General features: G+C 41.5%; 3 protein-coding genes and 1 long non-coding RNA gene across 9 annotated transcripts in view; 2 read left to right on the top strand and 2 right to left on the bottom strand.

The window, feature by feature from the left end:
- stat4 (signal transducer and activator of transcription 4) overlaps positions 1 to 15,767 on the bottom strand; it is a 22,934-nt gene extending 7,167 nt beyond the window's left edge. For 2 of the 5 annotated variants that reach the window (XM_042084040.1, XM_042084052.1), the window contains exons 1-17: positions 15,658 to 15,767; positions 14,870 to 14,998; positions 13,767 to 13,902; positions 11,367 to 11,465; positions 9,928 to 10,020; positions 9,137 to 9,215; positions 8,529 to 8,635; positions 7,377 to 7,528; positions 6,132 to 6,290; positions 4,935 to 5,027; positions 4,723 to 4,782; positions 4,335 to 4,355; positions 3,889 to 3,982; positions 3,701 to 3,742; positions 2,996 to 3,079; positions 1,598 to 1,696; positions 1,021 to 1,156 (exon numbers count right to left, since the gene is read on the bottom strand). In XM_042084040.1, coding sequence (XP_041939974.1) covers positions 1,021 to 1,156; positions 1,598 to 1,696; positions 2,996 to 3,079; positions 3,701 to 3,742; positions 3,889 to 3,982; positions 4,335 to 4,355; positions 4,723 to 4,782; positions 4,935 to 5,027; positions 6,132 to 6,290; positions 7,377 to 7,528; positions 8,529 to 8,635; positions 9,137 to 9,215; positions 9,928 to 10,020; positions 11,367 to 11,465; positions 13,767 to 13,902; positions 14,870 to 14,997 — 1,582 coding nt within the window. In that variant the 5' untranslated portion in view covers position 14,998; positions 15,658 to 15,767. The other 3 variants (XM_042084055.1, XM_042084062.1, XM_042084045.1) reach the window with 2 other exon arrangements.
- A 10,459-nt stretch (positions 15,768 to 26,226) lies between these two features.
- LOC121704085 lies at positions 26,227 to 26,615 on the top strand. The gene is made up of 3 exons (XR_006030229.1): positions 26,227 to 26,387; positions 26,461 to 26,493; positions 26,568 to 26,615. It is a non-coding gene; the product is annotated as an uncharacterized LOC121704085 (long non-coding RNA).
- Positions 26,616 to 32,389: 5,774 nt separating this feature from the next.
- On the top strand, positions 32,390 to 56,729 carry wdr75 (WD repeat domain 75). Of its 2 annotated transcripts, none has more exons than XM_042084407.1 (21): positions 32,390 to 32,523; positions 33,078 to 33,207; positions 34,272 to 34,337; positions 34,461 to 34,554; positions 34,847 to 34,971; positions 42,389 to 42,459; positions 42,853 to 42,969; positions 43,988 to 44,076; positions 44,419 to 44,574; positions 44,748 to 44,807; positions 45,120 to 45,235; positions 45,582 to 45,757; positions 46,069 to 46,220; positions 47,805 to 47,991; positions 49,086 to 49,180; positions 49,832 to 49,927; positions 54,411 to 54,580; positions 54,767 to 54,826; positions 54,912 to 55,067; positions 55,666 to 55,757; positions 56,022 to 56,729. In XM_042084407.1, the coding sequence occupies exons 1-21, from the start codon at positions 32,438 to 32,440 to the stop codon at positions 56,239 to 56,241; spliced, it is 2,514 nt and encodes an 837-aa protein (XP_041940341.1). In that variant the 5' UTR covers positions 32,390 to 32,437; the 3' UTR covers positions 56,242 to 56,729. The 2 variants fall into 2 exon arrangements, with proteins under 2 accessions (XP_041940341.1, XP_041940340.1); XM_042084406.1 differs by having other exon boundaries at positions 34,844 to 34,971.
- Positions 56,730 to 62,180: 5,451 nt separating this feature from the next.
- slc40a1 (solute carrier family 40 member 1) lies at positions 62,181 to 70,314 on the bottom strand. Its single transcript, XM_042084409.1, has 8 exons — positions 70,027 to 70,314; positions 69,839 to 69,906; positions 69,161 to 69,320; positions 68,864 to 68,979; positions 67,148 to 67,274; positions 66,050 to 66,295; positions 65,138 to 65,776; positions 62,181 to 64,890 (listed from the first exon to the last, which is right to left on the bottom strand). The coding sequence occupies exons 1-8, from the start codon at positions 70,052 to 70,054 to the stop codon at positions 64,577 to 64,579; spliced, it is 1,698 nt and encodes a 565-aa protein (XP_041940343.1). The 5' UTR covers positions 70,055 to 70,314; the 3' UTR covers positions 62,181 to 64,576.
- Between the last annotated feature and the right edge of the window lie 1,775 nt (positions 70,315 to 72,089).

The raw sequence follows: 72,089 nt of genomic DNA, 5'->3' as shown, positions 1-72,089 counted from the left end.
CTGCGATACCAACGGGCCTGGCTCTTTGGCGTTGCGGTCAAGCTGCAGGGTTAATGCCCCGGAGACCCGGGTTTAAGACGTGGGGTCACTGCTCTCTCCCTTCGCTACACATGTGAAAAATGTTGTTTCTGTATTGCACACCATATTTATGATGTAAAAAGAGTGTAATTCTCCATCAGATTCAATCAGGTCAGTTACAAACAATAAAATATAGACCTAAATTAACATTTTAACAACAGTTCTATTTTTGTTTGCGAAACTATTTTTTTTTCCATGGTAAGGATGACCTTTGTATGGAATAGCCCACATGCAGAATTCACATTTCTCACGTTAGACACATTTAATTGTTCTTAATAATCTGCAGCGTGACACAGCGAGACTGCGCACACCCCTTTCTGTCTGTCAGCACCACATATTTGTTTTCCCAGATGATGCTTCCGATTGTTGGGATTATCCCACGCGCTATCGGCATGCCCAGACATGAAACCCAAGACTGTCTGAGAGTCTGCCTGACATGTACAGTAATCAGCATGGAAAAAAACACATTGTCCTGTGGTGTTTTACTAAGCCATGAGGGCACCAGTGATAAAGAACATAAATGTTGCCGTCATTTGGTCAGCATCTCAATAGTTTATGTTAATCATTTATATCTCAAATTATGTCTTATTTTGTTGGCTGGTGTAAAACTGTAATTGAACAGATTCATGCAACTAAAAAAAACAAAACACAGAAAGACTTCAAAGGAACCTGACCTAAATCAATTCCTTACTGGTGTTAGTAAACCACTATTGGGGGTTAAGAACCAACGTGAAACAAATCATCCTTAATTAGCAAGTACACATGTACACAAAGTACACTAAATAAGTACACAAAGTAATGTTTAGTTAGTGCACTAAATGAGTGAAAAAAGTAATGTTTAGTTAGTGCAGTAAATGAGTACACAAAGTAATGTTTAGTTAGTGCACAAAAACAGATGCGTTGCAGTAGAGTGACGTTACGTGGTGTAGCGGTCCGACTCACCCAGGAGTTTTTCTCCCAGCATGCTCAGCTGCTCCTTGTTGAGGCCGCGTCCGGCGAAGGAGGAGAACTGCCAGCTGAGCACCTCGGAGAGCTGGCTCCATGTGCCCCTGGGAGGGCTACTGAAGAAACTCAGGTTCTGATGGAACACAGGACAAGAGAGGTGAGAGAGAGGTGACAATAGTGTGTGTGTGTGTGTGTGAGAGAGAGAAAAGGTGAGAGAGAGGTGAGAATAGTGTGTGTGTGTGTGTGAATGTGAGAGAGAAAAGGTGAGAGAGAGGTGAGAAAAGGCTGTGAGAAAGAGTTTATGAGATGTGTGTGTGTGTATGTGTCTCAACTTTCTGGTCTAATGGCGTAAGTAAGTGGGTGAGAGCTGTAAACGATGCACATGCAGTGTAATTGATATGTATGACTCGGTATGGAATCTGAAAATTGTGTGCTGTTAATGTGTGTGTGTGTGTGTGTGTGTGTGTGTGTGTGTGTGTGTGTGTGTGTGTGTATGCTTACAGTTTGGCCATCAACTGTATTGTGTGCTAAGTGCACAAGGTTTTTGAAGTGCACGTGCAAGTATGATTATTACCTCCGGCTCATCAGTCAGCAGGTTATACCACATGACCGAGGCCCAGCCAGCAGGGAGCTGGCTCACGTTGGAGATCACCACCAGAGGCAGGGAGCACGTCTGAGGAGAGAGAGGACGGATGAGGGAGAGAGGGACAGAGAGAGAGAGGACGGATGAGGGAGAGAGGGACAGAGAGAGAGAGAAAGGATGAGGGAGAGAGGGACAGAGAGAGGAAGAAGAAAAGGAGCTTAGTTTGAGTTCTAGACTAGATCTAGTCTCTATAAAATGTTACACGTTCATAGAGATCCAGTCTATATAGCGTTACAAAACGTGAACTGTCATGCATGCATATGTACAGTATGTTTCAGCATACAGATGCATGACAGCTACACTATTATTTGACTATTGCCCTTCTATGCTTTTATTTGCTATTCCTGTTTGCTTTTGTTTATGTAAAGCACATTGAATGACTTCTGTTTATGAAATGCGCTATATAAATAAACTTGACTTGACTTCATTGACTTTGTGCATATTTTGCTGACCCAGTGAGTCTTTGGCTCATTTAAACATGACCTTAAGGCTTTTAGGCATTTTATGACATTGCAGCAACATTGTTCTGAGGCGCTGTTAGAGTGCTTGTTTTGATATGTTTTCAAACGGACGGTTTCAAACGTGGTCTAACAACCCATCAAATTGTTTATTGTCACATGTCACATGAATTGCAGTATGACCATTCAGATTGAGGTCACATTGCAAAAAGACCTGTATCTCATTTAGGAACACATATGGAAGTGGCCCAAATCAGAATAAAAAAAAGTCAGATTCCATATGACTTGAGCTGTCCACACTGTTATGACCAAATAAGATATGTGTCATATCAACTGAAATGATGGTAATGATGTCTATTTATACTCATATACTATACATACCTAACTCTACTTATCTCTGTAGACATGTCATCTGGAAAACCTGTATTTATCCAACTATACACTGTACATTTTTAATCTCTACTGTCTACACAACTGCACAGAATACCATACTCTACCTGCACTTGGTACTTAATGCTTCTTTGCACTTCTGGTTGGATGTCAACTGCATTTCATTGACTCTGTACCTGTACTCTGCTTGAATCTAATCTAATCTAATGTGAACATACTGTAGCCATGGTGATGTAGAGACATTACTTCATACAATGGCATTCATATCAACAGAAAATACAACTAAGCTGAATGTTGAGGTGTCACTAGCTTAGTACATGTTGTGGCTTGTAGTTGGTAGTAACAGTGGTTGTAATACTGAAGACCTTAAGATCGAAAGTGAAAAGACAGTGAGAGCCCCACCTCTAGGAGGTGGTGTGAGCATAGACTAGAACTGTTCTATATATACAGTCTATGGGTGTGAGAGTGTGAGGGGACTGACCGCCAGGTCGATGGTCATTCCCTGCAGACAGAACTGGGCTTCAAAGCTGAGGGAGTGAAGCTCCTCAGTCACAGTAAGGGGGCCCTGTAGAATACACACGCACACACACACAGACACACACACACACACACACACACACACACACACACACACACACACACACACACACACACACAAGAGAATGAGAAACACATACACATAAACAGTGAGCATTCAAATGGCTGGGGACTGAACAATAAAATTAAAAAACATTTCTTTCCTTGGACATTTTGCCTGGACATTTTTACATTATGTGGATATGGAAAAGAATGCCCATTGTGATGGATATCCCAATAGTTATCATGTATCTTTCCCTGTGTTTTTGTGAGGCCATACTAAAAGCCACCAGCGGGGTAAACAGGTTGCTTACTGTATCTCCTTAAACAATCAGTGAATGTGGTTTTATTTTGGCAAACTGTGCAATGTCGCCCTCTACTGTTAAGTGTTTACGTGTAGTCGGGGTGAAAGTTGAGGAGAGAAGAGCAGAATTAGAAGTAGGAGTGAACACATGAATAGCTGGAAGATTAACTGACAAAAACATATAGATAAACATACCTAAGAAATTAACATAGCCATGTACAGTCCATCCATACATGATCTGAACTAATGTTCAGTTTTACTCATGTCAAACCAAACTGTGACAAAAAAATAAAGTGAATGTCTTACCTCATTTCCTTTTGTGCCACTAAACTTCTTTTCTTTCAGTTGCTGCATTGACAGAAGTGATCAAAGTCATTTTTAAAAAATATCTCCCTTTTAATGGCACATTTATGTTCACATGCAGTTACTACACCGTACATTAAGGGATGTACATGTATGCTGTGTAAACATAGTGTCTATTAAAGGCAGATTACCAGGTGTCTGAACTCCACTGAGAGGCAGCCATTGGAGGACTCCTCCACATCCATCACCTTTGTGTTTTGGGTCAGGATAAAAAACTGCCTATTCCTGAAATGGAAAGAAAAGTACAAAATAACACACAAGACTAACCACGTGTTGTGCTATATGAACATATTCATTTACATGTTTATCCAAAGTGACTTACGGCAACAGAATAACTTTTAAGATATTAACATTTAAGTATTTTTACATTTAAACTCTAAAGCTACAGTTGCAGTATTAGAATAGCATTTAACACTTAAGCATTCACCTATTCACAGAACAACTTTTTAGGCTAATTAGATAAATAGCATTTACAGATGGTTACAGCTAATATTACTGTGTTATGTAAGTGCTGCTGAGTGTGTGACCTGCTAAGTGAAACTGGTCTAGAAGAAAACAGGAAGTCAGTGATACTCACACTTTGCCTGGTGGCGGATCCCTGCACACACAACATTAAACAAAAACAACAGAATCACCATCTGCAACAACGACAACAAAATCTTGTGGTATATCCGTTCTCACATGTGTTACTACTACAGGTGTGTGACATTACATTTTCATGTGATGTGTGTGTGTGTGTGTGTGTGTGTGTGTGTGTGTGCGCGGGTTGGTGTGTGTGTGTTTTTATGAATTACTACATGTTACCGTGCAGGCTCTACTGGTTCATTAACAGGTTTTATTTTCATGTGATGTGTGGTGTGTGTGAGCGTGTGCAAAACTGTGGGGAAAAAAACTGGTCTGATGGCGATGGGTAAGCGCCAATTTACGCAACCAGATACATTTTAAGGAAAAGCAGAGGCACTCACTTGTCAAATGTTGTCTTCACTTTTAGCTGGTAGTCCACCTCTGGCAGTTTCACCAGTAACCTACGCCACAGGCGTCAAACAAAGAAAAATATTAACCACCACCAACTGCAGTGCTTGGAAAACTAGTCCCACATAACTGATGTGGAAAGAGAGAGTTGTTCTATTTCAATTGATGTTGCATGGTGTGAGACATAAAGAGCTCCATTGCGTACCTGACCTTGGTGGTGAACTGCACTTGTGTTTTGATGATAAGTGGTTTCTGTGGGTGCGTGGGCATACACGGTTGCTTTTCCACTACGAAGGAACTACAGACAAGACGGACAAGAGCATCATTGCTTGGTCAAAAAAAAAAAAAAAAAAACATCACACAGGTTGACCATTCTACCAGTGCCACATTTTGCCATGCTTCTCTCTATCTAGGTATTTTGGTAGGTAAGTAACCTAGATAACCAGTAGGTAACCTTTGAAGGCCACCATTTTTGACAAATGCTGTTACTCTGCATTTTTGGCATGCGCACTGGTTGAGAAACTCAAAAAATAAGCTCACAGCTTTAATGTGAACAAAGGCCTGTACCGTCTCTCTCACCAAGAACAAAGGTTTCTTTTTTTCCCCATCAGAAGCGAGGCACCAGAGAGAGGGCTCCACCCTGGCACCTTTCTCTTTCTGCTGAACACCAATTCAATGCCAGTAAAAACCAACTGGGTCAATTTGAAAGGTGGGCGTCTAAAAATAGACGGGCCCGGGTTCGGAATTTTTTCAAGTTTGATGATATAACCTTGCTGTGCCAGTCTGGTGAAATAGTGGTGCATTTCTGCCAGTCAAAAAGTGGGGACAAGAAATAGAGCAAATGCCTCCAGAATCAATCCGAAACAACTTTCGGAGTGTGAGGGCGTTTAAGTGTGCCATGAACGAAGACACAAGGGGAACAATGCAGACAGACACCTCAACAGCTCGGGGTTGTCCTAGCTGATGTAAGCAGTACTTCCATCACCACATGATAAATACCAGGTTGGTGACAGAAATCAAATCAATTCTCTTCACCCATAGAGAACAACCTTGGATAAACAGTGTGAAGCACATGGCATGATGCAGCAAAATCCAACAAAAGCGGCCAGACAGCTAGTTCTGTGGTCTGTATAATCAGCACAACTGTACCACCACAGAGGGGATATTGTGCATTTGTTATTGTATCATTCAGATGGTCATTCCCCCAAAACCGCTTTAGGTTTGGTCAGGTTAATTGAATGTAATCCTGCAAAGCTACCATCCACCGTACATTTTTCTACCTTTTGTTAACCTGATATGTACTGTATATATAACCTGTTAATCTATTAACCATTTTTTTGGCATTCAACAAAGTTGAATCTGACATAGTTTATAACACTTATGTCCAGTAGTTCCACTGTACCTTTTGATGAGGTGATAGATGAGAAATTTGACCTGCTCTTCCATCTGTGGTTTCTGTAAGGGGATGGGGTCACTCTCATAGGTGACTTTGTGGATGAGTTCGCCCAGTTTGTCCAGTTGCCGTTTGATCTGAAACAAGCTCTGTGCTGTCAGGGTGAACCTACGAAAAGAGAACAAAGAAAGCTATACATTACAATGTACAATGTCCTGACATTGTGGGAATGGTTAACATTCACAAACTTCAGCTAGACTGAGTAGAGAAATGTATTTTGTGAGACAACCATTTCGTCATTGTGTCTTGTGTTTTGTCTAAAGGGCCTCAGTAAGCAATTCTTATTGTACAGACTTAATTGCCTTCTAGAGACATTCCCTTTGGTGGTTTTGGAGCCAGGATAAAGTTTTGGCCCATCAGATGACTAAAGGAGCTATTTTAAAGATTGTTAGTCCAGGATGTCAGTCAAACAAGAATACACAAGTGAATGGCTGGGCAGAAGACTGGGCTACTGGGAGATGGAGGAACATAATTCACAGCTACAAATCATATATCCCAAAATACCCTCCATGTATTTTACATACATGGGCATCTTCTACCCAAACCAAACCAAATTCAATTTCATTGCAAAATCTATTTGAATTTAATCTAAACACATTCAATATACTCTGAGAGCTTTTGTAAAAAGTAAAACTATAGTATAATCAGATTGGATATAGTAAAACTATAGTATAGGCAGATTGGATATAGTAAAACTATAGTATAGGCAGATTGGATATAGTAAAACTATAGTATAGGCAGATTGGATATAGTAAAACTATAGTATAGGCAGATTGGATATAGTAAAACTATAGTATAGTCAGATTGGATATAGTAAAACTATAGTATAGGCAGATTGGATATAGTAAAACTATAGTATAGGCAGATTGGATACAGTAAAACTATAGTATAATCAGATTGGATATAGTAAAACTATAGTATAGTCAGATTGGATATAGTAAAACTATAGTATAGGCAGATTGGATATATTGCCCTGCACTGCCCACTGCAATGACACTGTGTAATGACTCCCGTCTGGGCAGGGACAGAAGACTTATCTTCTGATTGGATCTATAACTATAGTGATAATCTAGTAATATGCATACTGTGTGTAATTAGTACTTCTGTTCCCAACACGTGCAACCTGTGTAGCGTGTCAGAGTAATGCAAACAACTGTCACATCGTGTGTAGTCACTGTGGAGGTCCAGCCGTACCAGTTCTGTAGCTGGTCCATCCCAGTGAGAACCGGACCTCCGATACAGGTGATCTGCTGCCGTCGTTTCCAATCCATGAGCTCCAAGTTCAGCTGTGTGCTCATCATGTCGTTGATTTCCTTGATGACATCAGCCATCTTGGACAGTATTTCCTGCACAGGGGATCCTTGAAAGGTAAGTTCTTCCCAGTTCTAATTCTAGCAACCTTATCTCTTATATATATTATTATTATTATTATTATTATTATTATTATTAAGGATAAAAGTCAGTGAGTAGCAGTAGTATCTATAGTGATGACAGTCAGTAAGTCCATTTCTGAGGGCCTTGTGATCTCTCATTCAGTGTTGATAGCCATACACAGACCATTAGTTCTGAGGATAGCCCAGAGATCAACAGATATACTCTAAGGCAGTGTTGTCATTTAACCCACTCGTTAGTTATTAAAAGTAGGATCCTGTGGCTGAGTCAGACATAAAGATAAGATATTATGTGCTGACATTTTCCTCCACCCACTTATATGTTATCTATGTTCCATTAAAAAAATGTTAGGGGTCAATTCTTTTTCAAATTTCCTTTTAATATCATTGATGCTAAATATTATACACAGCCAGGTTCTAGGTACTGTAGAACCAGAGACCAGTTCTACAGAATCTTTGGTAGAGCCTCAAAACCATCTCAAATTATGACACCATTGACCTTAAAATCAACAGGGTTTTTGGGAATGATTTTTGTCCAACAGCTTATGTAAGGACTTAATGTAGACATCCTTTAGATGGTGATATACAGTATAAACATATGAGTTCACTCAAAGGGGAGAAGTGGGCATTTTGTTGGTTTATAATGAAATATGTAAGTGCCTAACCCTGGCTGAGATTACCCAGGCTTTTAGCCAGTGAGACATAAATAGGTAAGGTCACAAGGAGGAACACTGAAACATGTTGTGAGGCCCTCATGGAGCACCAGGAGAGAGAGAGAGACAGAGAGAGAGAGGGGGGGGGGGGGTGAGGGACAGACAGAGCAGGTAAGTATCACTGCCTCAGTGTGTGAGAGAGAGAGACAGACAGAGATAGAGAGAGAGACAGTGTGTGTGTGAGAGAGAGAGACAGACAGACAGAGATAGAGAGAGAGAGAGAGAGAGAGAGGTGCACTTGCCTTCCGTTTGAAGTCCAGGCGGTTGAGGATCTCCTGGAGCAGGGCCACTTCCTGTTTCATGCACTGTGAGTTCCTCTCCACTGGATCTGCGGACACATGCACAGCCTCTACCCAACCACCACGACTTTTCATATTATCTACTACACCTTTGCTACAGCATTGGATATTGTTTTGTAGTATAATTATATTAGTGACAAACCTGTGCAATTGTTAACTAATAATTTGTAAATCTTTGTTTTGACTTTGTTTTGCTAGGAGAATGAAGCCATGAAGCTCTTCTAATAGAAGGTTTACAACTTTCTCAGAGTTGATGTTTTCTAAACAAACTTCTGGAGGAGCCCAGGAAGCTTTGCAAAGCCTTTTATCTCCTCGCCTTTCTCCTCCATTTTACTGATAGTCCTATGCTCATAGTCCCATAGCGGGTGTCAGTGGAAATCACTCGCACGTGATCCCCGTGTTGGTATCCCAGGACTACATGCTTATTCTCAGTGCTCAATATCAAATAATCCAATGGGTGAACTAGTGAACCCACATTTGGCACTAATGTTTTGTCAGGATGCCTCCCAAGAACAATGAAGCATTTGAGAAGTGGGATTTCATCTACCAACCTCGCGACTGGAGAGTTTTATAGCGGAAATCAAAGTCATCTTGCATGTCCTCCAGATATTTCACTGCCTGGTCCATCATCTGTTTGAGATGAAGTAAGACGAAAATATATGATTTCCCGTTAGCAGTTTGTTTGGTCACAGTGTACATCTGAAAATGAGGGCTACCCTAAATTGTACTCCCAGGAATGAAAATAAAGGTTGAATGACAAATTAATAAAGTAAGTAAGTACATTTAATTTATAAAGCACATTTAAACACAGCATAAACTGACCAAAGTGCTGCACAGTGGATAACTTAAAAGACAAATAATACAAGAAAAAACACATTGGACCAATAGTCATAATTCTATAAAACATGAATAAAAGTAAACCTTCAATATCAGGGCACACAACACAGAAATACAGAGGATGAGCAGGAGTTAGGGAACAAGGAAGGCCAGGGACTAAACGTGGGTTTGTAGCCTGGATTTGAAGGCAGAAATGGAGGGAGCAGATCTAATATCCAGGGGGAGCTGGTTCCACAGACGTGGAGCAGCAACTGCAAAGGCTCTATCACCCCTCTGTTTGAGCCGTGAGCGTGGCACATGCAGAAGCTCTTTATCTGAGGATCTCAGGGGCCTTTGAACTGAGTAGGGCTGTATAAGGTCAGTGATATAGGTTGAGGCAAGTCCATTAAGTGCCTTAAAAACAAATAATACAACTTTGAACTGAATCCTAAAAAAAACTGGGAGCCAGTGCAAGGAGGCTGTGTATTGAACAAATTTCACATGCACAAATGTGGATCACAGTTACCTGAACGCTACTCCGAATCACAGCCACGCGGTTGTCCAGGTTTTTCTGCCTTTCGAAAGCTTCAGAATTCTGCATAGACTTTTCCAAAGGCCCCTGTAGTGGGTAGCAGAGAAGTGAAGACATTCGTGGGATGTGCACTGGTGACTAAACTTAACTAAACTTGTTACTTCATTGGCAGTGCAGGACTACACAACACAAGAGAGACACAAGAGCCCCAATAATGTGCTTCACTTTAAGTGAAAGCATAAGCAAAATTTTAAATTACACTTAATAATTGGAACAGTAAGTAAGTAAGTAAGTAAGTAAGTAATTGGAACAGCACTATTAATTGAATTAAATATAGTATATTTTACGTCCCATATCCTAGATCTAGTATAGTACCTGTCTGTATTACAATGCCAACTCGTTATATTATTACCTTTTTGAACAACAGCTTATTTATTTTTTTCCCTTTCATGATGCCTAGAAAATGGTGTGCCACAAACCAAGGTATGATTGTTTTTGTGCAATGAAAGGAAAAAGTTTATTTTGTATCATATAATCAGTCGGTGCATAGCTAAATCTAAATAATGGCACCGGCCTAACAGCCAAATTTCACAGTCAAATGAAGACCAGTACAACCAAGAGATGACACCAAGGGCCTGAAGTTAGAATGAAACGCAGTAAACATGCCAAATCATTATTAAATCTGTTTTACACATGTAGGGTGTAGGATGTTAGGAGCCTTGTTGGCCCAAATATAAGAAAACTAACAGAAGGAAGAAGAGGGCTTGAAGTTAGAATGAAACGCAGTAAACATGCCAAATCATTATTAAATCTGTTTTACACATGTAGGGTGTAGGATGTTAGGAGCCTTGTTGGCCCAAATATAAGAAAACTAACAGAAGGCAGAAGAGGGCCTGAAGTTAGAATGAAACGCAGTAAACATGCCAAATCATTATTAAATCTGTTTTACACATGTAGGGTGTAGGATGTTAGGAGCCTTGTTGGCCCAAATATAAGAAAACTAACAGAAGGCAGAAGAGGGCCTGAAGTTAGAATGAAACGCAGTAAACATGCCAAATCATTATTAAATCTGTTTTACACATGTAGGGTGTAGGATGTTAGGAGCCTTGTTGGCCCAAATATAAGAAAACTAACAGAAGGAAGAAGAGGGCCTGAAGTTAGAATGAAAATCAGTAAACATGCCAAATCATTATTAAATCTGTTTTACACCTGTAGTGTGTTGATGTTGGGTGCCTTGTTGGCCCAAATATAAGAAAAAAAGAAATAGCACAGCTTTTTCTTTCCTTCGTCCATAGTGTGGTCATCTGATGGAGTAGTTTTAGAGTGCACTGGCATTGACACCCAAGGCACACCTTTACCTGTTCCCATAAACCCTTATGAAGACCCAATGTGCATTGAAACATGTTGATTTTCTCACTGTTTGTTTGTTTTACCTGTTCCTGTATGTTGGCTAAAGAGATGATCCTCCTCTCCTCTCTCAGACAACTGGAGATGATCACAGCCACTTGGACTGTGTTGGTCTTATATTTCATCTACAGGACAGAGAGAGCTTAGCTTTAGGTGTGGCCATGTTTGACTGACTAGAAGTGAGTGTGGTTATGGGGGAAGAGGGACTCAAGATGCACAGAGAGGCTCTAACTGTGTACTGTGTACTGTTACAATGTTATCGTTGTTGTGCTTCAACTGTGATATACCATTTTTTACAGCATCAAAAGTGAAAAGAAGAAAAAAAAATGATAAGGGGATGAAACTGAAACTAAAACTCCTGGTTAGTGTCATACATGTTATAAACACTGCATTACCATTATATTTACATAAAAACATATGCATAATGGTGAGAAACTAAAGTGTTTCCTGTAAACTAAGACTTCAAAGTACCATATTGACTGAGTATTTGAGTATCCTCAATACCTTGACTCAAAGTGAAAGTAGAACATGTTGTAACCAAACTTCCATTCCACACATTTTAAAGGATACTCCCCCAAATGAAACATGATATTTCCTCATATCAATTCATCTTTGAGCTCACACTACAAAGCAAAACGTCACCCGCATCCAGGTGGCCTCTTGTAGGATCACAACCCTCTCTTCTAATACCCCATGTAAATTCCATAGCTTCACCTATCAACCAAAAACACTGACATTTGTCCATCCATCTGTCTGTCTGTCTGTCTATCAGTGCCCCCTCAGAATGTGTCAAGGGAGAAATACCCCAGCCTACATGCAACCACACACAGGCAAAAAAGCCCTGATCATAATCATGATGACTCACACATGCACACACGCGTGTTTGTGTATGTGCGTTTGTGTGTGTGTGTGTGTGTGTGCTGTTTTGCTTCTTGGGGCTGTTTCTTATGATTATGGTTTTAGGCAGAGTCCTGATTCCCTGCTCCCACTCACACAAGGGAATTTTACACCCTGTGGTTGTTTGCTGCTCGTCCGATTTTGACTCATGACGTTGTTTAACTCAAAAACGACATACACCTACTCCCTGTCTGCAACATAATGCTTGCTCAGTAGAAATAAAAAACAAACCGAGAAGAGAAAAAAAAGAGGGGGGGGGGAAGAAAAAATCTTGGTTTTGAAATTAGACATGTACTTGAAGGCGTGGAAAGTTCATGTCTATTTTGACAATGTCACTGCAGCTTATGTGATGATGACTTTTTCATTTACAGGAGGAAATCGTGAACTAAACACATGACACACACCACACGAAAGGCTGTCATGCTAAGCAAGCTGCACCTTTGTGTTCTGAACTCTGTAGAATAATCGCTTTCATACAACATCATACCCCAAAACAACACCGGAGACTGTGACCGCAAGCCTCTCTCTCTTTCTCTGTTGAGGTGTGTTTCCACGGAAGTCACGTCAAATGCAGCAAAAGCATGACAGTGACAAGCTCTGGCCTCAGGGTTACTGAGGGGCCCTAACAGACGTCCTTAAGGGCAGCTTAAGATACTAACTTATGCGTCTTTCACACCTTCACACCTTCCTCCCTAATGATAAAGAATTATCACACCCTTGCACACCTTCCTCCCTAATGATAAAGAACTATAGGGATCTTATGGTATTTTGAGACATGTTTATGTTGATGTTTGTGATATTTCGCAGACGCTTTTGTTATATCTTATAGTATTTTGGGACAGTTGTACTATAAGACTGCATTCGGGTATTACAGCATATCATAGAAGTATTATACACAATAGAACCACTATAGAATCGGATAGTATTACAATAGTTTGTTTTCATAAAGGGGTCACTCAATCCCTGGGTGTGGGTGATGACATGGAGTGCCAGTAGCTCTTACCTAAGGTAATGGGTTCACCTTTAGAGCAGGTAGTGCACCATAGATTGCTTGGGAGCAACATAAAGTGTCTGCTACATAATTTAATAAAATACATTGAACTGAATGTAAAACAAGGATGTAAAATTGACTATATTGTAAAACCTTTATGTCTGCATTGGCCTCTTTGATGATGAAACAATTACCATGGTAGTGCACATGACCCTCCTGACCCTGACTGCTACGGTAAAAAAAGATTATGATTCTAAGGGCTAGCGCACAGACAAAAACGTGTTTTCCTGTGTTATCTTTCACTTCCTTAGAAATACTGAGGGACAACTATACAGTCTACACACGGAAATAATCATCAGCAAGTGAGAACTACTCCTTATCGAGGGAAGTTGTATTTCATAGACCCATGCCCATGACAGCAGCACCCTTCCTGAAGGTCTCTAAAAGCCCACTTGAGATAAATAAAAGAATCACCGCCCATTCAGAAAAGACCTCATGAGATATGGTGCAGGTATGTTTATGGGTGCACAGTACTCACCTGAAGCTGCTGTGTGATCCTCTTGAGGTTGTGCCGGAGGAGGAAGTTGGGCTCTTGGGAACACTGGCGGTCAAGCTGGATGAGGAGGTTGTTAAACAGCACAGTGGACATCGACTCGTGGTTGGCGGCCGTTTCCCTGGAGATTGGAGGAGATTTGTGATGTCAAAATGCTGTTTTTGTTACTTCATGTGCTATTTTCTACAGTACACTACAGAAGATACTGTATTTTTTATATATACTGTATATAGCCTATATATATATATATATATATATATATATATATAGAGTAGAGTAGAGTATCATTTAATAATCCTGAGGGAAATTAAGGTGTCCAGTAGCATACATACATAAATACAGAATAAAAAAAACACAAAGACATTGCACATATATTTACCATACAGCACACGCTTACATACATCTAGCCAAAGTCATCAGATCTCTCACACACACACACACACACACAGCTGTGGTTGTGATGAGAAGAAGAGTGGTTCATCACATGTGCCATAGCTGAGTGGCACATAGCAAAGAGCAAATATATATAAGCATTTCTGCCAAAATTGTGCCCATATTAACTTGTTTTATTTTTATTTTATTCAAAGAAAATTTCTATGATTTATGATAAGCTGATAAATCTTTTTCAAAATGTTTTTGTTTTCACTCCTCACAAGTGCAATGGCTGATGTTTACTTATTCTTTGAAAATCAACCATTCCTCCATGTAACCCTTGCTATTAAATAGTACCTGTTATTAAATAGCAGTTATTTCAAATATGATCTCAGACCACTCCACTCACTGATAGTAATATTTCATTGATATATGTGTTTCACAACCTGCACACAATACCACAAAGAGTCATTGCAAGAACACAATATTGCTATCATAAGAAAAGCATTCACAAGCAGTCACACAAAACTGTCACATTTGTGAGACACACTTTTCCATATTTACAATGCATTTCTTTCATGCATCCATCAGTCTCTAACAATTACACAACTTTAAAATGTTGAGTAGTCACACGTTTTTCATTCATGTGGCAAAAGCTTTATCCAGTTGAGAAAGTGCATTTAATACTCAATGGTGAGTAATGACAGACAACATACCAGTCTTGCCCCTCAATCCAGTTGGCCAACACCTGCCGAGCCTCCATTGGGAAGGTGTCATCATAGAAATAATCAACCTGCTCCAGAAACTTGATATCTAACTGTTGAATTTGCTTCCACTGACTCATTCTGAAAGGCCAGGCAAACATAATATACATCTAGACATAATCACATAATTACAAGAGAAAACAATGGTGCATTTCAGACTAGCATAGGACTTTATAAGGTGTGCTTGATAATATTCTTACATGTATCTTTTTAACAATAGGCTACATGTAATAAACACATTTGATGTTAATATCTAAGATAAGTGACTGCACTGTAGTCTACTCTAGGCTCTTGGGAAAGAAGACATTCAAAAATTAAAACGGCTACAAAGAACGCAGACGTATTCTATTGGAAGACGTTGAAATACACAATGCGCATAGTTTCTGCTGTGTGTTGGCAATTGTTGGCCATAGGCTATTATTAGATCCATATCAGCGATTACAGTATATATCCTTATCAAACATGTTTACAATCGGGACTACATAGCCTAGTTATGCTCTTTTCAAGTAAACCTAACCCTGTTAAACGGATTAAAATGACATTACTAAAAGGTGACAATAGTAGGCTAACACTTCCATTACAATCATAACATTTAGACTACTAGGCCTATTGAAACCATATGGGTCTACTACTACTCGTATTTTGAATATCTTGATAGATTAAATCGATTAAATAGATTCAGGTAGTCTTTATCACGTGTAGTATAGGTTACAGGAAGCGAAGGCATAAAGTGACACTACCTGCAACTTCACCACTGTAACTCCGTGTGCGTTTTGAGTTCTTCCCCTTCCTCTGAGTCAGATGCGCCTTCGGCCCTGAATGACAAACTCGCACACTACACAGTTTGCTTATGTTAGTCACTGGCCCCTCCCAGTGTGTTTTGACGTGCTTCCTCCTAGCTGGTCGGTTCAGTTCGTGTTGTAGGTGAGGTCGTTTAGGCTTGACACAGGGGCGCAGCTACCCATTTTTTGAGGGGTATGCAACAACAAATTGGCGCCCCCCCCCAAAAAAAAAAAAACACAAACAAATAAAGTAAAACAAAAGGCCAATAATGTATTACATATTATTATTTTTTTTATTAGTTTGGAATGGCACAAATTTAGAAACCATGGGGGTGCACTATGTTCCTATGGCCGATTTGAACTTGAAGTAGGCCTATTGTAAAATGTCGCATTGTCACTGTAAGAGTCTCTAAACGGTTCTCATAACGTCCTTTTGCCAGCTGTTGCTCACAAAGGATAAGGCTGATCCAACTCTAGCCTTTGTTTGCGCCACATTGACAGCACAATATTAAGTTATTACAAGGAGTCTTCATTGTTAGGAAATGGAAACATGTAATGAGTTGTTGCTAGTGAGACATTTCTGTTTGCAGTTTGCCATTAAAAGTGCAGTATGAGCATGGTAACCACCTAGCTATCTTGAATGGAATAGGCCATGTTTCAATCGGCATATGCTTAGCAAACGCTAGTTAGTCTGGTAACATGAATAACATGAACATGAAACGTGTGCCTCCAAGCACAGACGTCACACTTTAAATCCTACCTGTTGCTTTTCACCATCCACTTATTTAACTACTGTCGCATCCCTTGACATGCCATCTCATTTTCCCTTTCTTTTTCTATTTTTAGCCCCCAACAGCTTTTTTGCTTTATCCATCTTTTTCCATAGACGAAAACTCACTACTCGTACCTGCTCACTCAGCGCTCACGGCGCCCCCACTCCCTCTTTTATGTCAAAATTCTATGATAGAATCTTATGAGATAGGGTGCCTACTCTAGCCTGTTAGTGTTCTAAAATGTTATTTAACATTGAGGAAATGCAGAAATGATTTAGAAACGTACAACAGTAGCTACATATAGAATATACCAAATATAGTATTATTATTATTATTATTATTATTTTTACCATCGCTTTGGCGCCCCCATGGTGCTGCGCCCCTATGCGCCGCATATAACGCATACCCACTTTTTGAGCCACTGGCTTGACAGGTAGACCACGACCACACCGTCTAATGTAGGCTATAGGCTATTTACCATTCTAGGCTGAAGACATACGGGCACTGAAGTAAATTAGACCACTGCTTGGTTGGATTTAACCATTGTCATGTTCTTTAGAACGTATAGCCTATAGCTACCATGGGCCCTATCACATGAGTTTGATGTTCAGTGTCCTGTGGTGGGTATAGGCCTACAGAAAATCTACACTCAAGTAAAAGTAAAAATGTACTTAAGTAAAAGAAGAAAATCCTTTTTGAGAAACTTACTTAAGTAGCCTAAAAGTAAAAAATATGTTATTAATACTCAACTTACAAGTTACTTTCCATTTTTTATATTTTTATGCTGTGCTGGAAAGCGTAAAATAGTTAATACGGGTAAAACAGCACTTCTACATTTTTTTTATATAGGTAAAGCAGGTTCAGTGGGCCAATCAAACACAATTGCCTACAGGCATATGGTTGCTCTAAAAAGTGATGTGTTAAAATGACACATTGCTGTGTGTGCTCAGGGACAACACATTTTGTGTCAATTTCAACACCGTTATGTGGAGATAGCCGAATTGTGTGGCTGGCTGGGTGGGTTAAAAAGTTAAAATTGTAGCTGAAATAGCTGAAATTTGTCTTTAACCTTTCACCCAGCCACACAATTGCTGTGTTGAAATTGACACAAAAATGTGTTGTCCCTGAGCACACACAGCAATGTGTCATTTTAACACATCACTTAGAGTATACTCCCACTACCCCTCACTCTACCTATACCCTTCTCTCTCCATTTCTCTATCTCAGAATGGACGAATTATTAACTTTAATTTTATTTGCTAGTGTTGATCTAAGAGCAGTTGTCAACAAGGTTTTCTTACTGAGAGCTAGATGTTAAAAATGCTGATGATGCGGTGTCTCCGACCATCAACCTGCTTGTCTGAAAGTGGTCTAATGAGAAGCGGTACTTATTTACTTATCACTTCCCAGATAGCAATTTCCTTTGGGCCGGATCCGCATAAAAGCCTTTAGATCCGCCTGTAGCGGACATACGGTATCTGACTGTGGGCCAGATCTGCTCCTGATAGAGGTTTCAGCTCTGCTAGCGATGCTGTTTTATCACCGGTTTACAAATTTGTCCCAGGTCTGATTTCCGCAACTCAACTGGAAGTCAGGAGATGCGTTTAAAATACAAAATACTGATTTTGCCCAAACCTGAATTACGGATATGAGCCAAAGGACCATTTTTTCACAGTAGACCCAGGTGGTAATGACATTGATTAAAGGTGCTGATTCTGCTAAATTGACTGTCCTTTCCCTACTTCATTGTCAACTGGCTGCTAAAGAAAAAAAAGGTAGTTTGGAATGGCACAAATTTAGAAACCATGGGGGTGCACTATGTTCCTATGGCCACTTCATTTCTACAGTAAGGCTGGAAAAGAAGATATAGTTGGCTCAATATTGATCATATGCTCGTTTCATTATTTTTATTATTACCTAGCAGTGGTAAAAGTAGTCAATTGTTGTTTGTGTCAGATCTAACAGTGCTATGAGACAACCCCATATTCTTGCCACGCATGCAGAAGTCCAAGCAGTAACGTTAATCAAGGATCTTTGGTTTGCTCACTATTAATCTTTTGACATGATTTCCTATAGCCTGCGGTTGGACTAGGACGCAGCCCCAACTTTTCAAGGTAGGCTTTTTATCTCTGTTGGTTTTTTTAGAGACAACAACAAGCAGCCGAGCGATTGATAACTTTACTGTAAGGTTAATGCTATTATTTTCCAGCAATATACTAGCTTAGCTTGAGCAAAACATCCATCACAATAACTATTTTGGAAAAACAGTGATAACAGGATCACTGATGACAAAAAACGAGTGTACTAATTGTGATTTAGCCTATTTTAAAAAAGGAATAAATGGCTGATGTTTATTTTGTGTTGTTTCAGATTGACCATGGAGATGACTGAGGAAGACAGCCTGAATATCGATGAACAGTGGAATTAACACGACTTAAACTTTGTCTGCACTTCTACAGCCAGGTTGTTGAATAAAAAATAATAAGACACTTATGTGTTTGTAGCCAATGTTTATTAGTTGAGCTGTTGGGAAAATGTTACAAACTTTAGCCTGGGTGAACCTATAACGAAACTGTTAGCAAATGTGTAGCAAACAGATTTTTCAGCATAATTAATTACCAATCACATTTCACATGTCAAATAAAGCCGGCTGATATCTGATAAACGGGTCCATACCACACACAATAAGCGGACCCGCTTGATTGATTTGTGATATATGGAAAATGTAGTTGTAGGTATATGAAAAATGTACTTAAGTAAAAAGTAGATTACTGGTTAAAAACGTACTCAAGTAATGAGTAGAAGTACAGTTTTAAAGAGGAATGTGAAGAGTACACGTTCCTTCAAAAATACTTTTGTATAGTATTTGTACAACACGTTTGTTGGCTAAATTCACAGCTTAAACATAACTGACCTCAGATGTAAACTCAGTCTGAACATGCTTTGACTACTCAATAGTGTTGGCATGCCATAATATGTGCTCTGGCACGCCTACACACACAAAATAAACTGGCAAACCGATTTACAAGAACAAGGAAACATCTTTAAAGAAAATGGGAGTTCATATTCCAGATGATGGTCCTCCCATTGATCATGATCACTCATCCAAGAGGTAACACAAACAATGTGTCACTACATTAGTCCTAGAGAGTAGCCTAGAAATCTAGACGCACCCTAGCGGCGGCAAATTAATTTGCTCAGCCTGTACGTCTAGTATCAAACCATAGGGATTTCTATTGGCTGACGCCGTGGACATCATCCAATCACAGCGCTCTATTTTGTTAGAGAGTCTTAAGGCTTGATAACGACAGTCCTGCGACGGTGAACAAGGAAGGTGGCTATGGCGAATGAAGAGCGGTTGTTTGAATCGGCGTTGGCGTCTTTGGAGGAGTTGGACTTGTGCTTTTCTTTGAAAGTTGAGCAACACACTGCACTTAAGTCATTCCTTTCGAAGAAGGATGTAGCCTATTTGCCGTTTTGCCGACCGGATACGGATATGGTCGTGGCGCTGGCCTATTGCATGCCTAGGCAGTTTGAAAGACAATTCTCTGCCCGCCCCTTGGATTAAGCGAGGTGAATGGTTCGATTCCGGACTATACATTTCAATGATATAGGATGGCCCGCCAGGCTACCTAGAGAGCAAAGATGAGGTAGAAAAGTGAATAGTCAATAAAATCCTGAACCAGGAAGTAGCCTACCTTTTATTCGGAACACATTCACCTAAGTCAGGTTAGGTCAGGTGGAGCATGCAATTACTAGTTCACATTAAGTCACACGTTTATGACTTCCGATTATCACTGCTGAAATCCCCTTGTCAAACGACAAGACCTGCATTTTATATCAGTTTCAGGATATACTGACAAACAAATGGCGTATCTTACTAAAAAGTCAGAATTATGTTCAAATTATTGAACCTGTGCTATGACACAAATATCATTAATATTTGGCAGCGGGTGGGACAGGAAGTACTTTAGTGCCTTAATCTGGCACTCAAACAAACTTTGGACTTTGAGGAACACATAAATGTCTTTTATCTCTAAAGACGGGGAAACCCCTGTCCTAAATTAAAAGGCAATGTGCAATGCAATTATACATCTGTTTTTATAACTTTTCTTGTGTGTCTTCTTGTGTCTTTCTCTGTGTGTGTGTGTGTGTGTGTGTGTGTGTGTCTTTCATCTTGGTTGGTTGGTATTTCCAGGATTAGTAATTGTCTTAAATTACACAATGGAGCAATGCCAGATCGAACTTCCCAACCTCAAATGTTGTGGGTGGGGCTAAATTTGGCTGCCACCCATGCTAGGATGGAGTAGGAGATAAGAGACAAATTGCCATACACACTCGCATGCACACACACGCAGACACATATGCATGACATGTACACACACACACATCCACACGCACAGACAGATACATGCACACACACAAACACACACACAGGTACGCACACACTCACACACACGCACACACACACACACACAGGCACGCACATACAAGCATACACAAAAGTTGTACGAGTAGGGGATGGAGTAGATGGAGACAAATTGACAAGTGTGATTTATTTTTGCGGAGACGATGTACAGGACTGAACAGCGGTCATATTTTGTACCGCTGTGCAGTACATCTTGTTTGGTGCATCATACTTTTAATGCAACATGATTAAGAAGTCCCCAGACTGTTGAGCGGTTGAAATCCTATAGGGCAGGAATGAACATATTTTTTTCCATAAAACATTTCTCTCCTTCAACAGTGGATATGTTGTCGTTGAACTATCCTTAATTAAATATAGGGTTATGATCATTTGTAAATCATAGCATTTTTTATTCACATTTTACAAAGCGTCCCAACTTTTCGGGTCGGGTCTTAGGCCTACATTAAGCCTAGCCTATACTTCACAATTGATTATTCATGATAGCCTGATGCATTTCTCAGCTTAGAGAATTGGTTGATAGTTGATTTGACTCCCCCCTTTCATGGATCCAGAGGATATTTACCAAAAATGTGTAACTTAATAGAAATGACAAAATGATACTTGACAGATAACATATAACGACAGCTGGTTCAACACATCTGCTATTGGTAGGCTATGTGACAAAACACACAATTGTTTGTACACAGTCAATTGCATGGATGGGCTAAAGTAGAGGCTACTAAAGCAGGTAACACAAACAATGTGTCACTACATTAGTCCTAGAGAGTAGCCTAGAAATCTAGACGCACCCTAGCGGCGGCAAATTAATTTGCTCAGCCTGTACGTCTAGTATCAAACCATAGGGATTTCTATTGGCTGACGCCGTGGACATCATCCAATCACAGCGCTCTATTTTGTTAGAGAGTCTTAAGGCTTGATAACGACAGTCCTGCGACGGTGAACAAGGAAGGTGGCTATGGCGAATGAAGAGCGGTTGTTTGAATCGGCGTTGGCGTCTTTGGAGGAGTTGGACTTGTGCTTTTCTTTGAAAGTTGAGCAACACACTGCACTTAAGTCATTCCTTTCGAAGAAGGATGTAGCCTATTTGCCGTTTTGCCGACCGGATACGGATATGGTCGTGGCGCTGGCCTATTGCATGCCTAGGCAGTTTGAAAGACAATTCTCTGCCCGCCCCTTGGATTAAGCGAGGTGAATGGTTCGATTCCGGACTATACATTTCAATGATATAGGATGGCCCGCCAGGCTACCTAGAGAGCAAAGATGAGGTAGAAAAGTGAATAGTCAATAAAATCCTGAACCAGGAAGTAGCCTACCTTTTATTCGGAACACATTCACCTAAGTCAGGTTAGGTCAGGTGGAGCATGCAATTACTAGTTCACATTAAGTCACACGTTTATGACTTCCGATTATCACTGCTGAAATCCCCTTGTCAAACGACAAGACCTGCATTTTATATCAGTTTCAGGATATACTGACAAACAAATGGCGTATCTTACTAAAAAGTCAGAATTATGTTCAAATTATTGAACCTGTGCTATGACACAAATATCATTAATATTTGGCAGCGGGTGGGACAGGAAGTACTTTAGTGCCTTAATCTGGCACTCAAACAAACTTTGGACTTTGAGGAACACATAAATGTCTTTTATCTCTAAAGACGGGGAAACCCCTGTCCTAAATTAAAAGGCAATGTGCAATGCAATTATACATCTGTTTTTATAACTTTTCTTGTGTGTCTTCTTGTGTCTTTCTGTGTGTGTGTGTGTGTGTGTGTGTGTGTGTGTGTGTGTGTGTGTGTCTTTCATCTTGGTTGGTTGGTATTTCCAGGATTAGTAATTGTCTTAAATTAGTCATTGGCCTTTTAAACCTAAGAAACCTAAGAACACTTGCATCAGTATCAGTGGATGCATCAGTAAATATGTTTATGCTGTGGGGTAATGTATTTTCTGACAAATGTGTTTGAGATAACAGATACACACGATTTGGCAAAATAACCACATGTGTCCACATGATCTCTGAACTTTTGTTTGCAAAATGCAGTCACAAGGTATTCATAATTGTGATCACCGCCAGGATAGCGAAGCCTCTGAGTGCATGCCAAGTTTCGTGGAATTCCATATGAGTTACACACACACACACAGACACAAGCACACACACACACACACACACACACACACACACACACAGACACACACGCACTCACACACACACGCACGCACATAAACACATACACACACACACACACTCACTCGCACATAAACACATACACACACACACACACACTCACTCACACAACACACACACACACAAAATTGACGGCAATGTACAAGTGTGATTTATGTGCACACGGGGACCCAGGCCCGAGTCCGACCTGCGGTCATTTCCCGATCCCACCCAATCTCTCTCTCCCACCTGCTTCCTGCCATACTCCACTGTCCTATCCGAAAAAGGCAAAAAGCCCAAAAATATATACTTTACTTTCCTTTTTTTTTAAAACAGGAAGAGTCATATGCTATCTCAGACCAGTCTATGTCATTTCACACAACAGGAACCAAGAGGACTTCAGAAGATGTTTTGATTGATTGATGTTTATCATATAACATATAACGACAGCTGGTTCAACACATCTGCTATTGGTAGGCTATGTGACAAAACACACAATTGTTTGTACACAGTCAATTGCATGGATGGGCTAAAGTAGAGGCTACTAAAGCAGGTGTCTGTTCGAAATAATGAGAAATTGCTTGTGATGTGGAGTCTGAACTTAGATTCGATTCTATTCTGATCTGAGAAATGGAGGCTACCAAAGCGGCAGATAAAAACGGCTACAAATACAGATAAAAAATAGTAGCCTGGAATAAAGCTTCTGAAGCCACGAGAGGGTGTCTTAACAGTGAGACATCCATATGGCTCTGACTGGCCCTTTGGCTCCACCTGGTGGCTATAGATCACAAAGCTAAATTCAGCTGGCTGAATTTAATGGATAATCAATTTGTGTGCATTTACATTTACATTTAGCCAAAGCGACTTACAAAGAATAACATTGTTTAGACAGGATATTTCTTTGGTGAACAGCCAACAAAGTATAGGGTTTCAAAGACAGTGTTGAGATTAGATAAAATAGGAGTTTGTTCAGGATACTTAGCCACATAGGATCCCAGACACACAGTTACTGGAATCAGTTGAAGCCAGTTGGTTAATTAAGATTCAGCTGAAGTCACTTGGTTAATTGGGGGCCAGACTGTTAAAAGCCCAGCTTGGTTATCTGTGAGTTAAAGCTGGAGTGTTGCTGGAGCATTATAGAGGAGTCAGCAGTTGCATCTGGAGTTGGGGGGTTTGAGTGAAGACATTGCAGTTGGCCATCAGTCTTGGTTTGATGTTTAGGTTAACACTGAGTATTGCTGATTAGTTGTTTTTCTGTACATAGTATATCAGTTGGTCTAAGTGTGTTGTACTCTACAGGCTACCTTGCATTTGTCTTTTCTTGACTGATGTAGGCCTTTGCCGTCCTTGCCTTCAAGGTAATAATTTAGTTTATTTGTAATAAACAATACAACCAGAGGATATTGTAACTGAAGTGGTGATCATGTTTTAGGGCTGGAAGTGCCCCAGAGTTTTGGGTTCTTTGCCTCCAGACTGAGGCCTCCTGGCAGTGCCCCTGTGTCTTCTGTGAGTGACCACAGCTTCATGAACGGTGAAGATGCATCATCAAGTACCAATGAACCTGTTCAGGAAAACCTAAGTTCACATCAGGAGAAAATGATTCCTGTGTGGACTTTCAGTGCGGCTCAGGAGGCCCAAGAGCACCCGGCATGGGTCCCGACACCCCACCCAGCATGGATCAAGATGCCTCCAGCTCCAGTGACGCAGGAGCCCAAGGTGCCTGAGGCGGCTCCGTCCCAAGAGCTTCCAGCATTGGTTCAGACACCCCCAGTATGGATCAAGATGCCTTCAGCACATGTGAACCAGCAACCCAAGACATCAGAGGCTCCAGCCCAAGAACCCCCAGCATGGGTCCAGACACTCCCGGCATGGATCAAGACCCCTCCAGCACCAGTGAACGAGAAACCCAAGGTTCATGAGACCCCAGCCCAAGAGCCCCCAGCATGGATCAAGATGCCTCCAGCACCAGTGAACGAGGAACCCAAGACATCAGAGGCTCCAGCCCAAGAACCCCCAGCATGGGTCCAGACACTCCCGGCATGGATCAAGACCCCTCCAGCACCAGTGAACGAGAAACCCAAGGTTCATGAGACCCCAGCCCAAGAGCCCCCAGCATGGGTTCAGACGCCACCAGCATGGGCCCAGACACACCCAGCATGGATCAAGATGCCTCCAGCTCCAGTGAAACAGGAGCCTAAGGTGCCTGAGACTCCAGCCCAAGAGCCCCCAACATGGGTTCAGACGCCCCCGGCATGGGCCCAGACACACCCAGCATGGATCAAGATGCCTCCAGCTCCAGTGAACGAGGTACCCAAGATGCCCAGTGTCTCTGTGTCTTCTGTGAGCGACCACAGCTTGACGAACAGGGAAGATTCATCAAGTCCCAATAAACCTGTTCAGGAAAACCTAAATTCCTATCAGGAGAAACTTATTCCTGTGTGGACTTTCAGCGCCGCTCAGAAGTTCCAGACGCCTGAGACTCCAGCCCAAGAGCCCCCAGCATGGGTTCAGACGCCACCGGCATGGATCAAGACACCTCCAGCACCAGTGAACGAGGAACCCAAAGTGCATGAGACTCCAGCCCAAAAGCCCCCAGCTTGGGCCCAGACACGCCCAGCATGGATCAAGATGCCTCCAGCTCCAGTGAACCAGGAGCCCAAGGTGCCCAGTGTCCCTGTGTTCTGTGTGCCAACAAGGCTTGACAAACAGTGAAAATTCAGCAAGTCCCAATAAACCTGTTCAGGAAAACCTAAATTCCCATCAGGAGAAACTTATTCCTGTGTGGACTTTGAGCGCGGCTCAGAAGTTCAAGACGCCTGAGGCTCCATCCCAAGAGCTACCAGCATGGGCCCAGACACAGCCCAAGGCTCCAGCCCAAGAGCTCCCAGCATGGGCCCAGACACAGCCCAAGGCTCCAGCCCAAGAGCTCCCAGCATGGATCAAGATGACTCCAGCACCAGTGAACAAGGAACCCAAGACGCCCGAGGCTCCAGCCCAAGAGCCCCTAACATGGGTTCAGACACCACCAGCATGGATCAAGATGACTCCAGCTCCAGTGAACGAGGAGCCCAAGACGCCGGAGGATCCAGCCCAAGAGCCCCCAGCATCGGCTAATGGTGGTGCTACTGAGGGTCCGTCATCAGGGCCAGAACACTACCTTGTTATGTGGTGAAGTCTTTCAATCGTTATGTGCGAGGAAAAAAGATCTCTTCCCAAACCACCTACATCCCTCTAGATGATCCTCCTGCTTCTGAGCCTGCTCCTGTCCCCAGTCCTCCACATGAAGCCCAGGTGGACCAAACTGTGAAGCCCACCCCTGCAAGGTAAATAGTGGTTTTAATGTGTCTGAGCTTTGATAAGGATTTGAATTTGCGCTAATGTGTTCTCTCTCCACAGAAAAGGATAGGCTTGTCCAGTTGACCTTCTGTGGTATGTGTGTTTGGTATCTCTCATTTTGTGTACTGAGATTTTCAGCAATTAATTCATGTTCATTTTCCCAGCAGGCTTTGGACTCATCCACATGGATATCTGGGCTCTTGTTGCATTGTGGCTTAAAGAATAAACTTTTTTTCAACTTACAAAATTGCCTAATTTCCTTGCATTATTCTGTTTCTAAACCTGTAGCTTTTCAGAAGGGAGTAGGCTAGCAGCTCTTACATTCCACCACAATCCTGTAATGGAAATGGTGTGTGTTTTATTTATATTTATATATATATATTAATATTATGAGCTTTCATTTGTTTGAACTGTTGAGCGTGCCTGCTTTGTCTGAAATGGGATGCCAAACATAAACTCACTAAACTGTGACTAAAAGTGTTTACTTTGACTTTTCTACATTCTTGTGTATGATTATCATACAATTCTGACACCTAATTTAATATAAGAATTTATAGCCTAAGGCTTCGAGAGAGACAATGACTCATCTCACAATTAATTTTGAAATCCTTTGACTAAATAGACCATCTTAACACATACCTGTCAACATTTAGCTTTCCAAAAACGGGAGTTTTTTTTTTGGGGGGGGGGGGGGGCTCAGTGTTTATACCGGATCTGTGTTTGCATATTTAATACTTACAACCGGACCCGCGTCACACAGAGCAGGTTGTTTGCGCCATGCCCCTTCTGAGGGGAAAACATTCCCTCAGAACAAGCCAGAGTGAACCGGTAGACATGTACCAACCACACAGCTAAGAACCCCTCCCTGAGTTTCTTTTGCCTACCATGTCCTCAAAAAAAATCCTGACAGAAGAAAATTATGGCTACAAGCCATAAGAAGAGAAGACCGTATGACACTTCTGGTCACTGAGTGGGGTTGTTGCACCACTTCGTAGGCTACTTGGGATACTGAAGAGACGTGTTTTTATATTAATTGAATTAAGCTTTTGTAGGTATCTTTCACGGTCAACGACCGGCAAAGTGGTTATGTATTGAGTGGTCATATTGATTTGTGGTATTTTTTGTTATTATTTATTCCTGCGATTTCTGTACGAATTACGTTTATTGACCCTAATTTGCGTTGGAGTTAATGAGAGGGGTTGTTTGTTTTCCCCCCGAAAGGGGCGGGAACGTTTGCCACGAGTCAAGTTCCCGGATGTGCCGGTCTAACGTATACGTTTCATACACGTGTTTCAACACTGCATTTCGGTCGTTGCTTTTACCTTACCATTACCTTATGCATGCCAGTTATGTATCCACCAGCTGCCTGCAGCCTACTTCCAAAACTCGAGTTGCTTGCTGTCAGATTTGGTTCCGAGGGCACAAGTTCAGTGTATCAACAACACTCAATAACAGTTTATGTGATGTGTTAATCAATTAAATTCTCAACAATTTCACAACAGCTAGTTCTGGAGTAGGCCATTCAACTAGCCCGCTTGCTTACAACGAGACTGCATCACTGATGATAAGGGATCAGATTCCAAAAATAATTCAGTGGAAATGCATGGATTCCAGTTTCTTCCAGTAGCAGCAACTGGAATCCATGCATTTCCACTGAATTATTTTTGGAATCTGATCCCTTATCATACCTGTTCATTCTTACTCGTTGCTCGACTTATCGTGACTAAATTCAAGATGGCTGCAAACGCTAAACTTTGTGAAGATACTGTCTGTATAAATCGTCTTGTAAGTAAACTACCAGTGCTTTTTCAAAGTTCTCAATGTCTCGTTTTAAATGTCAGGGCCCTCGGAAGTCTACCAATGAAGTGTGGAGATACATTGAGCCTCGTAAACGGGTGTAAAACAGTGATTTATTTGCATGGCTAGCCCGATGCCGAAGCACCACTATTGAAAAAGGTGTTGGTAGCATCGGCTAACTAGCGCCAGATTTTGGAGTGCAGGGGACAAGCCGAGATGGGCTATGAGACATACGTTCACACTCGGTATCATGTTTCAATACACTTTAGGTCAATATCACACCGGAATTCTCCTTTAACCTATTCCTTTACCTCTCTCTTAACGTTATGGCACGATTCCCGACACGTTCGTACGCTAAGTATATCTTCTGTAAGTCACACGTTCGTAAGGTTGGTCTGGACCATTCGTAAGCTCTCTCTTAGCGTTGTTTGAGCTCTCAAGACGCTAGTCGCCGCCACTGTGCAGCAGTCTTTAGAAATCAGCGCAGCAGCGCACAGTAGGCTACAAGTCAAATTATGGTAGGCCGACAGTATGTTGACAATGTTGTGGCTCAACGATGATTTTATGTTATGGACATTTTAAGACTAATAATAAAATATGTTCGCAATGGATGCAGGCCTATTTATGAAGTTTACTTTATTTGGTATCAGAACTAAATATGGTGGTAATTAGCCTAGGCTATTTAGTAAAGTCAATAAAGCGTTCAAATTGGCAATCACTTTTGATAATTAAAAGCTGGCAAAGAATTTGCCTCTATTCTAGGTCCTGGGTAAGATTTGTATGCACTTCATTTAGCGGAGAATATCTCAACTGTTATAGACTAATAGCCTATGACCCCATTGAACAACGTGGTATATGTGTGCCAAAATCTCTACCCGGGACGAAAGTCCTAAAAATGACCACAACAGATGACACTTATCACACTACAGGTGAATGGGACTTTTTTCCCCCATTTATAGACATCCCCATACATTTCTACCAGATTAATCTTCATATTAAGATAAATACTCTTTGTATTACACTTTGCCTAAAAAATAAAATAAAATATGCAAATGAGGCAATATCTCATTAAATATACATATACATTCTTGAAGGTACAGATTTTATGAGGTGATCACAATGTTTACAATGACTATGTAGTGTATGTGTACGAATTCGGGTTTCATATTTTTTAATTGTGTTTTGAGCTGTATTGAATGGAAAATTAATTGTATACAAACAAGGGATGCATAAGTGGGGTCAAAAATGACCCCAGCGGTTGTTTTTTTTGCAATATCTTGGTCATTTTAAATTGTTATCGTTTGATCTTCCATGTATTCCTCAAATAGGTTGTCTTTGACATTAGGCCATTTGGATTTGTATCTAATTGGTATATATTTTTAAGTTATTGCATTTTTTGTATCAGTACCACACTTTTCCATACGTGGGGTCAAAAATGACCCCAAGCATTTTCTATGGAATTTCAAAGGTTAACCCTAGGAACCTTTTATTTTTATCAAACTGTGACTATCAGGTATACATTTACCGGTGTATTATCAACAACTTTTCATAACATATCAATGTAGGTGTCATAGGAAATTACAAAAAACTGCATGTTGCCCTGAGGTAACATTAAACGATAACGGACTTGCATATGGCCATATAAATCTTTTAAGTAGGGAAGCACCTGTATATGTGAAGTGCATGAGTGTGCTTCATGACGTTTTATAGAATGCCATCACTATGGTTGAGTAGTATGTGCCCTGACTATCATACCAACATCCATGGCTTTTTGATGTTGCGGTGAAGCTGCAGACTTGCTACCCTGTATCCCCAAGTTTGAGGCCTGACTGATCCCTCTATTTGCTATAGGCCTACCCCCTGTGTTTTTCTTTTGAGACAAATTGCTTACTAAACTTTCAGAAAGTCAGGTGCAGGTAACTTGCATGAGTGTGCTTCAGTACGCATACATGAGTATGCATGGGTGCAAGTGTGCAAACTCAAGGATATGTGTGTGTGGTTGTGTGTGTATGTATACTGTACCGGAGAATGTTTGGGGAGATTTATGGAGCCTTTAACTAGTACATAACAGTGATTTTGATTATTTCCTATGATAATTTCTATTATTATAACTTCATATCTGTAAAATATTGATATTCATTCCGCAATAATGTTGCCTGGGGGCAAAAAGTACGTTTATATCCAACCTTGCTATTATCATTGGAACGTTAAAGTGAAAAATACAAAACAACAGGTTTATTCTCTGTGTTGCAAGGTAAAACTTTCACAACAGAGTCCAGGTATGGGGATGATGATGAGACCTCATTCAACAATAGCCTCAACAATAGCCTCCCTTGCAACAATAGCCTCCCTTGCATTTGCAGTACTTGCAACAACGGATACCAGCTACCCGACAGGGACACCCATTCTTGTGTGCACACTTGCCACACGAGCAGGGATCTGGCAAACCTTCAGGTTTTGAGATTACAATCTCAGGGACTAATAAACTGGTGTTTCTTACAAAACCATAAGCATCTGCATTTAAGATCAAGGTGGTGTCTGTAAATGGTGTTTGGACCCAAAGCTGCTGTTCAATAGGCTCTTTGTATGTTTTCTTGCATTAGTTGAGGTGCAAGCGGCCCTCTCAAAGTCCATCTTAAAGGCATTACTATCGAACGCAGCAATGCGCAGGTCGTCAAATGTCTCCATGTCCGTTGATGGTTTGAGACATTTGACCAAGAATGTTTCTGCCATTTGTGTTGCATTCTGTTAGCTGTGGACAGGTGACATTGAGAATCAGAAAAGAGTTGTCTGGTTTGTGGACAGTGTTCAGAGCTGCAAGTTTGGTTGATATTTTGCTGGTTGTATCACACCCAGCCACAGGTAGTGCTGGGAGACACTGTGTGAGCTCGTCTCCCAGCATTATGCAGATATCGTGAAGTGGTAATATTGATTATTTCACTCCTGAGTTGCGGATGAGCCACAATTGTTATGTGGTATAATAGGCACACAAAGACATCTGTGTCACCTGATGACAGTGTCAGTGATGTAGATCCATAAGTTGTTCTCTCACTTTCTCCAGATCTTTTGGAATTTTGTAAAATAAGGTTTCAAATATGAGTAATTGGTATGTACCAACTTATCTGTTCTTTGTGAGGAATAACTTCATGACATGAAGACATTGTAACTTCATCAACTTGTCAATCTGGTGATGACATTTTCCCCATTTTGCAAAAAAACAAAACAAAAACATAGCAGCTAGCTAGCTACAATACACACCAAATTAAATGTAAAACTGATACAAAGTCATTATAATTATTTAAATACACAGAACTACAACTCATGATAATGACACGTAAGAAGACACATGCCAACACATAGAGTAGATTTCCTTACTTTTCTTGATCTCACAAGTCATCCTGCTTTACAGCACAGCCATGTGCTCTGCTATGACCTTAGATCACTATGGCTGCCAAGTAAACTTTTGTTGGAGAAAAAAAAGTTGGAGGTGATATGGCGTGATGACAGCAATATTTAGAACAGGTAGGAAATGTAAGCTTTTAAAGTTTAGGATAATACAAAACTGGCAATTCATGTATGTCACTGGTTGACTGTTTCTTTTAGCCATTTTCTTTATATCAAATCAGAATGCTTACACTCTTTTAAGACCTTATAATTATGGTCACTGAACATTGTGATCACCTCATAAAATCTGTAGCTTCAATGTACGCATATTTAATGAGATATTGCCTCATTTGCATATTGTGTTTTATTTTTTAGGCAAAGTGTAATACAAAAAGTATTTCTCTTAATATGAAGATTAATCTGGTAGAAATGTATGGGGATATCTATAAAGGGAAAAAAGTCCCATTCACCTGTAGTGTGATAGTGTCATCTGTTGTGGTCATTTTCAGGACTTTAGTCCCGGGTAGAGGTTTTGGCACACATCCCACGTTGTTCAATGGGGTCATATTAGTCTATAACAGTTGAGATATTCTCCGCTAAATGAAGTGCATACAAATCTTACCCAGGACCTCTACTATCTGGAGACATCCAGGCTCTGGACACCGTCAAGTAGGCTACCCCTTGCTGCAGCTTGCAGATCGGGGCTGGGCTTCTCGACACCGTTGAAGTGAAAGAGAACTAGGAAGTACCTCAGTACCTCATATAATTTCTAGAGGGCGATAAAGAGCTGTCAAGCAAGCACATGAGCACATGTGCCGCGTGGTCAGAGTGCATAGTTCATGACAACGACGGAAAGATGGTGGAAGGCAGCGAAATCCGCGTGGTTCGCTGTGGTGGAAGCAAAATAAACACAAGATCACCGATAATCACTATCGATTCAAGGTAGCGTCTGCGTCCATGTACATCTCTATTTTCAATGTTTCGGAAACTGTTTCTTTCACCTGTAGGTGGAAAAGCAACGTTGTTTACTATTTCAGTTAGCCGCTAACGTTAGCCATATGTCCAGCAATAACTTGAGAGATACCTGCTGGCTCTTACTGTACTGCGACCTTGTTCGTTACAGATATTGGTTTCTTATTAATGTTCTGATTAATATCTTATTATTATAGCATATAAAGGTGCAGGGGTTTAACGTGCTTTGACTGGGTAGAGCCTGTTGGCTTGTAGTCAGTGTTCATGAACAGATGCAATAAGCAGCTGCTAACAGAATGCGTCTCACATCGGTCTGTTTTGATATCCGCAGTCATCATTGAGTGTATATAAGATGATAGAGTTCAGCAAATAGTGACATGTTGCCGTAACGTTACTTATAAAATGGTTTCGTTAACTCAGGATCTTTAGTCATGCTGACTGAATAACCTATTGCTGTGTTTAACACAGTCGTGTACAGCAGTATCTTTCCTGAGTACTTAAATTAATATGAGGTTGTGTTGCAGGTTTCTACTATGTGTGTCGGGGGACCTAGTGAAAGTGTACAGCACCAAAACAAAAGAACTGGTGCGCGTTTTAGAGGGTCACACAAACCAAGTGACGGGGATCGCCCTCAATCCAGCCAACCATCTTCAGGTGTGTGTGTGTGTGTGTGTGTGTGTGTGCGCGCGCGCGCGCTAATGCGGATGGATTACTGAATGGGCCTAATGGGCCCAAAGGCTAAGGGCGCCCTGAACATAGACAGTAAAAGAAAGCCCAAGCTTCTGTGTGAAGTCGCTACTATGTTCTCTACCTCTGATATCTGAATTGAGCCACTTAGTCAAATAACACAAGTTCTGTTATATATGTCTTAATCATATACCATTGATTATGTTATTGAGTTATTCACCCCTGATATCTGAATGGAGCCCCTCAGTCAAATAGCACAGGTCACACTATGTATATGTTCTCTCAAAGGTGTTTTCCACCAACAGAAAACTGCCTCCATTCAGGATCACACTTGATATGTTGAACTGTCTGGTGCATTTCAATCAAAAATAAATCAAAGAATTGTTGTTTCTGAACCGAAGTGGGCATGTCATTCTACAGTTCAGTTAACAGGGTTCCCACGGGTTATGGAATTTCTGGAATATCATGGAATTTTAGAAAGTCTATTCCAGACAGAGAAAGTCGGGGAATTTGATCATTCTTGGGGAAAGTCATGGAATATCATGGAATTTTTGTTGTAGCAGTAAATTTAAAATGTACCTGCCAAAATATATTAACACAGATATATTTCCCCCACGGAATTGGTGTATATCTGGTTATTAGCTTTACTGCTTGTTTTGAGTAGTAGTGTTTAGCCCAACTTTGTTTATTCAGTGTCCATTTATTCATCTCCCACTCTAAAAAAGTAAAAGATTATTAAACGCTCTGCAGCTGCTCTGAAGTCTTTGGTCGGTATATTGTACCATTCATTATATAGTAGGTCATGGAATTTCATTTTTTTTGTCAGGGAAAAGTCACGGAATTTGACATTTGGCTTAGAGTGGGAACCCTAAGTTAGGCATGCAACACCCTAGATTGATGACTAATCCTTGGTTCTATTAAAAACTGGTGGAAATGAGGGCTGGTTCACAATAGAGTTCTTAAGAGAACCGGATCGAGAACCATTTCTGTGGTTGAAAAACACCTTCATTGTTTGCACACTCTTCTTGCAGGTCTATTCCTGTTCAGTAGATGGCACCATAATGCTGTGGGACTTCATGGATGGGATTCTGATTAAGGTTTGGGTTGTTATGAGGTTATTCAAGCCACATACGAAAATGTCAATGGTGTGAACCACTTTAACTTTTATGCCTGTTTTTCTGTGTCGGTTTTGTCTTTATTCTTATTCTTATGTTTTCCAGACATTTGTCGTCAGTTACCCAATATGTGCCCTGTATGTCTCCTCGAAACACCAAGGGGTCATTTTCTCAGTCATCCCCATAGCCTCTGGGAAAGGTATGTGTGCATGACTGTGAAAATATTAACATACTGCATGTATGCACTAGGACTGTAACTAACTATTATTTTCATTGTCGATTAATCTGTGGATTACATTCTTGACTAATCAATTAGTTGTTTGATTGATAAACATATAATGGTAAAAATAACTTTGATCAGTGTTATCCACTGATTTTTTTTGTCATCTTTACACACACACACACACACACACACACACACACACACACACACACAGAGTCTTTCCTACTCTGACCCTTACCCTGGTGTATGTCTCTCTCTCTTCCAGCAGAGTCTTTCCAGCTGGTGGCGGTGCATCTGCCGCGGGCTGTGGAGGTGGAGGTGGATGCCCCCGAGCTCAGTGCGGTCATCACAGACGTCAGTGCCAACCCCAGCGCCACTGCCTTTGGCAGAGAGGTATGCGTCAGACAGCGAGAGAGGACTAGCGTTAATACGTTAATCGCGATGCGATTAAGGACCAAGCATAACGCGTTATTTTTTTTTTTATCACATTAAGCGCGTTGATGCACCGTTTCTTGTCCTTAAACTACCACAGACACTTCCTAGTAGGCTTTTGCCTGCCTTCCTCCTGTAGTCATAAAGATAATAAACACCAACGCAGTTCGCAGGTCGGCTGGATGGGCGTTTTACTTAAAAACAAACAAAAAAAAACCCTTCCTTTCGACTCAGTCGACATGGAATTAAATATCACCGAAACACCTCAAGTTTAAGCTATAATCTACGACATGGCTTGGCAACAGGCGGCCAAATATTGCGCTTCAATATTGCGCTTTTGTGCCTCTGTTTGGAGCAGATAGGCAACATTGAAGGTGCAGCGTAGTGTAGCGTTCGTAGTGCGGTATGATAGGCGAGAATCACATCAGCCAGCGGCAGCGGCAAACGTAACGCAACGCTCAGACCATAAAGGCCCATTCACACCAAGAACGATAACGATAACTATAAATATCGTTCTCGTTAATATAAATGACAATGTTCACACATAAACTATAACGATAACGACATCAGAACCCATCGAATTTGAACCCGTCACATTCATTAACACAAGGAGAGACTTTGTTTATCGTTGTTCAGTGTGAACGATTTTATTGTTATGGTTATAGTTCCCTTTCGGTTGATTCACTCGGTACAACACAGATACTATGGGATATCACGCCCTTGCGTGGTCTGGCTGAAGACACCTCTATTCACGGCTGAAAGGCAAGACGCGTGGTGACGTGGGAGGCTCCGCCCTCACAGTATATAACCTAAGTCACCACCGTCGCTCCCCAGTTCAAGCTCTCTTCACCTCGCTTGGACACCTCTAGAATGACACCGCCTGTGCCTGTCTAGCTTGCTAGCTGGTTACGAAGTGTGTGTATAATAATAGCATTAGCATCTCTGAACGGTTTAACAGTCCATCAGTTCGGTTTGACAACAGCCTCTATTGGTGAGTCGGTGCTGCCGCGAGCTGGGCTGATCAGATGGAGGAGCTGAGCGAGATGGAGCTAGCTCGTTCTCCGGTCCACCAACGCGAGCCCCCTGGGGCTGACGACGACGGCTACCAGGGAGCGCCAATCAGCAGAATTCTTTTCCGCAAGGTGGTTAAAAAAAAACACAGACGCTTCCCTAAGGGGATGGGGAGCTATAGACCCTTTCAACAATAAAAACAAAAACAATGCTTGAACGTTCTATTTGGGCCCCAATCTACTTCCTCTGCATTAAGATAACATCTGGAATGTTAAAAAGGAAGTCTTGTGGGGCCAACTATGATGCTGATAATGGAACTCTCTTGAAAGGGTCTATATGCGAGGACAAGACAGTGAGGGGGGAGTGGTCTCTGAGTCAGAGCAGACTCCATATCAATTACCTGGAACTGTTGACAGTGCTTTTGGCCCTTAAACATTTCCTCCCAGCCCTGCAGGGCCATCATGTTTTGGTCAGAACAGACAACACAACAGTGGTGTCCTACATAAACAGACGGGGGGGGGGGACACATTCACTCCCACTGCTGGAGCTCTCCCGGTCTCTTCTCCTGTGGAGCCAAGAGCACCTGCAGTCTGTCCAGAGGAGGCCCGCTTGTGAGAGAGTGGCGGTTACACCCCAAAGTAGTGTCACGGATCTGGGATCGGTTTGGCAGGGCCGACGTCGATCTCATCGCATCCAAAGAAAGAAAACACGCATTGTCCCCTGTTCTTTTCAACGCGAGACTCCAGCGCCCCCCCCTCGGGGTGGACACGCTGGCACACAGTTGGCCGACCGGCCTCCTTTACGCATTTCCCCCACTGGAGTTAATTATGCCCACCTTGGAGAGAGTGCGTCGGGACAGGTTGTCTCTGATCCTGGTGGTCCCCTGTTGGCCAGCGAAGCCATGGCATGCAGAGATAATCAGCCTCATGGTAGAGGAACCTCCTGTCACAGGCAGGGGGGGGAGATACTTCATCCCTGACTAGAGCTGTGGCCCCTACAGGCCTACCGGCTGAACGGTCTAGTTTAGTGGCCAGGGGCGTGCCCTCTGATGTCATTACCACTATCCAGAGCGCAAGAGCTTCATCCACAAGAAATGTATATTCTTACAAGTGGCATGCGTTTGAGCACTGGTGTCATGCTAAAGGTCTGGTGCCTTTTCAGTGTTCTATCGTGGATGTATTGACATACCTGCAGGTACTTTTTGATCAAGGGCTATCCTTCTCAACTTTAAAAGTTTACCTGTCTGCAATTTCTTCTTGCCACGTTGGTTTTGAGGGCGTGTCACCGGGGGCACACCCGCTAGCTATCCGTTTTATGAAGGGGGTACGGCGCCTGAGACCATTCACTAGATCATCAGTGCCGTCATGGGACCTCCCTGTCGTTCTCGAGGCCTTATGTAGTTCCCTGTTTGAACCTTTGGACTCTGTGGACATCAAGTTTTTATCTTACAAGACTGCGTTCCTGCTGGCTTTGGCTTCAGCAAAGCGTGTCTCAGATATTCATGCTCTTTCGGTGCACCCCCTCCTGTACTCAGTTTTCACCTGATGGCACTAAGGTTTGTCTATACCCCAACGCGGCTTATGTTCCCAAGGTTTTGCCTAGGTCATATCAGTCTATGGCGATTGAGCTATCTGCCTTTTCAGCTCCTCCGTTTACCTCAGAGGAACAAGAAAGACTAAATTTGTTATGCCCAGTGCTGGCATTGCGGGTATACATAACTCGTACACAAGGGTTTCGGCGATGTGACCAGCTCTTTGTCTGCTTTGCTAATCCAGTGCAGGGCAAGGCACTGTCTAAACAGCGTTTATCTCACTGGATTGTGCAGGCCATTACACTGGCGTATGACGCCAAGGGCCTTTTTCTGCCTGAGGGGTTGCGTGCCCACTCAACTAGAGGTATGGCAACTTCATGGGCAGTGTTTAAGGGACTGTCTGTAGAGCAGGTTTGCTCTGCAGCATCGTGGGCTTCCCCACATACTTTTATACGCTACTACCGCCTGGACGTTGTGGCCCCTTCAGTGGCCTCCTCAGTCCTTTCTTCTGCAGCTGGGCGTTGAGATTGCCTTAGGCCTAGGCTGTGCGGGGCGTGTATATAGGTCCCATAGTATCTGTGTTGTACCGAGTGAATCGACCGAAAGGGAACGTTAGGTTATGCATATAACTACTGTTCCCTGAGGTAGAGGAACGAGGTACAACACTAGGTTGCCCCGCTCAGCTTCAGTTGCTCAGTGAAGAGCGCTGGGTTGAACTGGGGAGCGACGGTGGTGAGGTTATATACTGTGAGGGCAGGGCCTCCCACGTCACCACGCGTCTTGCCTTTCAGCCGTGAATAGAGGTGTCTTCAGCCAGACCACGCGAGGGCGTGAGATCCCATAGTATCTGTGTTGTACCTCGTTACTCTCCTTCAGGGAACAGTAGTTATATGCATAACCTAACGTTATCATTATCGTTATCGGTGTGAATAGGCCTTAATACGTTTTAACACAAACGGTTTGTCAATTGAATACGCTCGCGTTGCGCTTTTGAAAGCTGAATCAAGTTCAACGATCGGCTTGTTCAACGCTAGCGTTACGCCAGCGTTGCCACTGTTCCGCTGCCGAACCATAGAGAACAATAGGATGCCGCTTGCCGCTGGCTAATGTGATCCCCGCCATATTCTTTTCAAACAGCATATCAGATTCACAGGCTTTGCATTTGTGAAACCCGGTAAGATGAATGCAAAATTTTCTTTTGCCCAGCTACTTTTAACTCCTGTTAATATTTTGTGTAGGAAAACAACAAACATTGTAACATTGTCAGGAGATGGGTCAACCAATAGCATTTATTTCAGTTTATTCAGCTATATTTCTGAAGACATTGTGGTGCCTCAAGGCTTGCTGCACTTCTTCTGAAATTTGATTTGAAATAATCAAGTATGTCAAAGTTAATTCATAAAGTAACTTTCTTCGACTTCATTTGATTCCCAATCAAGATACACTGCTAGTAATTGCTTTACATTGTTAATATGGACTTCTGGAGCACCAGCACAAAATGTAGGTGCACCCAATTTTTTATCGCACCCCCTTTAACGCCATAATTTCAAGGTCACCTTTTTTATTGCTCTCCATATACATTCTGTGTCTGAGCTGTTGTCAGAGCATGGACCGGGAATGACCGTATTGATTTTATTTGAGCCCCCCACCACCTTGACACCATCAGTAATATTGAAGACTGTGTGATTATTCACATCAGTGTCGATCCTAGTCTCTGCTCGATCCTCCACACACATATGTAAATGAAAATGAATTCATATTTTGGAATTCATAAACTTTATATATTTAGTTAATCTATCATATTTTACGATCGGCATAATTACTAATAGTTAAAAATATTTAGTAATTTGAATACTTCATATTGATTTTTTTAAAATATTACAGTTGTCTTTAATGTCATTACAGTTGTGCTGTGTAGGTCTAATTGAGTGCCTGTCACTTTAAGAAGAACATGGAAGTAATTAGCCAGTGTTTCCCCTACAATGTATTCAGCAGCGGCGTGGCGCAGTTCCTGGAATTCAATCGCCACTGCAAAAAAGTTGCCTAATTAAAAAAAAATAAAAAATAAAAAATATGCAAGTGAACTTAAGGAACAGCTGCCGTTCGTTCAGGGGCCGTATTCACAAAGAATTTTAAGGCTAAAAGTAGCTCCTAAGTGGTGAATTTAGGAGCAACTCCTAAAAATAATGGGCGTGTCACTCCTAACTTTAGGACTCCTAATTTTTTTTCACTAAAAGTAATTCACGAAGCATTTTAGACCTAAAAGTAGCACCTAAGTCTGGGACAGCTTAAAAGAAGTCGAGAGGACTCCTAACTCACTAAGACCTATTCACAAACAGCTTTTTGTGGCATTTCACGTTGTGATGTTTTGAAATGCGTAGCCTATGCGGCAACAGGAGCTTCCAATCGCGAGGGAACAATTTTGCATTCATAAAAGGGATGCAATAACGCCACCAACAACCAAAACTACTCATTGTTAACATGTAAATTAATTGTAACGTTTCATTGTGAATCAAATTAAAATGTTCTCCTCTTTGCAAACGTAGGCATATGTGACAGATTAATTTAATAATGTTGCAAAGATACTGCATCAGTCCGTAGGGCTGTGTTTCATTAGGCTACTACTGTAGGCTATTTGTTTTGCCTTACTCTTATTCATTTAGGCTAGGCCTTTTTATTCAGTTATTCATCATCTTCCGTCCTTCGAACTACTTGTGTAGCGCACGCATTCTCAGACCTGTCACCTGTCACTCATCATCGTAAAGGAGGTGTTTGGAATCATTCCCGCGTTACAATCATCAGCCTATCAAGGTGGTCACTTCAGTCAAGCTCGTGCATGAGTAATGACGTCATCCATAGCAACGAAGACTCACTCTTAGTTTAGGAGTTGTCATTTTTCCTTACTAAGAGTAGGTCTGAAAGGCTTTGTGAATAACTTTTAAGAGAAAACTCCTAGCTAAAATCTTTTAGTGCGATTTAGGAGTACTCTTAGTGGTAAGATAAAAGGCTTTGTGAATACGGCCCCAGGTTTGATGTCAACAAATAATAGTAGGCTAACGTTGAAGGCGCAGTTAGGGATTCCAAAGGAGATCACGTTGTTTGTGTTTATGTTTAAGTTTATTAGCAGATGCAATTTTGTGGGGGAAAAAACAGCCTACATTATGTTAACCAAGGTACCAAATTAAACACGCCAGCAAGGTAGCTCGCCCCTACCTTCAGTAGACTATTCCCAGATGAATTCCACGCATTGTTTTGTTTTTGTTTGTTATACAGTCAATGCTTTCAAGCCCTGTGTTGCTAACATACCTAGGCTGTGAAACTAAGGTCTAGCCTATTGGTGGGTTAATTGAATTTGAGTAATAGGATACGCAACCATTTACATCTGGAGATGCTTTGTAATTCCTGTAGAGCTCACCAAAATCATAGAAATGATACAAGACACTTATCTCCTATAATCAAAGATAGATTTTCTTTGAGTTGTTAGGCTTTTGAACATTTATTTTACCAAATGACATGGAAAACATAATTCCATTTCATCCACATATCCTTATGCACGATGCACAACAACGCTACTACTAAGTTAGCTTAAAACCGTGAGAATCAAGCAAGCCTCACTGGCCGTCACGGCCTTAAAGTGACAGACACTCAGTTCGACCTGCACAGCACCAATACAGTGTAATGACATGAAAGAGAAGTCTATATAGTTTATACAGTGCTGTGCAAAAGTTAAGACACCCATGCTAAAATTGACCAAAAGGTGGAATAAAAAATCTTATCTTTTGGAAATTGATCTTAATGCCTTAATTTAAAAAAGAGAGGAAAAATCAAACTTTAAGGACATCAATTATTTTTTAATGCATCATGTAAGGTAAATAAATACATTTTATTATATAAATAAATGTCTTAACAGCACTGTACATTCTAAATAGTAATAGTTTGTACAGTGGCCTGTGATTAAGCTTTATTTTTTTGTAATGAATTGTAAATAATTTTCTGTTGTGCCATTTCATTTTTGTTTCATTTCAATTTCTAATAATAATGCAAGTAATAATTACTAATAATGTAAATGAAAAAGGTGCAAGAAAAACATGAATAATGTCAACAGCACCGCTGCTGGAAAAATTTCTAGGGGAAACACTGAATTAGCTTTCATTCTCACAGTTTTTGGCTATGAAAATAGTTGCGCCTCGTCCAAGGATATATGGATGCAATTCATTATGTTTTCTATGTCATTAAATAAAATAAATGTTCAAATTACGAACAAGTCAAACAAAATATTTCTGGGATCATAGAAGAGATAACCAAATTGTTTGCACTCTAGAGCCCTGTTATTATTGGGGGGGGGGGGGGGGGGGAGTTGTGTGTGTTTTTGTTACTGTATTATTATTATTATTTCTATGGATGGGATTTCCCTAGTGTCATTTCTTGAGTTTTTGTCCTAAAGCACACCCCATGTGATGAACATCACTTCTGTTGATGTTCAAACAAAACAGAGAGCTAGCTCGCTACACCCTCCCCCTTCCTCCCGTGCAATTTAAAAACTCTCCTAAACGCTTTGAGTGGGTTGCCAACCCTTGTTGGTAGCAATTGTTTTTGTGTACAGATCTCAAAGCCTAGGTGCCTACAGAGACACGTTTTTTTGACGGCCTGCTTATGGGGCAGGCAGATAGCGGATTGTTAGGAAAGATTAGATGAATGTGGTCATTTATGTTTGGTCCTTTTTTGGGCCTGAAATACGCAGATACAACCTTTAATGCATTATGCGTGCATCAGTGTTATCGGTTTGAAATGTGTGCAGAACACAGAGTGTTTGCTGACAGAATGCTCTCGTTTCAGGGGGAATACCTGGCCTCAGCAAAGGGGCTGCAGCTCAGTGTATATTTTTTCCGAAAGCAGAAGACATACAGGTTGGTTTTTGCACACGCACAGGCACATACACACAAAGAGAGACGCACACACCACTTAGTTTTCAACAAAATGACCGAGATTAGATAATAGTTGTCTGATTTCATTCATTTTTTTGCAGTATGCAAATGCATACTATTTTAAAAAGCGATTTGCCTTCAGACTTGAACCCAATAGCCTACATGCGTTGTCCTCAATAATAGAGGAGTTGTTTCTTGACATGTCCGAGCATGCCCAAAAAACTGTCGGTGTGGTTAGGGCCTGCGTTGCCTTTAAATAGATGGTTGTCCAGCTTCCAAGTACTTATCAGGAGCATCTTTGTTTTTCAGCTGTGGGACTTGCTGGCTCATTGTTGAGACTAAAAACTGTTAATGTCCCAACCTCTCCCTATGCAGGTTCCTTCTGACGGCCTCGGACAAGAAGGGGGCCAAGAATGGATTCTCCTGTGTGGCCTGCCATCCCAAGGAGGACTGCATCGCCACAGGGCATGAGGACGGCAAGATACGACTGTGGTGAGTGGTTTTAGGAACTGAGGCCTTCTCACCTTATCATTAGACCTTTGTTATTACACTTCAGTCATTTACTCAGTAATACTAATGGAATGCATATCTGTGAGATTTGGTGCCCATTTCAATCTCTCTAGTTGAATTGTTCAGTGCAGTCTGTATTTTCAACAATGATGATATTTTGCTTCGGTTAAAAAACAGTATTTTAACGGGTAAATTAAAATAGTTATTGAACTTGAGTGGTATTTTGGATGTATAAGGCCAATTTCCCAAACCATGCTCTTCTGCATACTCTGAACATCTTATGACTGGTAATCGGAACAAAAAGCACAACAAGCTGATCCACGTGTTAGCATTTTTCGCTCTGCTTAATTTTGTCGTGTTTTGTGGTGTTGTTGAGATTGCAGAACTGGCCTCCACGGCTTTCAGTGTCAGGTCATGTGATGGTTAAAGGAGAATTCCGGTGTGATATTGACCTAAAGTGTGTTGAAACATGATACCGAGTGTGAACGTATGTCTCATAGCTCATCTCGGCTTGTCCCCTGCACTCCGAAATCTGGCACTAGTTAGCCGATGCTACCAACAGGTTTTCAAAGGGGCTGCCTCAGGCATCGGCCAAAAATAATTCTGTGGAAATGCATGGATTCCAGTTGCTGAAATGTCAGGGCCCTCTGAAATTCTACCAATGAAGTGTAGAGCTACTTTGAGCCTCGTAAATGGTGTAAAACAGTGATTTATTTGCATGGCTAGGCCGATGCCCAAAGCCCCCCCTTTTGACAACCTGTTGGTAGCATCGCCTAACTAGCGCTAGATTTCGGAGTGTAGGGGACAAGCCGAGATGAGCTATGAGACATACGTTCACACTTGGTATCATGTTTCAACACACTTTAGGTCAATATCACACCTGAATTCTCCTTTTAATAGAGATCTTTACAGGCAAAAGAACATTTGCTGCAAAGGAAGTAAACATCTATGATCCCTGTCCTAAATTTCTGAAGTGTTCAAAAATGTTGTATACCCTCAGGAGAAACTTCAACCACAGGAAGGAGTACACATACACAACAATCCACTGGCATCACAACATTGTTAACACCCTGTGCTTCACCCCAGAGGGTAATCCCATCTCCTTGTGAATATTTAGTAGTAAACCACTCATGCTGCTATTGCATGGTGCATTTCAGGAAAGTTCTCTTCCGATTTTTTTCCCTGCCTGACTTGCACAGGCTTTATACTAACTAAATGAAAACAATAACTGGAGGTTACGTTAGTATATAATGAATCATCTCTGTAGTAAATCAATAGTTAATATTAGTTTCCTCTTTTGTAATATTCCTCTGTTTTTCTCCAAAATGTTTGCGTCATTCTATATTTTGCACCCCCCCCCCCCCCCCCACCCCCGGATTGTTCCTTCCTCTCTTCACTTCCTTCCTTCTTTGTGGCCCCTGCGACCTGCAGGCACCAATTTGCTGAGTGGAGGGATTGAGTCTGTGCTGATCCAGTGGCAGTACGGGGACAACAAGAAGGCCATGCTGCCGCGCCTAGGGGGCGCCATCACGCATGTCTCCGCCTCTCCCGACGGCACTCTCTACTGCACCTGCCACTCGGACAACAGTACGCACCAGCACCACACAGACCTCCTGTGTCTGACATATTTAGCCTCCATGGGCTTTCATCAATCATGTTCTCTTTTTTAAATTTGCTGTCTATCTTTCTATCTCTTTTTTTTTTCCCTCTTCATTCACTCTCTCCCCTGTCCCCCTGCCCCTCTCTGTCTCACCCATCAGAGATAACGCTTATTCAGAGCAGCATCAAGGTGTGTGGCATCATCCAGGGCCTGGTCAAAGGTGAGTGTCATCATGAGCTCACATGATTCAGCTCTCCAGCTCAGCCACTCAGGTCACAGAGCCACTAAGGACAAACAGGAAACGTGGTCACAGAGAGCTCCTCTCTTTCAAAACCTTCTCGCTCTGTTCATTATCAGAAAGCTCCTGTCTCTCAATACCCTCGCTCACTGTACATTATCAGAGCCGATAACCCTTTTTCAAGATTATTTATTAGTTGAATTAGATATTTATGCAATTATAACCCAACAGAAAATGACAAAGCAAATGGACAAAACTGAAACATAAATTGAATTGAAATGGATTTCCTCTCAGGTGATGCTGTGCGCACGGACCTGCTTATCGATCCCCGCAGTAAGGCCCTGGTTCTCAATGGAAAGCCTGGTCACCTGCAGTTCTACAACCTCAAACATGACCGGCACCTCTACAATGTAAGCACACGCAGCACTGTAAAACATAATCCTATAAATGTGTCTTGTGAAACGCTACAGGGAGATGATCTCATGGTTGACCTTTGTAAACTGTTACGAGTTCACCAAGTTCATGAGCGCTCGTTAAAATATGACCGTTGTTTGGAGTGCATGACTTTTCACCAGTGCTAGTGTTCACCACAACCCATCATTGCCTCTTAGCATCTGTTGTGGTGTTTTTTTTTATCTCACAAAATATTTGTCTTGTGACTCAAAGTAAAGTATCCCTGTGAAAGCATGCCACATGCTTCAACATGTTTGTGTGGTCCTTTGTCAACTGGTTTGGTGTGTGTGTGTGTGTGTGTAGCTGGACATTGTGCAGCAGGAGTACATCTACGAGGAGGGACTGGACCAGTACGAAGTGGTGATGGCCGCGTTCGACAGCACGGGCTCCTGGTTGGCCACGGTGGAGGAGCGCGGTCTCAAACTAAGCACCCTGGAGTTCAGTCTGAAGCTCTGGGCCTACGATAAGACAACACAGAGGTATGGAGGCCTCACTGGCCCAAAATACCCCAACTCTCTCTGGTGTACTCGTATAACGGCATGTAAAAGATACTGTTTCCAGGGAAGTGTTACAGGAGCTGCTTATCTCAAAAATATGTTACCCTGTAACCTAGTCCACTCTAACTCCCTTATAGGAGACAAGAAAGAAACATATGGAACACCCCCCCCCCCAAGCAAGCTTCATATGCATGATCTACTTCCCCATAAAGGTCAGCTGCATGCATGTGCAGTTTCTCACCTCGTGATGTGTGACCACCCCCTTCTTCCTTGTTGTCTTCTGCCCTCTCCAGCTTTTCCCTGAACACCACTGTGAGCGCCGCCCACGATGACCGGATTAGGTCCATGGGCTTCTGCCCCGGTAACGAGACCACCATGCTGGTGACCACCTCCAAGGACGGACACTTCAAAGCCTGGTTGCTCGGGGCTGACGTGGACACGGAGAGTAAGTCCAGCTTGCTGCCATCCCCCCCCCCCCCCCCCCCCCCCCACAGCCCACAAATCCCCCTGCACTGCCAGGAGCCCATAGTTATATAAGGCTGTGTCTGGCCTGCAGTGGCTTGTTTTCGTCCCTACGGCAACGTCCACTTTTGTAGCACCTTTAGAAGTGTAGTCAAGAGTCAAGCCATTGAGTCAAGAAGTCCAACAAAAATATATCTCAAGCACTAGTTCCTGAAGGATGAAATGAATTGCTGTATGAAAGACCACACCAGTCTTCGTTGCATAGAGTACAAACCTTTAATTTTAATATCTCATTACAGTTTTTTGTGATTGCTTAAGCACATTTTTTGTAACTGGCTTTTTTTTGCAAAACTCTACACACAAATAGGAAAACCTTTCACCCAATCAGCAAAACATTGTAGTTCTCTTGCAAAAGCTAACACACCTTGCTTAACTCTTCACGCTTTTGTAAAAATGGTGTTTTCGTATCAAACAGTAAACACAAGCCATCACAATAGTAAGCACACAATGTGCCAACTACACACTGATGGTATGAATAAAACATCTGGCTTTTGCTTTCTCTGTGCACAAGGTAGACTATGTCAGTTTGAGGTCATACTTTTGTTATAGTTCTGTAAACATACAGGGATCCAAACTTCAAGTATTGGTGTTTTATTTATACACATCAAAACAAACACAAGTGTGTTTTTCCAAGTCAAAACACAAAATGGCAATTTCACTGAGACAAAACATCATTTTACATCGGGTCGTCTCAAAAGTTCGTCTACATCACATGCAATGTCCTAGCCCAAGGCACCGGGGAAAATATATATTCTGGAATGCCGTATCCAGGCCTGACATGACAATATCCCCACTGTTTTTTTTGCCCGTAAAAGGGCTATTTCTTTCTCTTCTTACCCTTCCTCTTCCCCCTCCTCGTCCTCTTGCTCCTCCTTGTCCTCTTCCTCTAACTCCACCTCCTTGTCCTTGTTATCCTCTCTCTCTCACTTCTTCACCTCCGCGTCTTCTTCCTCCTCTTCTTCACCTCCACGCCCTATTCTTTGGCCTCCTCTAATTCCTACTCTTCTCACTCTTCCTGCTCCCTCCATTGTACCCATTGTACATTACTTGTGGCTTATTTATAGTGCTTAGGCTGATTGCAAAGTGAAGTAATTATCTAAAACAGTTTTCACATGAGAAAGTGTGCCAGAGAGTTGGCAAAATAGTAAAAATAATAGCCATACATGTGTATAGATTTGCTAGGAGTGTGTTGATCATTTGGAAATTGAGTGTAAAGCATGAGTTGTGTTTACAGTTCCGCAAAAAGAGAGCTGTGCAGTGAATTGTGCCTACAGTTGTGCAAAGTGTGTGTTACAAAATTGCAAACTGAGTGTAAAGCAGTGTTTGTGCTTTTAGTTTTGCGATTATTAATAGTTTTAGAAATTGTGCTATAAGAATCACAGTTGTGTTGAAGCATTCAGAAAAAAACTGTAATATAAGATGGGGAAGGGGCGCTGTCTTGCTATTAGTTTTTCACATTTCTTTCCTGACTCCCTTTTCTGGAATGTTCTACTTCCTTCTACCGCAGAAGATAGCGACTCCGCATCCTGGTCATGTGACTTTGTGGGCAGCTACCACGGCCTGCTGCCCACACGCTGCAGCTTCTCAGCCGACGGCTCCCTGCTGGCCGTAAACTTCCGTGAAGTCATCACGCTGTGGAACCCTGAGACCTGGGAGCTCCTGTCCACCCTCTGCCTCCCCCCAGGGGACATCAGGTAAGATGGAGAAGAAGGGAAGAGCATCTGGCAGTGAAGTGGAAGCTAATTGTGCTATGCTAATCATGCTGCCGTGGCCTACTAGTTAGCGCTTCGGACCTGTAACCCCTCACTGCTCCCCGAGCGCCGCTGTTGATGCAGGCAGCTCACTGCGCCGGGATTAATGTGTGCTTCACCTCACTGTGTGTACTCTGTGTGCTGTGTGTGTTTCACTAATTCACGGATTGGGATAAATGCAGAGACCAAATTTCCCTCACGGGATCAAAAGAGTATATATACTTACTATATACTTACTTATACTGTTCTATGCTAACAGCCTCTTGTGAGTGTGAAGGCTAATGAGAGACAATTCCTTGTGGGCACTCTTAATAACAACATTAATGTTATTAAACTCTTAATAACAACAAACTATATTTTTATAAAACTGCATCAGCCCTCAAAAAGGGTAACAATATTTCATGAGCATACACAAGATATGACTTCAAAAAAAATCAGGGAAGTTTCCACTATGTTTGAACAATGGCCACCTCTCAAACTGGATTAAGTGTCTTACTGTATAAAGGCTCCAATCCATCCCTTACAGCAGAGTAGCATGGCATGGTACCAGCTTGTCTCTCCATAACCCAACTTGACCCCTCCGTTAGCAACGCCAGCAGAAAGTGGCCATTCATATACCGCCGTGCAAAGATACTGTTTATACTATATATTATACTATATATTATTTCTATTTATGTAACCAACACACATTTAATCTTATATCCATAGTAGCCATAGTACAAATCTTCCATACTAGAAAAAATGCTCTTATTTAATTCTTTTTTTATGAAACTGTGACCTTTTGAAAGGCACCTGCTTACTTCCTGGATATCTACAGATTACTCTCCACTCCTGGGAATAATTCCCCTTTTGTTTACTCGGACTGGCATGTGTGTTAATACTGGCTCTTACGGATATTAATAGCAGTTTGGCAGTGGGACAGAGCTGCTAATGTTGATCTGCTTCAGCGTATAAGTGAGGAGTATGAGGACAAGGAGCGCTTGCTGATAACCAGTCTTGTCCTCATCATCATCATCTTCATCTTCCTCTCCCTGCAGGGAGCTGTGCTTCGGGAACCAGAGCTGCTCAAAGTACCTGCTCAGCACCACCACCAAGAACATGCTCTGCTGCTGGAACCTTCTCACCTGCTCATGTAAGTGGCCTTCAACACACCTGTGTGAGTGCGAGTGTGTGTGCGAGTGTGTGTGCGAGTGTGTGTGTGAGTGTGTGTGTGTGTGTTGTGTGTGTGTGTGTGTGTTGTGTGCGCACTTGTGTATTGTATCTGTGCACACGTTCATTCTTGCCTCTGTGTGTTGATGCCTTGGTGTGTTCATGCATGCCTGTAAGGCTGTGTGTTGATGCCTTGGTGTGTTCATGCATGCCTGTAAGGCTGTGTGTTGATGCCTTGGTGTGTTCATGCATGCCTGTAAGGCTGTGTGTTGATGCCTTGGTGTGTTCATGCATGCCTGTAAGGCTGTGTGTGCTCATGTGCGTATATATATGTGTGGGTGCGCATGCATGTGTCTGCATGTTTGTGTGTGCTTTATGTCTGACTGTCTGTATTAAGTCTGTGAGCGTAGGCCCCCATTCCAGCATGCAGACTGAAGTAGTTTAGTAAAGGAGGCACTCTTTGTGCTCTCTGCTAGCGTAGTGGTGGCAGACATCTGTGATTCATTTTGTAGGATTGGGTTCTATGAAAGTGCTAATTGTGTGTGTGTGTGTGTGTGTGTGTGTGTGTGTGAGAGAGTGATTGGTTGTGGGATTGAAATCATGACTTGGATCTTTGTGTTCCTTGTATTCTCAGTGGAGTGGAGCACGTCGATGGATGTGGTGTTGCTCAAGCCTGACCCACTTTCTGAAAATGTGGTCGCCTTCTCCAAACAAGATGGTCACACTGACTGTGAGTTCCGATTAACTGACTGTGGCCAACGAACTTTCATGCCATTACATCCCTCTAGCACTTTTAAAGGTGCTCTAAACGATGCTGGGTCAGCAGGCGGTTGGTTAGGTGATGTTTGCAGTAACTGACCTAAAATGTTTTAGCCTAAAAAACGTGTGGCATCGCTTAGAGCACTTTTAAAAAAGAAAATAGAAACTTAAGAAAAATTAAAGATGTTCATTTAGTTTTACTCATTGTATATTATATCATAAAAACAGAATGTGATAAAATACTAGTGCTGTCAAACAATTAAATTTTTTAATCACGATTAATCGCTGAATTCCTATAGTTAATCATGATTAATCACATATTTTATCACATGATTAAAATTCTATTATTTTGTATTTCTTAACTTTCCAGGAGTCCATATTGACAATATAAAGCAATTATTGTGTATCTTGATTGGGATTCAAATTAAAGCAAAGCAAGTTAGCCTACTTTATTAACTTAACTTTAGACGTAGGTCTATTTGATTATTTCAAATCAAATTTCAAAAGATGTGCAGCAGGCCTTGAGGCAACACAATATAGGCCTATTCTTCAGAAATATAGCTGATATAAACTGAAATAAATGTTACCGCAGAAGTGCATGCACAAAATGTACACACATTATAAAGGCCATAACAAACAGAAAATACTATAAGTATAAATACTATAACTTATTCATACTATATTCATTATCTTTGAGTTCAGTTGAAAAGAATGGAATCTAATGTAAATGAATGTCGAAAGCAGAGTGCATGCACTCATGTCGGCATTGGTGTCCACAGCAATTTAAAACATCATTCAGCCGACTGCGGGAGTTCAGAACTGCGTTGGTGTTTATTATCTCCACGACTACAGGAGGAGGACTAGGAGGAAGTAAAGTTCTTAGAATATTTGTTGCTAGGAAGTGTCTGGCAGTTTGAGGACAAGAAACAGTGCATCAAAGCCACATAAAGCCAAAGAGTCAAAATAGTAGCAGCCAAAGAGGATTGTTGATAACAGAACAAGTGACGGGGGAAAAAATCTTTGGCGGCACACGATTAATGCGTCAGCCTACTACTCTTTGGCCGGCTCGTAAGCCCAACCAAGTGTGTGCATGCCTTTACGTAGTCTAGCCCAGTGGTTTTCAAAATGGGGGCCGGGGGCCGCGAGGGGGTGCCAGGGGGGCCTCAGCAAGTTGGAAGGAAAAATAAAAGCAACAAATAAATACATCTGAAAAATTTAAAATATACCTATTACTATGAGGTATATTATTTATCCCATGATAATGACTGGGAGTAATAGTAGAGTGATGGCTCTCATATAGCAGAAAGCCCCAAATACCATTTTTACACACTGTATGCTCCATCGCGAAGTGCTTGTGGCTAAAATAATTATTAGGATTAGCTTAATGTATTTTTACATTTGCCGTAGTATTGTCGATGGGTTTAATAACACATCAAGGGGGTCCTTGGCCAGAACCTAGTGGTATTTGGGGGGCCTTGTCGTGGAAAAGTTTGGGAACCCCTGGCCTAGCCTACCAACAGGGCATCATCATAAAGATGCATTTAATCTGCATCACGCCCCATTTTAGTGGAAAGTTAACATTATGTCATTGATTCCAATGGGAAAGACGGCTAGTAATCACATGTTGACGTTACATAACGTTAGTTATTAATTCACAGAACATTCAAAGCTACACTTACCATAATATCCCATGTTAAACGGTTAGCTTGCTAGCTATAGTTAACTGAGGAACTTTAGTATAACATAGCCAATTATCTCCTAGTTGTAGGAAATAGGCTACGTTCATATTACAAGTGATAGAATGAATGTGTGACTTATGTTTAGTTGATGTTATGACATGTAAAGTTAAGCTTGCCGAACTTAGTTATAGTCAGCCATGGGCAGTTTGACTGTGCCTACATTCATGACACTCCTGTTAGTAAACTGCAAGAGCAACAAATAGGAACATAAGGGTCATATTTATCCCATAAACACACAGATAACTCTTACACCAACCTTATTTTGTGCCTTTTATTCACGTTTGTTTCAAGATTTAGTAAGTATATAAGCCCTTTTCGCTCCCCACTTCGATGCAGCATAGGTTTCCATTATATCCAAACAGTCATCTATGATCTTTCCCCTAAAAGGGGCCGTGTACGTGCAGCACATACAACGTTCCATTCCATTCGTCAGTGCGTATTGTTTCCGGTTTATTGTTTAACGCGTTAAACTGACAGCACTATAAAATACACAAGTCTTGTAAACCCATATTTAGCAGGAAAAAGGACATAGACAACATATCAAATGTTGAAAATGAAAATGTTTACTATTTCATGGAAAATATATGATCATTTTGAATTTCATGTCTGCAACATGTTTCAAAATAAGTTGGGACAGGGAATGTTTACCATTGTGCTGCTTCACCTCTTCATTTAACAAAATTCTGTAAATGTTTATGAACTGAGGAAAGACCGGTTGCTACAGTTTTGAGAATGAAATGTTGTCCCATTCCTGCCCGATATAGGATTTCAGTTGCTCAACAGTATGAGGTATTCTTAATCATGTTTTTCATTCCATGATGCACCTAATTTGACAGGTCTGGACTGCAGACAGGCCATTTTAGCACCTGGACTCTTCCTCTATGGAGAAATACTGTTTAAATATGTGCAGAATTCATTTGGCATTGTTTTCCTGAAATATTCAAGGTCATCCCTGGAAAACATAGCCTGGATGTCAGTATATGTTGCTCAAAACCTGTATATATCATTCAGAATTGATTGTGCCTTGCCAGATGTGCAAGATGCCCATACTTTAGGCACTAATGCACCTCCACACCGTCATAGATGTTGGGTTTGGAACTGAGCACTAAAACAAGTTGGAAAGGTTGGATGCTTGGATAGGCCCTCTCATCTTTAACCCAGATGAGTCCATGATTTCCAAAAAGAATGGCAAATTTTGATTGGTCTAACCGCAGGACCTTTTTCCATGTAACCTCAGTTCATTTTAAACAAGCTTAGGCTCAGATAAGACAGTGGTATTTTCTGTATCATGTCTTAATACAATTATGGCTATTACAATTATGGCTGCAGTTTTTGAATTTAGTATCAAACTGTGCACATAGGCACATGTAATGATGCCACATGTAATGATACAATGACAGTTCTGGAAACGAGTCTGGTTTTGATACAGTGCCATCTGACGTCGAAAAGACCATGGCCATCCAATTTGTTTTGAAGTTAAGAAGCTTTAAAATGACATTTTCATCATTTGAGACCCTGCCTCTCTGGGATGCTCTTTTTCATACCCATGTGTTGCCAGTTACCCTAATTAGTTGTGAAACATTCCTCATTTTGTTTTCTTTATCATTACACAACTTTTCCAACATTTTGTTACCCCATCCCACTTTTTTTTTTTTTAAATATGTTTTTGGTATCAAATTCAAAATTAACATATATTTTCCATGAAATAGTCAAATTTGTCATTTTCAAAATTTGATATGTTGTCTGTGTCCTTTTCGCAACTTAATGAGTTGAAGAGATTTGCAGATTATTACATTCTGTTTTTATTCACACTTTACACAACGTCCCAACTTTTTCTGATTTGGGGTTGTAGTTTCCATATCCAAATCTGGTGGAAAGGTGCTGGGTCTGTGGTCTGCAGGCTTGGAATTTCACCATTCTGGGGGCAAGGCCACTTGGCCTTCAGTTGGGCATACATGTCAGGGCACCAAGGCCAAAGTTAATAAAAATGATCAAAAATACAAGTTGTATTTAGCCTATTCACTGCAGTAGACCTGCATCACTGTATGAAACATTAAAAAAACATGACATATTACATAGAACTGTAAATCTGATCATCTAATATTTACAGATATCTAGGCTATATTTAACATTTATTTTATATTTGGCCTGTTTTGAAATCATGTATTGAACAATTTAAGCACAGCTCAGCTTTAAGAAACTCAAATAGCCTAGAAAGATGCATGCTTAGCATTTTGTGATCATTAAGGCTACTTTCACAAACTCTTAGTCAGCTGTCCTTTGATTTACCGATATCTAGGCGATATTTGTAACATTTATTTTGTATTTGGCCCGTTATGAAATCATGTGGAACAATTTAAACACATTGTAAAACTTAAAGCCCAAATTTGGAGACATCCATGCATGTCGAAATTTACTGCAAATTCAAAACTGGTTTACTCTGGAACGGCTAACTGTACAGGGGACTGCTTTACACATTTGTGTTCGGTAAGGTCTGCTGTTTATTCTGATATATGGTTTGTCATGTGTTAAACGAAGGGTTTGTGGGTGAAGCGCAGTGAAGCTTCACTGTTTCAGCTGAAGTGAAGCTCCTAGATCAAGTCTCTTGAACTGATGTAAACCATTCACTTGGCCCCAGAAAGAGAACATGTTTTTTTACTCGATGTGTGTTGCAATCGCTCCTGATTGCCGTGTCTCCTGCCATCTCTCCCACAGTGTTTGTGTTCAAGCCCAGCGAGCCGCGGCCGCTTTTTACCCAGAAGGCCGTGTGCGTGGGGGAAGTCAGCCGCGCCATCTTTGTGCCACGGAGCGAGCTTCTGGACAGCTGTGAGGAGCGTTCCCAGTGGCTCAACCGCTCCCAGCTTTACTTCCTCACAGAGAACATGGTACACACACACACACACACACACACACACACATATGTGTACATATATATTTTAAAGTTAACCATTTTGTTTATTTAGAAATCCATAGCCTTGCCAACGTTGCCATTTTCCCATATAAATGTGTTTACATTGTTAATGGGGGTAGAGGTATTCCGACTTTCCTAACCTCTCTCCTTTTGACAATAGGACCTACTGACACTTTGCACCAAAACAGAGGAGGAGAGGATGGCCGCGATTAGTAAACAGGTTTGTGTCCCTTATTAACACCTTGTGAAGAGTCCCGATTTTCCTCCCGCGTGTTTACCTCCGACCTTCTTTTTTCGTGTTTCAGCTCGTTGCCGATAAGAGCGTCGCCGTGACGCCCTTCTATCTGTTGCTAGGTAAGCACAGGCGACAGCAGGAGCAGCAGGACAAGCTGGACGACTCCCCCCATGGCAGACAAGCAGAGAGGCCCGCGCTGCCCCAGGGCTCAGTGGCCATCAAAGAGGTTTGTCATTCTCTGTAGCTGACATCAATCCGCAAGGACAGCCAGAATGTGGTGATGTGGTGCTCGGTTTCATGTGTCGGAGGTCAAAAGTTTTTTTTCCCATTGGGCGGTCCAGTTTTCCTGTGCCGTCTATGTGGTTGTGTAATGACCTAGTGCACTCCCACTCCTGAGTATAGACCCTTTCAACAATAAAAACAAAAACAATGCTTGAACGTTCTATTTGGGCCCCAATCTACTTCCTCTGCATTAAGATAACATATGGAATGTTAAAAAGGAAGTCTTGTGGGGCCAACTATGATGCTGATAATGGAACTCTCTTGAAAGGTCCATAAACATGTAGAGTAAGTGAGAGAGCAGATTACGGGTGTGATTCACATACTGATGGAAATGGATACCTAGTAAAATAGTTAGGGTCATATCTTGGCGTCCTTTGTCTCAGACTTGGCAATGTGTTAAATTGTGACTTTCAGATTGCTGCTGTAGTGTTTTCTGCTGTGGTATTCCAGTATTCCAGGATTTCGTGGTTTTGTTTGTGAGTTGCTCTGACGTGTGTGTGTGTGTGTGTGTGTGTGTGTGTTTTGTTTCTCACTCCTCTCAGCTGTTGCACACACCAGCACATGTGTTGCCCTCGGCGTCGTTCCTGTGCTCCATGTTTGTGGGCTCTCTGCTTACATCTACAACAGACAACAAGTAAGAAGAGCTCACGCATTTACCCTTCTGCGGTGGGACGTAAAGTTCACTTGCCAATTTGTTTGTTCTCATAATCATGAGTTTGTTACACAAGACATGCTGTTCTGTGCTTTATGCATTTTGATGTCATATCTTCCCATATCCAAGTTTCTGTCATGTGACACGGAACATTTTTTTCCAATATTTGCCGAGTCATTGTTGGATTGCACTGCACTCCCTGTACTTCTCCACTCCCCCCTCACTCCTGTCTCACTTTTCTCACAGAAACACAGCGGACCAACCTCCAGATGAGGAAATGGACAGTGAGAAGGAGGAAGAGGACTCTGAGGGGGAGGAGGGCACTCATGACGGCCAGGTTGACCCAAGCAACCTTCAAGGTTCCGTAGTGGACCGCATGCCCAGACTGTCCAAGACCCAGGAGAGGCAATTGCGGAGTGTCAGGAAAACAGACTACAGCTGGCTCAGCAGCCTAGCGGACGCCTAGGCCAGCCCCAAACATGACTCAGCAGACTGAACTCTCTCCACTTTTTTTTAGTTGATTTTTTTTGTTGTTGTTGTTGGTCACATTCATCGGTCTCCCACGTGCTTGGAAACGATTTAAGCAGATTTTCTGTTTAAATAATGTAACAGGGTGGTGAAATAAGCCCTTGAATGTGTGGCTTTTGAAAAGCATAATGTAAAATACAAGTGTGCTCTTCAAAGACGGACTGACAAAGAACACCTGTGAATGACGTTAAGCAAACATCCATTTCTTTGGCTGGGGCACCTTCGGCCTCCAGATCAAGCTTACGCCATTCATCCCTCTGGACTTCTGGAGGTTTTTTTTTTTTATAAAATAAGTTTTTATATTGGTGAAGTCTTGCATGACTTGAGACCCTGTAAGTGTCTAAGAGCTTATCCTTTCATGAAATTGAACACTGTACACAGCCACGTTTGGTCTGTTTGCTTTGTGTAAAGAAGCCGCACCACCCATTTCTGATCTCAGCATTTTTTCATCTTTGCACACCACACTGTAGGTTCAAGGTCCCTTTTTTACGATGCTCTAAGTGTATGAAATATCTGTTACTATACCTGTGCCATCGGGTTCATCTGTAAACAGCAATGATCTCTGGATTGAAAATTGAACAGTGGAAACTAGGTAATTCGCACCTTTTTATGTTCCCTCAATGGATGATTAGGTTTGTTTTTGCCTTGTCCTAATATAAACCTAGATAAGAACAGGAATAGGATGTAAACAACCTTCAACAATAACCGCTACCGTTCCCCAATACACATGTTTACCTATCCTTTGGAATACGGAGATTAACTTGGCCTGCCCTAGAGGTTGACTGCAATCCAACATCCTTATGAGATGAAAGATAGATAGATAGATAGATAGATAGATAGATAGATAGATAGATACTTTATTGATTCCCAGGGGAAATTCAAGGTCTCAGCAGCATACATACAACACAAACACATTCTTTAACAGCAGAAAGAGTAATTCAAGTATATAATATAAAAACACAACTAAGCAGTAAGGACAGTAGAAGATAAAGAATATGCTAAATATACTAAAATACAAATTATACTAACACTTAATACAATATATAAAAATATACTAAAATACAAATTATACTAACACTTAATCTAGAAGTAACTTAACACTTTAAAGTCGACATGCTGACATTAAACTCGCAATAGGCCCTACTGTTTAAACATAGCCTACACAGTTTAAGCTATGTAGCCTACACTAATACACAATATGTTACATGGAAAATGGGCTTCAAATAGGTGTTATTTCAGATAGATTGCAGATATTCAGATAGTTAACAGACAAGACGCAATCTATCATTGCCGTCATCGTGAAGTGCCTGACGACGAAACGTAATTTCCCCCATTTATTCTCTATGGCGAGTCTACACGTGTAATACTCTTTTTGTCCACTGGTTGTTGTTTTGGCGCTGTTTCGCGTTTGCCATCGAAAACGGAATGAAATATAGGCCTGCCTGCAAACAATGTAAGAGACCTATGCTGACTGCATCAGTGCTCAAAGTATTCTACAAGTTTATCAATTAATTGTTAATAACTAACTAACTTCTATTCAAGTCATATTTATGAGACTTTCTGGGATAATTATTTCTATTTTTTATTCACTTGTTCAAATATTCATACAAATTCACAAAGTTCTCATTAGGTGAGTGAAAGTGGTCATTTCAGATGTTTTTGCCAGCACTTCATAAAACTCTCATAGTTTGAGAACTTCAAATTATTTGTAGGATATTGCTTGTTCACAACTTGAGCTGTGTGTATGCAAAGACACAGAGTTCAGAGTTCACATTTTGAATAAAATACACTTTTGGGACTCCCTGCTAATACTTTTGGGAATGCTAAAGTTTTTTTATTAGTATTATTTCATTGATATGGCATGATTGCAATAGAAACACAGCTAACAATGGTATTAAATTGCAGTAGCCTATGATTAAATGTAATGGAATATTCAACTAAGGTAGACTGCTGTTGTTCACAGCACTAAGCTATTTATGGTTACTAATATACTCCGAGTCTCTGGCCCTCTCTTAGAGCCAGGCATAGTGAGCTGGCCCTCAGAAGAAAAAATTTGGGGACCACTGCTGTAGATGGACCAAGGCTAAGTGAAAAACTGTCCTGTGGTCACACCAATCCAAATGTGTTATTCTTTTTGAAAATCATGGACTTTTCATCATCAGCGCACAGTTTAAAAGCTATCGTTATTCAGGGTGCCCCCACAATTGTCAGACCTAAATTTAAGACTTTTTAAGACCTTTTTAATACCACTTTAGATGAAATTTAATACCTACATCGCACCCATTTGGATAGAATAAATAATATTAAAGGTAAGATTAAACCTCAAATAATTACTATTTTAATTACTAAGTGTTTGAACATGCCAACATGAACATGACAGCAGTGCAGGACTGAATGTCCTGCTTCATGGACAAATTTACACGGAATAGAACCTAGTTGATTTCAGGGATTAAAGTGAAAAAAAAACTTTTCTTTTTTCAGGCCATAAGTCATTCGTTGTTCATATCTACCTATAGAGATAGCACCCCTTTTGCGGTCATGACCTATTGGTTTTTAATGTACAAAAAGATGCAAACAGAAAAGTAAAGCACCAAATAAACACCAAAACGAGGCTACAGGGTACTCTTAAGTTACTATATAATTAATGCCACCTACAGGTGAATGCATAGAACATAACAATCCTTTGTGTACCCTGTAGCCTCGTTTTAGCTGCCAATGGCCGCCATGTGAATAAGGCGAATTGAGAGTGTTCTTGATTGAGATTGAGTTTTCCTGATGAACAAAACAATATTTCAATACCATCCCTGACCATTGCTGATTAGCCATTGCTGTTCTTTTCTACTGCAGCAATATTGTAGCAAGGCTTTAACTTACACTCTTATTTAATTACTTCAGGCCAAAAGTGTTTAAAGGGGAGATTTTTTTTTCTTGTTAATATGCAATTCAACACCAAGTAAAATCTATAAAATCAAGTTTGCAAGACTTCACATTTCCCCATCAAAGTAACGAATCAGACCAGTTTAGATCTAGTTCATATTTCCATTTGTTGCCTCATCCGCATCTAATGAAAACATGGTAATTTTGAGTTTTACAGACAACTCAGTTTTCCGATGAGCAGCAATACTGTGTGTACTGCGCATCTGATAACGACAATCTGGAGAGGGCGCTTTTGTCTTCAGCAACAGATTGTATAAGGTTGACAAGATATGGTGAGGGACAGATCGTGTTGCGCTATGAAAGAACATGCGTAGCCTACTTAGCGCAAAAACGGTCAGCCATAGATAAACGTACACAAATCATGACGCTAATATGCGAGGTTCTGGTGGGCCTACTGGTTATGGTTTTGTGCTATACATTAATAATAGCAAAGTTCTAAGTTGACTATTTTAATTGCATGGTTATTTTTTGTCAACATACGCTCACAACCTACTGTCGTTAAAAGTGAGGCCTAAGCAAAATAGGCTACAAGGCTGTCTGTGCGTCATAAACACGACTGACCCCCTACTCAACATAAAATAATAATATCGCGAACTGTTACACGCTCAGTCAAAACCTTCCGTCGCAAATTGTGAAAAACATTGTTGTACATGTCATAACAGACGGGAGGCATAGGCTACAGTTTATATCGCTTTACACATAATGTTAGTTGCATTGATTAAAAACTGTAACAATAATAGTACATCGGGTGGCATAGCAGGGTATCTGTTCAAGTCATAGGTGACACCCAAAATGAATGACCTCCGCTGACAAGAGTTCGCGATAGTAAGAAATTGTCTACATTGATGCATGGAAAGAACACAGCCTCCGATTTCGCACATAGAGCTCACAATAGCATATCCAAAAAAAAAAAGTTAAACAGATTGAGCAACCTCATCAGCTGTCTCGATTGTGTCACTATAATCCAACTTTTAGACCGTCCTCCAGATGTGTTCCGCCCCAGGCCAATGAGACAAGCGTGTAGCTACAACATAAACAAAGCGAAACTCATGGCTGACGTATCTTTTTGAGCGATTTCTGATTGAGACACAGAAAGTTCTCAAGAACACTATTAGGTCTTTAAACATTTACCATCACACACATTCATTCATCGGACCTAATTTTTGTAGTTGCCTTAAAAAAAGGAAAAGAAAAGGTGATACCCCCCCCCCCCCTCCTATTTTTTTTCTCACCTGATCTGCATCGATCTCAAATATGACATTTCTAAAATCAAATTGACGGAAATCCGTCGTACGACAGAGAACTTTAATCCTTGTGATTTACGCTACGTGAGGATATTAGACTAAATCTACTGATCATTTGAAAAATTAAGACCTCCGTGAAAAAATTCCAGACTTTGAGGTGAAATTCAATACTTTTTAAGGCCTTAATTTAGTAAAATGAAATGTAATACTTTTTAATACTTTTAAGACTCCGCGGGTACCCTGCTATTGTATGGAGGTACATTATATGGCATGAGCAGCTTGCACATCTTTAGGAATGCATTTAATGCTGAATAATATAAACAGGTTTTGTCACATTGAGTAAATCATGGAACATAAAACAAAATTAAGAAGACCCGAGACTGTTGAGCAACTGAAATCCTATACTGGGTAAGAATGGGACATTTCATTCACAAAACTCCAGTGAACGGTCTCCTCAACTTTGAAACATTTACAGACTTATTAATAGAAGAGTTAAAGTATCACAGTGGTAAACATGCAACACTTGATATGTTATCTTTGCACTATTTTCAATTAAATTTGAGTTAACAAGACTTGCAAATCATTCCATTCTGTTTTTATTTTACAGTGTCCCAACTTCTTTAGAAAGGGGATTGTGTTTTAGTTTTCATTCAAGCTCATTTATTTACAAGCCTTTTCATTTCCGAAAGAAGTGTGAACCTTTCTTATCAAATAGCCCACGTTTTTATCACGAGTCCTAGTTTTAGTAGACATTGGACTTCTCACTTCACCCCCTTCCCACGTGCCCACGCACGGTTCCTCAAAGACAGACTTGTATAACCAGAACACAATGGAGGCCTGGCGAAACAGCCTTTGAAGTAAGCCTAGTTCTCATGCAATGTTTTTTTTTTTTTCACACAGACTAGATCTGCCACAAGTCTGGCAGGAGAACCTGTCCGTAAATTAACAACCGCACATAAATCTGAGTTTTTGACTGTCCTTCCACATATACACACCAAGGGTATTTCTTTTTTCTCTTTCTTTTCTTCTTTTTGGTCGTCAAATCAGGTCACTCTTTGTCCAGCACCACCAGGCTGGGCCCTGATCATCCAACTCGGCTTAAAGTCAGTCCATTAAACAGGACCCAGTTGAAAGGGGGACTCTGAGAAAATCACCCACTAACTCTACAGTGGAATGTGACCCTTTCAATGGCAGCTGGGCCGCAGCCAAAAACCAGGGCCACTTGGTCCACACTACTTGGCCTGTCTGGACACAGCCCTCCCTTTTTTCACCCAAACTCACCTCACACACACCGATTCTTTTGTGTTTGCTTTATTTTAACAGTTGTCATCATTGTCATCATCTATATGATCACATGCAATCAGAACAAAGTTCTTTTCGTTTTTGCTTTCTTTGTCTTAAATATATTAAAATGCACATGCAGTAAGATTTTTGGCCACACTTTCTTCCTCTGTATGGGGTGGCAGCTGTGCTTGGCCCCTGGGGTCTCGGAGAGGTGGCGAAAGCACAGCAATGCAAACAATGATTACGAAAACGATTCGATGTACAGACTTTTTTGCTTTGAGTGCAACTTATTCTTTTGTTTGTTACAATGTATTATTCTCCATTCTACCATATTCCAGCAGAGATGAATTACATGTATGGTTCACGTGTTTTTTATTTCAAACAAAAGAAAAAAATCAAATTGATGTAAGTACAAACTACTTAATTGCTAAATGAACTGTTACAACTATTGTACTGTACAAAACATTTAAAAGTAGAAAAAGTTTCAAACACTTAAAACAGCAACATGACAGCATGATCTGACAGTGAAAGAAGTACAAAAACATTAACCAACACAACAAAGTAGTATTGATGGATTAACCAACTGTTAGTTTGTCTAGGAAAAAAGTCTATTAAAAACAATAAGTCCTCAAACCACTCCAACATACACACAAAAAAAGAACTCAATTACTCAGTGCCCTGTTCTTGCAAATATGCTTACTCAACATTTGAAGTCAACCAACGGCTAACATCAACACTGACTGTTCTGGGAGCCGTCTGTTGCACCAGATGTGTTTTAAAAAAAAGAAAAAACACAAAGAGTCAACAAACCACCACCGGAGGACCATCCCACCTGATCCCCCCAGCTCTCTCCTACAGGCTCCGGGACAATAGCATCCCTGTTCTATTTATACGGCACAGCCTCTCGCTCTCAATCCAACCTTAATATTATTTCAGTCTGACTTCATATTGCTGTTTTTTTTTTTTTTTTTTTTTTAAGGGGCCGGCTCCCACTGTATGGGTGTGCCAGAAATCCAGCTCCTGCTGACACCACACAGGCAGAGCTCTGCCGCGGACCAACGCGGCGGCAAAGCTCCCGGCGTCCTTGATGCGAGTAGCACAACATGGCAGTGCAGAACAGAGTCACTGGTGTTTAAGGCGGGGGGGAGGGGGCTTGAGGTATACCATGGAGGAGTCAAAACAAAAAGAAAAAATAGGTACTCAACCTAAAATCTACAGGGGTGGGGTGGGCAAGATTCTGTACACAAGCATCTGATTCTTCAGTCACGTTTTTGCCGACGTGTGCGTCTATGACGTGCGTGTAAGATAAGGCTGTTGTGCATATTGATCAGTGTCGGCCAGGGGGTGTGCTAGTGGAGGATCTCCTTTGGACACAAGATTTAAGGAGGTTTGAACTCACAGAGAGCGAGAGAGTAAGACTGATGAAAGAGAGGGATAAGAAAGAGAGAAAGACAGAGCGAGTGGCAACACTTTCTACAGTCATGCTAATAAAGCTAAATTGAATTGAAGAGAAAGAGAGAGAGGGAGCTAGAGTGTGAGAAAGAGAGTGAGAGAGAAAGAGAGAGAGAGGCAGTATCTCAGCCTTTGTGCAAATACATTTTGAGAAAATGCCTGAAATGTGCCTCAGGGGGTTTCTACTTCATCTGCTTCCTCCACTGAGGAATCGTAAAGTGCCTGTGTAACAATCACAATCACGGCGTTGATTTTCTTTTGACGAAAATGATACAAAAATATCAACTTGGAGATCAAATCATGAAGAAAAACAAAAATGATAAGCCACAGTGCTGATAGACTGTAAAAGCTGTCAGTTAAAAACAGCCATTGGGGACTTTGACACGGATATACTTGAGCCTACATGAACAAATCTAGATATCACCATGATCACAACCATCACAAAAAACATTTGGAAAGTACAAATATACAACAGCAATGTAATTCCCTCACTTCCACCATAAAGTTTGCTTTGGTAATATGACAATATATTTAAAGAGAATGCATAGCAATGGCTAACACGTTAGCACCACCCAGGCAAAGATGTAGAATACTGACGGAATACATATACTATATTCAATTACGAGTGTATCATCCTGAATGAATATGTTTTTGCATAACCCTTTTAACCACAGATTAAAGAGACTTTATCCCTGGCCTGACTTAAGCAACATGAGACAAAATCAAATCAAGTGTAGATAGTATATAACTTAACATGCTATAGTAACTGAACAAAGAAAATAACAGCACCCAGCTTGACTGAAAAGCCAAAAAAAAAAAAATCCCTGTACTGATCTGGAGCTGATGACTTCTCATAGATTAAAACTCTTATTCGACCCGTCCAAATACATGAGCACTACAAGTCAACATAATGTCCGCTACGAGGCCTAGTAGTCTTCTCCCTCAGTCTTTCTTAGATGTTTCCTTTTTTTCCCACTCCAAGTTACACAACAGCACAGGCTCGGCTGAAAGGAGAGGAGAGTGCATGCGGCTGGTCTGTCGTCTTCAGTTCAAGGCTAACCCTTCCGGCAGAGCGATCGGGACCGACACGTTCTGGGCCTCTGGTCGTTCTCTGCTCTGCTATCTCAGCTAATGATGACTACTGATACCTAGAGCCGCTGCTATCTCTGCTATAGTCAGGGTATTGCCGCAGGGGTTGAAATACGCATAGATATACATAGGCATCAGCGACAGCTAATAAAGCAAGTATGTTAGCTAAAGACTGGAATTGGTTCCCCCATAGACTTGGGGCCCCACGTGAGTTTGTGTGCAAAGCAGGTCACACTCTGGCGCTAGGGATAGGGTCTCTTTAATCAGTTACACAGTGGTGGGAAGGGAGGGGCTGTTGGCCTCCTCCTTCTGCTCGGGGGAGCAACAGAGAAAGAGGCGACTCCCGAGGCTCTTGTAGGCAAACCTGAAGTACATCATGTGCCCCATGGCAACGAAGGAGACGGAGATGATGACCAGGAGGCCGAAGGCCTCTGGGTTGGGCGCCAGAATGACCATGATGAAGTGCAGGAGGTCCAGGAGATAGTTCATGGAGTTCTGGACGCCGTTGATGATTCCTCGTTCGGATTCGATCACATTCTCTTGGATGAGTTGAGTCACGGTCAAGTCGAATGACCATAAACCTGGAGATAGAGGAGGAAGGTGGTGTCAACTACGGAAAGGCATGTTTATTATCACATTATAATGATTAAGATGTTTCATTATCAACTTAACTGCAAAGGTAGCTGTAAACACCAGAGCCAAAGGTTAATAATAAAGCTCTCAGGTGACATTTGACAATGAGTACTAATGACGCAGTAAAATCAGATGCCACGTTACACCACTTCTCAAAATGACCAACTTATGAAACTAAACAATACACCAACTTACCCACTCTAGCAGCAATGACTCCAGCAAAAAGGAGACTGACAGACAAGTAAGACTCGACTTGGGGCGACTCCTCCAACATCATGGTGGAGCTGTTAAACGCATGGGCCACTGGGGAGACGCTGGGCGTGGGACCTTCTGGAAGAGACCCGCTGTCGCCGAACAGGTGGCTGAGAACGTCCTTGAACGGCGAGACGGACAGGTCGAAGGGGCTGCCCGGCATGAAGACGGAGACGACGCACATCACAAGGCACGCGAGCTGCACCACTCCCGACAGGAAGCCCGTGCGGATCAGGCCGCACTTCTTGCGAACCCACGTGAAAGCGACCGTGCCGAAGATACCGGTGATGGCCGAGGCGCCCATGAGGAGGCTGAGGATGGAGCCGTTGAGGCCCTGCGTGTAGGCGTAGCCCGTGGTGATGCAGTCGAAGCCCAGCACGGTCATGTAGAGGAAGGCCAGGGCCATGCCGGACAAGAAGATGGACTGGTTGTAGTAGGCCACCCATCCGTCACGGAAGGTGCGCAGAGGCTCAGCCATCTGGTAGCAGCAGCCGGCCGGTTTCTCCTGGTCCTTCTTCGCCTCCGCCGCGGACGCAGTCATCAACTGAGAACCTTCAGCAGGGTTCTCTCCACTCTCCACTTCTGCAGAGATTAGAACATTTTTCTGTCAACATTTTTTTCCACAGTCACAATGGCAAAGCCTTTTTTCTGCAAGCACTATTTCTGCTTGTACACACCGGAAAGTAATAATTAATAAATAAATAAAGTCCCAGCAGAGCAAATGCTATTTGAACCCTGTACATTTTAAAAGTGCTAATGTCCAAAAACCTCTCACTCCCCCCACTGTATTGTTTTATAAACCAAAGACAACAACAGGCATATACAGAGATTGCGTTGTTAACGGACACTGTGGACCTTTCTGGCTGTTCAGCTGTCTCATCTCCTGGTCAATGTCTTTCTGAATGCCCTTGATGGCCAGTGCAGGAGTCTTCTGGTACACATTCCACAGCAGACAGTACTCCAGACACATGGAGAACAGGTTCCAACCGGAAATGAAGCCGCAGCCGATGAAGTGAGAGCCGAAGGACATGATTTGTCCCACCAGCATGGGAGCGAGGATGTTGGTCAGCTGGTCAATGATCCTCACTGTTGCATTCATATCTGAAGTCAGAACAAGAGATAAAAATAAATGGTGATGACCGTTATATAGCACTGTGCATGCAATTTCTTTCAGGGTCAAGGATGTATATGTTTATCTGATATTGCGGAAATTGTACATATGTTAACAGCCAGTAATAGGGCAATAACTGATGTGGCAGAAATTACAGACATACAGGAGGCAATCATCTGCGGAACTGCCTTTAACGCTTGTAAAAAAACATGGTGGAGAAATTACTCAGGGGAAATGTGCCTACCATATAACTTCTTTATAGGCTATACTGACAGTGAAATTAGAGTTATAAAGTGAAGGGGGAGGAGTCTTACTGTCTAAGATCAAAGGTGATAACCAGTGTTTTCAGTCATCTGGTTGACATCCACAACCTCATATGCTTCAATCAGTGCCCTCCATGTTGGCCTCCTGTTTTTACTGAGTTTCTGACATATTTTAGCCTTTGAGTTTTAATATTTCCCCCATAAATATCCTGCATTTTTATCCTTTCATTCTTACCTTTTCGGACTTGTTATAGGTTCTATAGTGAAACTGCCTTGCTATACTCCCCCTCCATGTTGATAAAGCACAAAGGATAAACTTTGTTTTACTTGTTTCAAGCAGCAAGTGTGTCTTTAGAATGATTACTTCAGAGCTGTGTGGTTGTCGTGAGAACAAGTTGACCCCAATTGGTAAAGGCGAAGTATGGTTAAACCAAGCTTCTGCCCACCTTTGTAGTCTCTTATTTCTGCTACTGGCAAAAACTAAAAATGTCCTGTATTTCAAGGTAGAATCTTGAGAAATCTCCCTTACTTTCCAGACCCAAAGTGGACAGGTATGTTGGATGCCTTGGGGAAACTGACCTGCCAGTTTGTTGCGGTCCTCCCCCGCTACAACCACGATCCAGTCTCTCTGGATGGTGATTGAGGTGGCAGTGCTGGCAAGATTAGCAATGTTGGCAATGCTGATGACCAAGATGTAGCAGGTTGTCTGGTAAAAAAAAAGGGTAGGAGACAAAAAAGAAACATTAATGAACTCCGTGAACTTAACTGTCCTCTCTCCCCTGAGCTTGTTTTACGAAATATCATAATTAACTTCTCAGAAAATGATTTATGAGACCATCAAGACGATCACTTTATGTTCAAAGGACGATCACCAAGAGGTCTTTGAACTCTGCGTGAACTTATGGATGTACTTGTTTGCGTCAACCATTTAGAATAACAAGCTAGGCCAGTTTCTTAGCATGCGTCTTAGTTACTGTAATCCTGTCCAGGGTGCTTTTGTAACCCAGATATGGATAAGCAATGAAATGCTTAAGAAATGCTCTACTTTTCAGACCTGCAGTGATTGAGTCAATATGCTAGCCCACTGCTACTGGCTGTTGATGTGCACATTTCTTTTGGTACAGCTGTTTTTGTCATAGAAACAAGAGACCAAATTGGACTATTCATGTTCAGTTCTGTGTCTTCTGCTAATGAGACTGACTGTTGACCTGCTGACTTAGCAGCTTTAACAAAGTCTATGCATCTCATGTTTCAACAGAGAAATGCCACAGCAGTTTCAACAGCTAGGGGCCCCATCTGGAAGGGGGGGGGGGGGTTAAAGGAGTATGTGACGGTAATGTTGGGAAATGAACGCTCTAAAAAATATCTGGGTTCATTGAATTGAACATAGAATTTTAGAACCTTCAATTGTTGCGGAACTTAGAATGTTCAAAAACCTTAAAGGCGCCTTGTGTAATGTCCACCAAAAATCAATTCATACTCCACATTCCATAAAAGATGGGGGCAGTATACCTCCAGAAAGTGAGTTGGTCTACCCTAGAGTAACAACCAAGAAACGTGTATTGCAGTTTGGCTGACGGTTATGTTGCTCGCATACCGCCTCCCATGGCCGAAACTGGTATTATAACACCTGTCGGGCTGTGGCTAGTAATTTAGTGTGCTAATTCAGGTTGATATCTCTGCAGCACTATACCTTGTCATTTTTTTAATGACATCATCACCCTTATTTCTTATCATTCTTTTGATGTGTTTAGCTAATTTTTCGGATATTCTTACCTCAATTCTTACACATGGCACCTTTAAAGGGGGGGTCCATAACCTATTTTCCCCTACTTGTGACTTTCGACCCACTTAAGTTTCCTCTCATGACTTTTCGACCATAATGGTGGAAAACTACAAAAATCCAAAGAGCAGGATCTGTTCAGTCCACATTGTCTGTGGTCAGTTGGTCTTTTCAGAGACTAAAACAAATGTATAGTCTACATAAATAAGCACCCTGGGGGGAAGGGGCTTAACACCAAAGTTTGAACATCATCCAATTTGGCATAAATCCAACAGATTATTAGTTATAATTATGAGTCATATGTCACTCTAGTTAAGGATCAGATATGGGGAAAAAGGTAATCTGGCACTAATCATACTGAACCTTTGAAACCTTTAAGTCAGATGTTATCAAAGGGCTGAGACATGGAACGCAGGTTCAGCTTGTCATTTCATCAGCACAGAACTGTTCAATTTGAATTAATCTATTGTGTAACACACTTATTCTCTAAAAGGCTGTACAACATCACTCACCAATAGCCATCCACTGTAGAGTTCAGTTAGTTGTTCTTTGAACTGGAAAACCACCATAAGGAGAATGCCACAGAGTATGACAGCTGTATTCTGGACAATCAGTGAGATTTGGGCCACTAGAAAACAGATGTCATGCATATTAATCTGTTAGGCTAAAAAAATATATTTTGCCGTATTGACTGAGTTCCTACTCTAACTTCTTTTTGGAATCAAACACTGTTACAATGCTTATTCTGAGTTCAAATCTATCTATTCTGCAATATTAAAATGAGTGTAGTGGCCCTCTTTTGAACTTGCCTTTGAGTCGTGGATTTTTGTCCACCCAATCTCCAATGATTGCGCCGAGCAACAGTACCGATCCCGCAACCACGAGCCCATACACGGCTGTCAGGAGCAAACTGTTGCCGTACAGTTCCACCAGAAAGACAGCAACGGCAAAATTCCACATGCGGTCTCCCTATAGTTGATAATAACGTAAACAACAATTGTTAATATTGTAAACAACAATATTAACAATAACAACGATATTAATAATACAAGTCTAATAGAACATTCTATGGCTTTGAATACAGCATGTTGATGTGAACGTTTACTTTAAATTGGATAAAGTAGACTGTATTACATTGGTATAATACCGTGCAGCTGTGGATTATTTTGTCGAGGAACATTTTTTATTTAATACAAACTCAATATCTCAATGTTTGAAAACAACAGATGGCAGGCTTATTTTCAGGTGGGCCTATCAAGTTTAACTAAATGCTGACGCGATTTTCCAAATTCCCACATATTCCACTGTATAGGCTAGGCTAGACACATTGAACTTGTCCTAGGCTACATACTAACATTCCTGATCTGCAAACAAAGCTCAGTTGACGTGATGCCCAGGCTATTTGATTTGCAATATGCTGTAACCTATACGTTAAACATGGCATGATGCATGTCATTGCATTACAGAAAATTCGTAGATGTCCTCACCCATGTTGACAGAGCGTGCCCGAGGTAAATAAGGAACTTGGCAGACGTAAAGAAATCGAGGACAGATCCTGCAAATGTCAAAATAGGTATGGTGAGCTAGTTCATATTGAACGTTAGCCCAATTCTGAGTCAGTTGCTGGAGTGCAACATAATTATTCTGTTAATAATGCATATTGAGGCAAACTCACCACGTTTTTTCGATCCAGTGTTTTCCATTGTAACGTTAACCTAATTCTCTTGTTTTGACCAGCTGACTAGATAGCCTATGTCCCTTTGCGGTTGCCTAGTAATCCTTGGTTAATGTTTTCTTGCGATCAAAATTTGCTTTCTCCCGGTTTACCCTTCCAAACTTAGCTAACACTGTAGCTGAAGTTGGAAAGAAATATTTTATCCGGAGAGATCTACTAACTGCAGAACAATAAAATTGCTGCACGACTTCAGTCGCCTTCACCCAACAGCGATATGCTGCTGCTATGTTTATGACAGTACTGCTGATTTACACCACCTTTATCGTTGCAAACCAGTAGGAGGAGCTTATACGTCCAGTGAGCGGGAGTCATTCGGAGACGAGAGATAGGTCCGAGCCCACTTTCAGCGAGCAGGACTAGGCTTGCTGCGTCAGGATGACTGGTCCGCTGGTTTTCGATTGTTCGCGCCATGGTTGTCTTTGTAACATTAAGACTTATTTGTTGGGGTAATTGCGGTTAGCTAACAGGTGTTTGTTGCCATATTTGCCTGCAATACCACATAGCCCTCAATACAAATTTCAAGTTTTTGCTTGAAATTGCACTGTGCCTATTTACAAGGGCATTGTTCCCACCTCTTCTGGGGCTTACCATCAAATATTGGACCTCTATAGAAAGCTGAGAACCTCTAGTTTTCGTAGGAAACAGTCAACATAACTGTGTGATGTACTCACACAAAGTTAGAGGCTAGAATATATTTTTTTCTTTCTGCCGGATTACAAGCATCTCTGAACTGACCACATTTCAGCCCTCTGGCACTTGATATGAGTGCTTTAGACCATTATTTGCCAAGGTATGCTCATGCGTTTTGTAAAATGCCTATGGAAACTCCCCATAGGACTTTTTGTTATCCAAAATGCATACTGACACTCAAATGCTTACTGCACATGAACCCCTTTGTGTAGAAGCATAATCCTGGTCTCAAATGAAAGGTACACTTTAAGGTTTCTTGTGGACTATTTAGATTGTATGCCAGGTGTTCTGATATAGACTGACTACACAAAATATGGAATAATTACAAAAAAGTATCTATTATTGCATTTACTTTGTTGGTTCAATGAGTGTGTATAAGATACACTATACATCTGTACAACTAATATTGGATAATACAACATGAAGATTCAATTTCTATGGATTCAGCCCTGCATGTAAGAAGGACGCCAATCAAGTTTCTCAACACCCAATTTGTAAACAAAGCTGCCGAGTAGCTGTGGTATGCGGTCAGGCTATTACTTAATTATGATCTGAATTCCAAGGTTGTTTGCAAATCTAAAATATTTTAAAAATCTATCTTAATTTCAGCATAGTTTGGAATTGTTTTGGAGGTAGCCTAATATGTGACACTAAAGAAGTTGCTGTAAGGCCTAGGCTACCATAATATAGCCTAGTTGTCGGCCCTTTGTGATGGGATTTCCATTTGTGAGATGGGATAACTCACCTTCAAAGACTCACAAGGTGTTCATCAGAGTGTATACACCCTATTTACATTAAATGGTAGCTATAGGCGTTGTTTCCTATCCTATTGTCTGTTTGGACAGAGTATGACAGACTAAACTGAATGAACATTGTATGTGTGTGTGTGTGTAAGAGAGAGTGAGAGACACTGTGGGCCCATCCACACAGAGACGCTTTTTGGGTTAAACGCAGAGGTTTTACTTCGTCTTGGCCGAGCGTCCAAACGAATCCTGTAAACGCACTGCCTGAAACTGCACTTTTTTGAAACCTGGTCCCAGAGTGGAAAAATCTGAAACCGTAGCCCTTTTGAATTCGTTTGGACAGCGAAACCGCACACCCTACTTGGGTATCTGTCATCGCCACACCTGAGCTGCCCTGAACTTGACACTATAGTATTGCCTAACAACAATAACTAGAAATGCAATTCCGAGGAATTACACAAGGGGATGCAATCTGTTGGTTAGGGTGTTGGTGGGGCTGTTGAGCTTGCTGCTAGCTGGTTGGTAGGGTAATTGTGATACCTGCAAAGGTGCTTTTGGAGTAACCAATTT

The sequence above is a fragment of the Alosa sapidissima genome, chromosome 2 (genome assembly GCF_018492685.1).
Source record: "Alosa sapidissima isolate fAloSap1 chromosome 2, fAloSap1.pri, whole genome shotgun sequence".
In the NCBI taxonomy this organism is placed as follows: Eukaryota; Metazoa; Chordata; class Actinopteri; order Clupeiformes; family Clupeidae; genus Alosa; species Alosa sapidissima.
Note: the sequence above shows the minus strand (reverse complement) of the source record. Positions and strands in the feature narration are given on the sequence as shown.

Coding starts and splice junctions, on each gene's coding strand:
- wdr75 (XM_042084406.1), top strand. CDS start 32,438: ATGGTGGAAGGCAGCGAAATCCGCGTGGTTCGCTGTGGTGGAAGCAAA. Junction 46,221..47,804: donor GGCTGACGTGGACACGGAGA/GTAAGTCCAGCT, acceptor CTTCTACCGCAG/AAGATAGCGACTCCGCATCC. Junction 47,992..49,085: donor CTCCCCCCAGGGGACATCAG/GTAAGATGGAGA, acceptor CTCTCCCTGCAG/GGAGCTGTGCTTCGGGAACC.
- slc40a1 (XM_042084409.1), bottom strand. CDS start 70,054: ATGGAAAACACTGGATCGAAAAAACGTG. Junction 67,275..68,863: donor TCTACAGTGGATGGCTATTG/GTGAGTGATGTT, acceptor TTTTTTTACCAG/ACAACCTGCTACATCTTGGT. Junction 65,777..66,049: donor ACAGCTGAACAGCCAGAAAG/GTCCACAGTGTC, acceptor TAATCTCTGCAG/AAGTGGAGAGTGGAGAGAAC.